This window comes from Odocoileus virginianus, chromosome 11 (assembly GCF_023699985.2).
Source record: "Odocoileus virginianus isolate 20LAN1187 ecotype Illinois chromosome 11, Ovbor_1.2, whole genome shotgun sequence".
Taxonomy (NCBI): Eukaryota; Metazoa; Chordata; class Mammalia; order Artiodactyla; family Cervidae; genus Odocoileus; species Odocoileus virginianus.
In genome coordinates, this window is record NC_069684.1 from 55,088,343 (window position 1) to 55,160,431 (window position 72,089).

General features: G+C 40.8%; 1 protein-coding gene across 4 annotated transcripts; it reads left to right on the forward strand.

Moving 5' to 3' along the window:
- Positions 1-681: 681 nt before the first annotated feature.
- SLC30A10 (solute carrier family 30 member 10) lies at positions 682-36,718 on the forward strand. 4 transcript variants are annotated; one of them, XM_070474499.1, is made up of 4 exons: positions 682-1,132; positions 20,194-20,271; positions 28,305-28,544; positions 30,955-36,718. In XM_070474499.1, the coding sequence occupies exons 1-4, from the start codon at positions 682-684 to the stop codon at positions 31,440-31,442; spliced, it is 1,257 nt and encodes a 418-aa protein (XP_070330600.1). In that variant the 3' UTR covers positions 31,443-36,718. The 4 variants fall into 4 exon arrangements, with proteins under 4 accessions (XP_070330600.1, XP_020768272.2, XP_070330602.1 ...); XM_020912613.2 differs by lacking the exon at positions 682-1,132 and adding an exon at positions 18,745-19,559; XM_070474501.1 differs by lacking the exon at positions 682-1,132 and adding an exon at positions 19,473-19,559 and having other exon boundaries at positions 20,156-20,271.
- The last annotated feature ends 35,371 nt before the right edge of the window (positions 36,719-72,089 follow it).

Genomic DNA, 72,089 nt, shown 5'->3' on the forward strand with positions numbered 1-72,089 from the left:
CTTTCTTCCTAAAACTAACTGGGATTATGTCTTTAGCTCCTTTAAAGGTATTCTATCTTTCCTAAACATGAAGAATGTTTTTCTTGTCTTATTTGTGGAAAGAGTTTGGAAGTGGGGTGCTTTTTTATTCCAGATCAGTGGACAAGGCAGAAAAAAATAATCACCTTAGCTGTTTTTTGGCTTTCACTTACTGTAACTCTAATCTCTGGATTAGTGACCCCTAGAATATTCCCTGTTCCATGCAGTAAACAGAATTCAAAGCCACTCACACACCAGGTTGACAAGATATGATTGTTTATGTAAAATGCCACAGCGGTTATTGCAAACACGGAGTGTGGAATCTAGGAAGGCCATGCGTGAGCCATGCGTGAGTCTGTGCATGATTCAGACACAGAGACTCGACTTTTCTAATGATACACACAAATGAGCAAAAGGAGCCCCTCCAGTTCTTATCTGGAAGTCGGTGTCTTCTCCTTCCATAAGTCCCCGCTCACGTGACATCTCTTGCTTAATTGCCCTTTAAACCGTTTTATGGCTTTATAGCAGCCTGTAAAAAGTGATTTTCAAATATGACAGGCGCTGAAAGGCTGAAAGGGAGAGCTACCCAGGAGCTGTGATCTCTACATCAGCTCCCCTAAGAGCTCAGCCTTCCCAGGAAAAGGAGAGGGACAGCAGAGCGCCATGGGGCGATACTCGGGGAGAAGTTTCCGCTTAATCCTCATGTGCGTGGTGAGCATCCTCCTTTTCGTGATGGAGCTCGTGATCTCCCACATAGGCAACTCCCTCTCGCTGACCTCCGATGCTTTCGCGGTGCTTTCGCACTTGGTCTCCATGATCATCGGGCTGTTCGGCGTCAGGGCCAGCAGCATCCAGCAGCACCGGAAGAGCACGTTTGGCTTTCTCCGGGCTGATGTTGTGGGCGCGTTTGGCAACTCCGTCTTCGCCGTGGCCCTGATGTTCAGCATCCTGGTGGAAGCTGTCAAAAGGTATATTGATCCGCAGAAGACAGAGACGCCGCTGCTGGTGCTCAGCGCTGGAGTCATCGGGCTGCTCTTCAATATTCTCAACTATATCATCTTCTTGGACTGCTGTTACTGCGCGGCGCGGGGGCCCCAGGGAGACGCCGAAGCAGGTAAACGCCTCCTCAAATGTTGTAGTTTGGTCAGAGTCCTGCCAGGTGCTATCTTGGGGGCCCCTGGGGGTGCTGTGGAGTGAGGCCCATTCATTCCCCGAACTTTACTAAAGGTCTTTCTCCAAAGCGTCACTTCCAGTCCAAAGTTCCTTATAAGCCGGGTGGCAGCTGACCACCTAGGGGTCTTTTTTAGTAACAGGGGATGAAAAATGTGCAGACAGGTAGAGTGATAAACCGTGGCCATAAAGGGAGTCCTTTGCCAGAAAGTGGATTTGCCATGCAAAGCTGTCTCCTTTAATTAGGGACTCCCTTTTGTTCATCCAGATGTGACAGGGCTGTGTTTGGATTTTAAAATAATAGTTTAATTTTCTCCCTCCTCAAGTGTTTGAAAACTACTAGGCTTCATAACCAGCCCACTTGGAGCAACAGCTCAAAAACCATCAGATGCATAGATAACCTCTTAAGAATATATTCAAGGAATGTGATGTAAAATGCAGAAAGGAAAAATAAAGATGATCTAGTAAACTTAGCTCTATTTCTGAATTGAAATATTTGTATTTATCATAGGCATCTGTCTTATTTGAGAAAAAGGAAAGCTATTTACATGTAACTCTTTAGGAGGAATTTAGGAGTGAGTACCAAACTCATTGGATTATCTGTCAAAAGATCAAATTAAATCTCAGAAGAGAACAATACATTGAAAAACATGAAATCCAAAAGATAAGTTATTAGATGGAACCATGTTTCTTTAGTGCCACAAAAGGAATTTTTAAAATATATGTTAAAAGCTTTTTGCAGAAGAGCAATTTTCAGTGCTTTTTAAGAAGTCCTATAGCATGAACAGACCAGGTCCAAATCATGGTTCTCCTACAGGGCAGCTGTCAAATTACTTACCTTGGCTGTGGGCCCACCTGTAATCTGGAGACAATGAGGACTCAATGGGATTCTAAGTGTTTAGCACTTAATAGGCGCTTGGTATAGACTATTGTTTTTTAAAGAAATCACAATGCAAGTCTGAATTATGTGATCATCCAGCAATTGAATTCTAATTGCTTATCTGGATTTTAAGAAATTTCAAGATTTTTCTTATTTGACACTGAAAATTTTTTTCTCACTAGTCAGAGGGTCATGTAACTCAACAGGGGACCTCAGAGTAAGACTTTGCATTTTTTATTGTATTCCTCCTGTCTTTCCTGACATTGTAAATTTTCCCAGCTGGGAGCAGTCCTATATTCTATCTCTGTCTCAATTTTCCTATTAGTAGAAGATGCATCTTGAAAACACCTATAGTATGTGTTAAGTATAAAAGGGAACAGACAAGAAACTAGAGTCTGTATCTTTATTTGATTTAATGAATCAGTTAGGGCCTCATCTTTTGTAAAATATAATAGTTAACTTGAGATCATATACCTTGTTTACATCAGTCATGCTGTACTGGAGGTTCAAGATCATAAAATTCACATATTTGATATAAGAAAACAATATTTATTGCTAAGTATAAGTTTAAGGCAAGGAAGCTGATCAAATCAATGGTTAGTATTGGCATTGCTAAACTTACCTTGTGTTTTTAATTCTAATTTTTTCTTTACTTTTGACATATGATATTTACTTGCATATAGTAAAAGCAATGTAGGCAAAGAGTTTGGCTCTTTGACCAACATGAAAATTGGTAGATAACTATTGTTCTATTTTTATAAACTGAATTATTATCAGGTAGATCTTAGTTCAGCTCTTGTTTGGGAAGCAGTGATTTCTAATGTTTATGTTCATATTAAGATAAGAAGAGGCTTAAAGACAAGTATTTTACCCTAACCATATGGATTTCTACTGTCTTAATTCTAGAGCATCTATCTCCTTTTGAAATGTTTGATGCTGTATAATAGTCTTATTTAAATAATTATAATGATAGGTACTATACATATGTATAGATGATGCTTTAAGATTCATATTCTATATTTAAATTATTGTTTTTGGTACTACACACACATGTAGCTAGTGCTTTAAGGTCTATGTTCTATGTTAGAATTATTACTTGGGTAGCTTTTGGTATTGCTGAATTCTTCTCTTAGAACTTTTAAAGTGTTTAAATCCTCCTAGTGATTTTAGGATAGCTACTTAGTGTCATAGCATTTATGTTTTGAGTTACATATTTATCACTTTCCCTGAAACATATATTTTAATATCCTTCAAATTAGCTAAATAAACTTCAAGAATCAATATTTGGCTTAGATAAATCTCATAAACTGTCATCAACCCAATTATCTCCTAGTCTAAGAAAAAATGTGATTAATCCATACATATAGATGTATACCAGGACCTCCTGGTATAAAATATGAAGAAAAAATGATTCTTGATTTCAAAAGATTCAACCCAAATTTAGGAATAAGATTTTCTATATACAAAATTCTAACTTGACGGGTTTGGAAGTCCTGTAAACTAAAGAACTATGGAATCTCCTGGTTGAGTGATCAGAATCAAATAATCCATCACTTTTTTTTGGTGGAATGTGTTGACCAAAAAGAATTTTTTACTTAGAAAGCCTTCAGTCTCTTTCAGTTCTGTGGATCTTTTACTTGCTTTGTTTTATCTATCTGGTGTAGGAATTGATACCAGTTATATTTTATGTCTGAGATCATAGAAAGGTAAAAAGAAGACCACTAATTTATCCTAAATGTGAACAAAACAGAATGTATGTACTGTTAAGACTTGAAAACCTCTCTGGTATTCATGGAGTAAGACATGTTGAAGAATTGAACAGACAGAGGGAGTCAGAAATTTAAAAAATCACCTGGGACTAAAGAATGTCTGGAAGACTAAGCTGAGACTGGGATTGTGGAAGCCTTATACCAGTATCTAGCCAGTTGGGAGTCCATCCCCAACAGGAAAAAATGATGGTGGAGCAGATATTTTTAGCTAAAGAAAAAGGAAAATGAAAAAAGTAAAAATTGCAAGCACAAAAGAAAAAAACAAACAGGTTTAAGGTTCAAATTTGGATGGCTATATATGTGAGATTATTAGGAGGAAGAGCGTTATAAATGTGTTTGAAGAAAGGGAAGAGGAGTGAAAACAAGTCAGTTCAGATCCTAGGAAACACAGGGCACCCACTACTTTCTTTCTCTAGACTTAGGGATGAAATTTGCTTTGTTTGCAGTTTTTCCTACTCCTTGTTTACTTTATTAGATTTTCCTTGACTTTCACCTTATCTTTTATGTTTGCATTTTCTTTTCGATTATGTTTCATGTTTGAGTTTTCTTTAAAATTTTACAGACAGAACTCTCTTTTCCTTGACTTGTGTTTGAACCATACTTGGCCTTACATTGGTGCCTCAGAGGGTAAAGAATCTGCCTGCGGTGCAGGAGACGAGGGTTAGATCCCTGGGTTGGGACGATCCCCTGGAGAAGGGAATGTCTACCCAGTCCAGTATTCTTGCCCTAGAAAATTCCATGGACCGTGGAGCCTGGCGGGCTACAGTCCATGGGGTTGCAAAGAGCTGAACATGACTGAGCAACCAACACTTGCTTTACGCTGGCTTTTATTTTAAACCAAAAGTGATTTTGTGCAGCTCTGTCTAGGATAGGCTTGCCATTTACACAATTTATGAATGACACATTTAGGTCTGAAATATGTACTTATTATTAAACATTTTTTTAAGCAAATGCCTTCCCTGTGAATTTATCTACTTAAATTTTGTTTTGATTTCCAAACTCTGTTCTTTCCCTCTCTCTTCCTCTCTTTGCCACTCTCTCTCATCACCTTTCTGGCATTATATTTCCCCAACCAACCTGCTAGGGGCAGTGACAGCCTGTATGTAATCGGTGAAGTTCGTTGCCGGGGAGGCTTTTAACAGGCTGCTGATTGGCTGTTTTCCCAAGCTTCTCATTAAGTCCCAGTGCTACAGCCTAATGGGAACATTTCACCCGGACAGTCCCGTAGACACTGAAAGCAAATGGGGTTTGTTTTCCTTTAAGGGCACATTTTATCCAGAAACAAGCAAAGTAGGCAGGGCTCTGAGGGTGTAGGAGGGGCAGGGAGGAATCGGCTGCCTCCCTCCCAGCAGCAGGTACCACGGAAGAAGTCAGAGAGCGGAGACTGCACAAGGGAAGCTGGCTTTTCAAACTGGAAGGGGAAAGATTTTCCAGGTATCGGTTCCCTGGTTCTCTTTCTACTTTGGAGGCAAGATTGGAATGATCGGGCATTTACAATAATTATTAAACGATTTTAGGAAGCGTGATGCTTAATTCCCAGAAGCTGTTACTTTTCGATTTGTCTATATCTGACATAATTGTTTTCCAAGTGTTTTGAACAATTCACTTCCGCAGGAGCACTCAGTGAACACACACCTGTCACAGATCACAGCATCTCCCCTAGAGCAGATGCTTCCCAGATTACCTTAGGTCTCTTTCTGTACATTCAGGCCAGCTTGCTTAGCCTCTCACCTCTCTTGATGCGCAGGGATGGGGTTCTGGGTCAGTTACAGGGAATGAGTAAGAAAGATTAAAGGGAGACTGAAAACTATGTGCTGTTTCACATTTGTGAAATCAAATTCAACTGAAGGAAAAAAAAAGAGACTCGTTCCTTGTTCTCAGCCATATTCATTCAATATGCAGAGACTGTGAAAGTGAAGGAGGATAAGCGCAGCAGTGTATCATATACATTTGGAGAATTATATGTTTTGTGAAATAATTAGCAAGAAGGAATACTTGGTATTTGCCTTTTTCAGATAAGGAAACAAAAACGTAGAGTCAGGACCACAACCATGCAGTGAGTGAATGGTCGCGGACAAAGAATTACAAGGCTAAATCTAGGGCTTTAATTATAAACCTACTCTACTTGATCAAAGAAAGAAAAAAATAACGAACAGTGAAAAATTATTTGGAAATAATCACAAAATGGCATGTCAAAAAGTACGAATCAGGGAATTCCCTGGTGGTCCAGTGGTTAGGACTTGGTGCCAAAACAAAAGTGTAAATCAATCCTCCAGAGGTAGAATCCTAATTCCAGTAGCTGAATGATCTCCAGAAAGTTACTTCAACTTACTAAACCTCAGTTTTTTCATCTGTAAAGTGGGGAATTATCTATCTCGTCAGGACATTGTGAAGGAAGTATATCCTGTGTGTAAATTCCTCAACATGGCACTTGGTGGCGGTGGTTGACAGTGATTGTCCAAGGGCTGAAGAGACAAGAATAAAGGTCATATTTTAGTTAGTCCCTCAGTGGACAAGTCCTTGCCTGCTCCATACCATAGACTGGCAGCCGCACTCATCCTGGGCCAACACCCACAGTGGATTGCTGTTATTCATCCTTATGATCCATATAGATTCATCACCATTTCTGGCCATGCCATGTGACATGTGCTCAGTTGTGTCTGACTCTTTGAAACCCCATGGATTATAGCTCACTGGTCTCCTTTGTCCCTGGGATTCTCCAGGCAAGAATACTGGAGTGGGTTGCCATGCCTTTCTCCAGGGAATCTTCCCAACCCAGAGATCGAACCAGCGTCTCTTACATCTCCTGCATTGGCAGGCAGGTTCTTTATCGCTAGTGCCACCTGGGAAGCCCATCTACATGTATATATGTATCTATAACTCAGGATGATTTGCCTTTTAAACATTTTCAGTTTACTTTTCCAACAAAGTGGAAGTAAAAGTAAGCTTATTATTATTTCTTTTCTTTTGGTCAGATGCTTACAGGATATAAAGAATATATTTATTACTTTTTACCTTCTTCTTGCTCTTTTGTGGAGACAGTAGTCACTGTGATTTATATAAATCACATTCTGTATAGCTGCCTCTGATGCTTATGACAAATACTAGTCTTGTCATCATTTTTTATAAGAGACAATGGTATCTAGAGACTCCTTTTTCTTAGAGGAATGTCTTCCACAGTCTGTGTCCTGATATTTATTGTCTACATCTGAGAAGTTGTCTCCAGAGAATTTTGAATGAAGTAATTTTTTTTCTTTTTTTTTTTAATTTTTTTTTCTATTTTTTTTATTTAAGATTTTTTTTAAAATTTATTTTTTTAATTAGTTGGAGGCTAATTACTTTACATCATTACAGTAGTTTTTGTTATACATTGAAATGAATTAGCCATGGATTTACATGTATTCCCCATCCCAGTCCCCCCTCCCACCTCCCTCTCCACCCAATCCCTCTGGGTCTTCCCAGTGCACCAGGCCCGAGCACTTGTCTCACGTACCCAACCTGGGCTGGTTATCTGTTTCACCCTAGATAATATACATGTTTCAATGCTGTTCTCTTGAAACATCCCACCCTCGCCTTCTCCCAGAGTCCACAAGTCTGTTCTATACATCTGAGTCTCTTTTTCTGTTTTGCATATAGGGTTATCGTTACCATCTTTCTAAAGTCCATATATATGTGTTAGTATACTGTAATGGTCTTTATCTTTCTGGCTTATGAATGAAGTAATTTTTGATGAAGTATATCTGGGCTCTTGTTCATTGTCTGCTGTGACAACTCTAAAAATGTATCAGCCCAATAGACAACAGAAAAAAAATCATAGTCCTTGACTCAGGCCAATGAGAACTAGTGGTTGACTCCTTAGATAGAAGAGCAGCCAAGAAGTCAGGTTGAAGGAGGAACTATCAGGACAGACCATCTGTTTTCTGTCTAATTCTTACCCTGAAGAAACAATCTTGAGATTTTGCAGGAGAGAAAAGAGGGCAGCTGGCAACCAGCTTACAGCTCCTGACCAGTTGATTGATGACATTGCTGGGACTTTATGGGGCCAATAAATAATGTCCACTCATGAGCCTAGAACTAACTGAGAGCTAAGGGAGCAAAGATAGTCAGATGGCAATAAATATTGTAGCTCTGTTTTTGATAAAGGCTGAATTGGAAGGTGGACCTTCGATGTCCCAATAGCTTCCTAATACTTATTTCAGCAGTAAACATACCCATCATCTTCTTCAGGGCCCAGCTCAACAATGGGAGGCATAGAGGGGGCCCAGGAGCAGAGAGGACTGACACTCCGAGGGGCAGATTGTTCAGAGGATAAAGCCTGGGAGGGGCTGAGCCAGGCTTCTATTCCTTCCGTTGAACCCACCAATGCTTCCCTGGTGGCTTAACTGGTAAAGAATCCGCCTGCAATGTGGGAGACCTGGGTTCAATTCCTGGGTTGGAAAGATCCCCTGGAGAAGGGAAAGGCTCCCCTCTCCGTAATTCCGACCTGGAGTATTCCATGGACTGTGGAGTTCATGGGGTCGCAAAGAGTTGGACACGACTGAGTGACTTTCACTAAACCCACCAATAAAAGGAGACCTCACCCTAAGAGTAACTTCTCTCATGGAAAGGGAATGAAGGGGTCAGTCAGAGCCAATATGGCGGTCCCCTCAAGGAAACATAAGACCAGAGAAAGCATCTCCCCGCAGGACTCTCCAGCTTTACATGCCCTTCACTGGGGGCTTCCCTGGATGGGCTAGATAGACCATTATCAGGAGAGTACTGATGTTGGTATTCACAAGGCCTGCACCTCCTATAATCACTTTTTCCTTTGGGTATAATCCTTGGGTCCAGTATTTGGTAATTTTGAAACCCATCTCCTCAATGACTAAAATGGGTTAGAACAGTAAGTATATTAGTTCATAAGTATATTAGTTAAATGAATACTGAGGCCCCACAAATGTTAAGAATTGCTCATTAGAGACTGCAGAGTAATGTGAAATGATAGCATCAAGATAACTCTCTGGCTAGGAGGAGTAGGGGTGCCTTGTATTGGGTTTTTAATCTCAACTAATGTATTTTTCATTTACAGTGAAATTTATTTTTATTTTTACTTTTTACTTTTCATACCTTCCCTTATTCCCATATATTAAATATGCTCAGTTTATTTTCTGCATCTTATATTCTTAACATCTGCAACTTCTGAATGCTCGATTCTGCCATTTATTATTTTTGCTGCCTCTCTCAAAGTGGTTTGCTTCTTCATGTTTTGTGTGTTTCATGATGTTTTATTGTGAACTCATGATCAATGGAACTTTCTTTGAGGGAATTTTTTGAGGAAGATTGTAAATACATTTTCCCACAGAAGATTTACTTTTCATTGGGTCCCTGAAGCCATTAGAAACTGGGGAGCAGTTAAAAAATTCTTTGCTTGAGGATGATAATTATAGTGAGAATTTAGACTGCACTCCCACATGAAGACCAGGGGATAGTTCCAACTTTCCACAGGGGATATTTTTCTCTCTACCCAAAACCAAGTGTGAAACATGCAAATTTTCATGCTGTCTCCTTTGAGGCAGTAAGTTTTTGTGTGTTTATTTTATTGTTTGTTTTGATTCAACCTTTTACCAAAGGATTGAGCTTTGTGGGGGGATCTCTGATCTCACCGTGCCTGGATCTCAGTTTTGTCTCTTACATCATATCCCATCACAAGGCTGTTAAAAATCCAAGGCGAGATCCTTTGTCTTTGGTGGGCAGACATCCTTAAGTCAGGTTCTGGCTTCAACTTACCTTTCTGGATGTTGGCTTTCGCTTCATTGTCTGAACTTTAAGTGTTTTCCTAATGTCCTGCCACACTTTTTAAAGAGTTCAAAAAGCTTGACAGAAGCACATAGTATTAACCCAGAGCTAGAGCACTTAATATAGGTAAATTTCAGTTCCCAGAACTCAGCACCTAATAGAAGCCAGGCCCTCATTACCATTTACAAGGATAATAGCAGAGACTCAACAGTGTCAGAGGAAAGGGCAACTGACATTCGCCCTTTGGAATCGACATTCCTTTCCAAGGAGTCTTCTTGGTTTCTGCTTCTCTCCGAGGTGGGTCAGCATGTGCCAGCGGACTTGGCTCTGCCAGCAGACCCCACAACAGGAGGTTAATTATGCTACCAAGATTTTTGTATCTGGAAAACACATTGCCTCCTTTTCCAGGAAGCAATGTTTAAAATATTCCTGCCTACCTGTAGAGTAGGCTTTAAAGACTTCTGAGGCTCCAGGTGGCATGAGAGAGACACAGAGAAAGAGAGAGGGAGGGAGAAAGAGGGGGAAGGAGGGAATGGAGAATGCAAGCTAGCAACCCCCTGGATTCCGTTTTCCTCTCCAGCTCCAATTTCTGCCCCGTCTGCACTCTCAGTCCTGTCTCAGGGGCTGCTGCCGCCACCGTCTCCAGAGCTGCTAGGCCTGTGACTTGCTTCCTAAGGAAGCTTCTCCCTCGATCCTGTGTTGGCTTCAGCCTGAGGGTCGCTCTCAGTAGATTGCTTAGCTGAAGCTGTTTGAATGTTGGAAGCTTGTTCTGTTGCCCCTGCTCCTGCTTTCTGCCCCTCCAGCATCTGTCTGTCTTCCCACAGCCTTTGACCGATCTTCTGTCTTCTGTTCTGAAGTGTGTGTGGCAGTGGGGGGGGCTTCCAGGGTTTTCCCTCCCCTCTTCCTGCTCTTGCAGAAGGCTCAGTAGAATTGTTCATGGTTTCATGGTTTAATCAAGTTCTTAACGTTGCTCCTTTTCTTTCTCTGCTCCACATAAGGCTGGTGTTTTTTGCTGGACTTTCCCCCCTTTAATTTGGTCCTTGTTTTCTGGGTCAGGCATTTGTTTTTCCAACGTAGTTTTTTCCCCCCTTATCACAGTGAGAGAAATGAAGTCAGTGCTTAGGCGCCTGCCAAAAGCAGCTGTTTTCCAAACAAATCTCTTCAGCTCTCACCTCTCTTTAAGTTGGATCATCTCACCTGAAAAGCATTTTCCAAATAAGCCCAAAGTCTAAGTCGGGCGTGGACTCACACTATTGTGTTCTTGCCTTGATCCCCTCCAGTGTATCTCATCCCCCTTTTTCCTGTCCTAGCTGTCCTAGTTCTGTCTGTTCCCGACCAGTCCCGCAGGACGCAGGCAAACCCCCACATCCATGATAACCGTTTTGCTTTGAATCACGTCTAATAATAGACCCCATGGACTGCAGCCCACCTGGCTCCTCTGGCCATGGAGTTCTCCAGGCAAGAATATTGGAGTCAGTAGCCATTCCCTTCTCTCAAGGATCTTCCCAACCCAGGGATCGAACCTGGGTCTCCTGCATTGTAGGCAGATTCTTAACCATCTGAGCCACCAGGGAACCCAATAATACCTTAAATATTCTATGCTAGTCTTCCTAGTTTCTCCTCTCAAATAGCTCCAAATTGTATAGAAATTTTGAATAGCTCTGCCAGTCTTTACATGGTGGTTCCTTGTTCTACTTAACCGTGTGACAAACTGTCACAAATAGTGGCGTAAAACAACAATCATCTGATGATACGATACTCAGGATTCTCTGGGCAGGAACCGGGAAAGGACACAGTGGGAACAGCTTGTCTGAGGCCTCAGCTGGGAAGGGTCAAAGGCTGAGGTAGCGAGGTGATGGCCAGAGACTGCATCACCGTATGTCTGGCTCTGGGGCTGAAAGGACTGCTTACTGGACCATGACACAGGCCCTCACTGTGTGGCTTGGCTTCCTCACACAGCATCGCCTCAAGGCATCGTCTGTGGTGGCTCAGGTTTCAACCGTGAGTGTCCCATCAAACGAGGTAGATGTCTCAATGCCTCTTCTGGCCCAGACTCAGATTGTATGGGATACAAGCAGGTGAGAAGATGGAAGGCGTGTCAAGCCCTCAGACCTGTTTCTCAATGGAAGGAGCATCAAGGTCTGCCTGTGAGAAAACATGGTGAATGGGAGATAACGTTCTGGCCATCTTTGGAAACAACGCTCTGCATAGTCTGCCCTCCAACTACAGTTCATATCCATTCTATATGCAAAATCACTTACTGCTCCCCAGAGCCTTACCGTCTTATCCCATGGGGCATCCACTTCATGTTCAGGCTCTTACTCAAGGTGAGGGCAAGTGAGGCTCCTCAGGGCTTTTTAGGTATCCTCTCCATCTGAAGATCTATGAACTAAAGAAATAAAGAAAGGGCTTGACCGCCACATCCCCAGCACATGACAATGGGACAGACATAGGATAATTGCTGGATTCCCCAGTTGCTTTTATTTCAGATGGTACAGCAGCTTTAAGAGGATGACTTAAAAAAAAAAAAAAAAACTAGACTTTTATTTTTTATTTTTTTAAAAAAGTATTTTATTGAAGTACAGTTGATTTACAATATTGTGTTAATTTCTACTGTACAGCAAAGTGATTAGTTATACATATACATGCATTCTTTTTTCATATTCTTTCCCGCGATGGCTTGTCACAGAATATCGGATATAGTTCCCTTTGCTACACACTGGGACCTTGTCGTTTATGCATCTCATATGTAATAGTTTGCATCAGCTAACCCAAACTTCCAGTCTATCCCCCTCCTCAGCCTTGGCAACCGTAAGTCTGTTCTAAGGATGACTTTGAATAGCTCCCTGCTTCTGGTTCCCTCTGGGGCTGGTGAGGAGCATTCCTCAATGCCAGTCAGCCGTCCGATGTCTTGCCTTCCTGTCTCTGAAAGATATCTTTGGTTCCTAGTTCCCAGTCTGATCTAATCTAATCCCCTCTAAGTATATTTAGATCGATGTGCATCTCCTTTTCTTCTTTGCATCTGTCTAGCCTGAGAAAAGCTCTCTCTTCCTCTGGTGCAATTTCCCTGCAGTTTCTGAAAGCGAACTACTCTCTCTCTCTCACTTTCTTTGCACAATAAGACTGATGCATAAGTAAAAACAGTCTTAAAAACTCCTGGTTGTGAAGGCCCATTAGAATATCCTTGCATCTATAATAACAGTCATTCTTCTGTAGGTGATAAGCAGCTTTGATTTGCTAAGGTCAAAATCCTTGCCTGGAGGATTTTGCCTGCCTCACTCTTGAGCCAGTGTGTGTTTGTGTGTGTTAAGTCACTGAGTCATGTCCAGCTTTTTCCATGTCCAATTGTGTAGTCGTTTCCAACTACAGCCCATGGACTGTAGCCCGTCAGACACCTCTGTCCATTCTCCAGGCAAGAATACTGGAGTGGGTTGCCATTTCCTTCCTCACAACAGGCTAATAGCACAGCTCTAAATTCATATCAGAGCTGCCTCCTTTTCATGGGCTATAACGCAGATGTTGACAGTTTCTCCCTATCAACAGCCCAAAGTGGTGTGGACCACTACCTAATTTTTACCTTTTTTTGTCTCATGCCTTTATCATTTAAAAAAAGTCACCTCAATTAAAGCATCTTTTAAGTTTTAATGTATTCTAAAAATCTTCATGGAAGAGAAATACATACTTTTTGGTACAAAAAATACCTTTGAGTTAAAAAGTGTTACAAATACACGTATTATATAAATTCATCAATGAAGAACTGATTTGTACATAAGATTCCTCAGCTACTTGGAGAAGCAATTTCCTTTTGAAAAATCATCATGTTTGTAATATGCTCAGCATGTTTGGAGCCAGGCTGATGATGAGAAAGGGCCATCCTTTGATGATGTATTTGCAGTCTGAAGACAGGTGCTGTGCAGAAAAAGAGCCACCTCTTCTTTTGAGTAAGAATTTGGTACCTTGGACAAGATGTCTGCTCTTTTCTCTGAAGGAAAAATCTTCTCTTGTGAAGGAGAATTGAAAAATGAAAACAATAACAGCTGCTTTTTCAATTTCTAAAAAAATCAGTCTTTTTAGTTTTTGGGCTAAACACCAAAGTAAAAGAATTTAGGGTGTCATAATCAGACTTTATGAATTATAGCACATCAAGTTCTGTACCAGTAGATGATGAACTTTAAAAAAAGTTCTTTCATTTGTTTAGAACAAAAGAAGTGTTAAGAATGATCAAATTAGTATAATGTGGGGGCAAATAAAGTACACTGCAGAGTGTGATGCCTAGACAGTATTTCTATTCTATCATTTACAGATTGTGCCATCTTCGGCAATTTATTGGGCAGGCTAATAAATTATTGTGTTTTACCATAAGATGTTACAAAAATCTTAAAATCTTTAGGGCTTTAGGTTCCTGACTTAAAAAGTAAATGCAGACATGTATTTGCATAAAATATTCCTTGTTTTTTTGTGCTTTGGTTAATTGTGCTTGGAAGACAGATATTGTGTATTTTACAAATCAAAGGTTTGTGGCAACCCTGCATTGAAGGACGTCTATTGGTGCCATTTTTCCAAGGGCATTTGCTCACTTTTTGTCTTTGTGTCACATTATGGAAGTTCTCAAGGTGTTTCAAATTTTTTCATAACTATTGTATTTGTTTTGGTGATCTGTCATAAATGATCTTTACGTTATTACCATGACTCAGTAAAGGCTCAGGTGATGATTATAATTTTTTAAGCAATAAAACATTTTAAATCAAGGTATATACTTTTTTTAGACATAATGCTATTGCAAACTTTACAGACCACAGTATAATTTAAACATAACTTTTAAATGCACTGGGAAACCCAAACCTCCTGTGATTCACTTTATGTGATATTCACTTTATTGAGATGGTCTGGAACCAATCTGCAGTATCTCTGAAGTCTGCCTGTACTTATTTTATGGGGCTCTTATGAAGATGAAGTGAGATAATGACTATAAAGTTCTCAGCACAGGGTTGGGCAGAGAATCAGAACTCAATGAACAAAACTACGAAACCTCGTAATTTATAACTGTAAGATACAGTTTACATTTTTGGTGATTAACTTAGATTATATCCAACCTATATACATACAGATGTGTTTGTATATATACACAGACACCAACTATATAAATGTATGCATGCATGCATGCTAAGTCACTTCAGTCATGTCTGACTCTTTGTGACCCACGGACTGTAGCCTGCCAAGCTCCTCTGTCCATGGAATTCTCCAGGCAAGATTACTGGAGTGAATTGGTGCCCTCCTCCAGGGGATCTTCCTGACCCAGGGATTGAACCTACGTCTCTGGCATCTCCTGCATTGGCAGGCAGGTTCTTTACCACTAGCTTCACCCGGGAAGCCTCTTATATATGTATACAAGCACACAACTATGAATTGGTTGAATAGCATCACTGATTCAATGGAAGTGAGTTTGAGCAAACTCCAGGAGTTAGTGAAGGACAGGGAAGCCTGGAGTGCTGCAGTCCATGGGGTTGCAAGGAGTTGGACATGACTTAGCAACTAAACAACACAATATATATATGTACACACAACTATATGTGTATATATACAAATGCATGCATATACATATGTAGTTATGGTTATTTAGTCAAAACATTTTCCTAAGTGCTTTTGGTTGATACCCTTAGCCTTTAGCCTTTCTTCAAGTCAGGAACTAGGCCCTGGGCAGGGCACTACAGCTCCCGCCTATGCTTACTCAGTCACTGGCTTTCAGGTTCCATCAACTGCCCTCTGGGGCAATGACATAATTCTTCTTATCTGCCTTTGGTTAGGGGAATGACTGGGCAATAGGCACGAATGATATAGTCCTGTTGCTCTAAGGTTTTTCTTGCAGTTGTGAATGACAGAGGAGTGCAGCCACTGGGGTCTGTGTTAGCACTGTCAAGTTATCTCCAAAAGGCTGCTTTCTTTTGTGGGGACTGCTTGGCTTGCTCTCATAGATTACATGTCTCAGGGGGTTCACAGTCTGCACTACTTGGGCATCACTCTTCTTGCATTAGAGTATGCCTCAGTTAGTAATTCTGTTATATGTGCTGTATTACTAATACCTATGCAAATATACTCTCAATTCTCATATGAGAATATGCTCAAAATTCTCCAAGCCAGGCTTCAACAGTACGTGAACCGTGAACTCCTCCAAGCTAGATTTAGGAAAGGCAGAGGAACCAGAGATCAAATTGCCAACATCCACTGGATCATTTAAAAAGCAAGAGTTCCAGAAAAACATCTATTTCTGCTTTATTGACTATGCCAAAGCCTGGATCACAACAAACTGTGGAAAGTTTTTAAAGAGATGGGAATACCAGACCACCTTACCTGCCTCCTGAGAAATCTGTACCAGGTCAAGAAGCAGCAGTTAGAACCAGACATGGAATAACAGACTGGTTCCAAATCGGGAAAGGAGAACGTTAAGGCTGTATATTGTCCCCCTGTTTATTTAACTTACATGCAGAGTACATCATGTGAAATGCTGGGCTGGATGAAGCACAAGCTAGGATCAAGATGGCCAGGAGAAATATCAATATCCTCATATATGCAGATGACACCACCCTTATGGCAGAAAGTGAAGAACTAAAGTGTCTCTTGATGAAAGTGAAAGAGGAGAGTGAAAAAGCTGGCTTAAAACCCAACATTCAAAAAACTAAGATCATGGCATCAGGTTCCATCACTTCATGGCAAATAGATGGGGAAAGAGTGGAAACAGTGACAGACTATATTTTGGGCTCTAAAATCACTGCAGATGGTGACTGCAAGCCATGAAATTAAAAGACTTGGAAGAAAAGTTTGCTTGCTTGGAAGAAAAACTATGACACACCTAGACAGCATATTAAAAAGCAGAGACATTACTTCGTTGACAAAGGTCCGTCTAGTCAAAGCTATGATTTTTCTAGGAATCATGATGGTTGTGAGAGTTGGACTATAAAGAAAGCTGAGCCCCGAAGAATTGATGTTTTTAAACTATGGTGTTGGTCAAGACTCTCAAGAGTGCTTTGGACTGCAAGGAGATCCAAGCAGTCAATCCTAAAGGAAATCAGTCCTGAGTATTCATTGGAAGGACTGATGCTGAAGCTGAAACTCCAATACTTTGGCCACCTGATGTGAAGAACTGACTCATTGGAAACGACCCTGATGCTGGGAAAGATTGAAGGCAGGAGGAGAAGGGGACAACATAGGTAGGATAAGATGGTTGGATGGTATCACCAACTTGATGGACATGTGTTTGAGCATGCTCAGGGAGCTGGTGATGGACAGGGAAGCCTGGTGTACTGCAGTCCATGGGGTCACAAAGAGTTGGAGAGGACTGAGCAACCAAACTGAACTGAACTAGTGTGGCCCTCTGGATCTCTTCACTTTTGCATCCTTTGCCCAGTCTCTTCTTCCTCACTCCACACCTTCTTTTTCTTCCTTTTTTTTTTTTAAATTAGTAACTAACATTTATTGACTGCTTGCTATTATAATGTTACATTATCACTATTATAGTCACTTTATACCTACTAACCCATTCAATCCCCATAACCCTATGAGAATACACTATTATTATTCCCTCTTTACAGTAGTCAAAACTAGCCCGGACAGTTAAAGAACTTGTGTGAGGCCACTCAGCTTCAAAACTTTCATTGGCCTGTATCTCCTTACTGCTTTTAAGTTTTTGATCATTTTAATATTAATTTTTAGAGAAGACTTTGAAAGATCAATTTCCTCAGTTCTCAATGTAATGATATTTTCCTGGAGGTGGGAAAGGAATGCATGATAGTGTCCCTGAATTTAGAATTTCGAGGCTCACCTGATATTAGGTGGGACGCTCAGATTCAGGAGGTTTTTGCATGATTTTTAAGGACCCTCAGGGACCATTAAAAGGCAAGATCATGATTTACAAGGCTAAGGCAATGGATGGAACTAGGATTAGAATGTTCCGTGAATGGATTCTGTGGCTTTTTTGGAGTGAGCCATTTTTATCCATTTCCAAGCCAAAACCAGATGTGTGTGTGTGTTTATCAATGGTTAAAGTTCAGGAGTTGCGGAATGGGGGAGGGAGAAGAGCGATCATCAGACTTCACCCTCAGATCTTTTTCTGGAGGAGAGAAGGGTATAACATTGAAACAAAAGAAACCTGCAAGAGCTCCCCTACCCCACTCCCTGAACTGACCAGGAGCAAACACCCTTTTTCCAGGACACCCATCCTTGTTTTCTCCCGGAGTCCAAGAGACAGCTCTCCTCTGGGTTCTGTTCACTTGGACCTGTTGTCAACAGAAAGGCTCTATTTGGAATAAGTCTTCATGTAGGTCAGTCACTGAACTCTTGAGTATCAGGTCATGTTGGGAGGGACCCACCGGGGTGAGGAGATACTGTCTCCAACGGAGAACAAGACAAGAACACAGAGGGGGCTGACCTTGGCTTCTTTGGTGGCCCAGGGACCTGCACCTAAGACAAAGACACCGCCTTTCTGAGCGCTGGGTGGGAGGGCGGGACGCACAGAAGTCTGATCTGTGCTCTCCCCCAGGGCTGCTCACCCTGTGAGCCAAGATCCTCAAGGGTGACAGGGACGATGCTGGGCCATGAAGGGGTGACAGAGGGACAACGTGTCCTTTAAGAGGTCTGTGAACAAGAAGAGAGGAATAAAATAGCTCTACCACGGTAGTGGAGTGGGAGCTCCGACTCAGCTCAAACTTCAGCAATGCAAGGCAGGAAACACGCAAGGGCAGTGGGGGACAGGTCGGCGCTCCCGGGTCAGTGGGGAATGAATTGGTGTCTGGGCACGTACGCGAAGGTGTTCACGTCCACCACTGCCAACACACCCCGCAGCACTCAAGGTCCTTATCTTTGAGTCAACAGTCACGGCCCGCGTGACCCGAGGGGCTGCAGAAGCGGGTCGTCGGGTGAACCCCACCGCTGCTTAGGGGGTGTCTGCGACGAGTGCCGCGCAGGCACGCCCCCTCTTTCGGGCAGACCCCCTCTCTGCCCACTTCCGTCCTTAGGCGCACAGACACTGGCCGGTGGCCACGTGCCAAGTGAGGCCGAGCTGCGAGGGAGGGGCAGGGGCCGGGGAGGCGGCGGAAGGTCCCGCCCGGCCCCTCCTTTAGACTCTGGACGTGCAAGGACTGGGGCCGCCGGCCTCCGCCTCCGCCTTATAAGAAGCCCAGGGCGCCGGCGGGCAGGGCGGCCCGGGAGGCGGGGACGGGGGCACCGCGGAGTCCAGGACGCCGCGCCCCACCTGTGGCGGCGGCGGCGGCGGCGGCGGCGGCGCGGGGCGTCCGGCCGGGCCGGAATGGGCCGCTACTCCGGCAAGACGTGTCGCCTGCTATTCATGCTGGTGCTCACCGTCGCCTTCTTCGTGGCTGAGCTGGTGTCGGGCTACCTGGGCAATTCCATCGCGCTTCTGTCCGACTCCTTCAACATGCTCTCGGACCTGATCTCGCTGTGCGTGGGGCTGAGCGCCGGCTACATCGCCCGGCGCCCCCGCGGGGGGCTGGGCGCCACCTACGGCTACGCCCGCGCCGAGGTGGTGGGCGCGCTCAGCAACGCCGTCTTCCTCACCGCGCTCTGCTTCACCATCTTCGTGGAGGCCGTGCTGCGCCTGGCCCGGCCCGAGCGCATCGATGACCCCGAGCTGGTGCTCATCGTGGGCGCCCTGGGGCTGGCGGTCAACGTGGTGGGGCTGCTCATCTTCCAGGACTGCGCCGCCTGGTTCGCCTGCTGCGGCCGCCGCCGCCGCCGCCGCCAGCAGCAGCAGCAGCACCCGCAGCCCGCGGCCGGGGGCGGCACCCGCGGCGCTTTCGGGGATCCTCAAGGCGCCGAGTGTGGCTGGCACGCCGGCGCCCTGCCCGCCCCCGGCCGCGACTCGGCCGTGACCCTCCGCGCTGCCTCGGTGGACAGGAAGGATGAGAAGGGGGCTACCGTCTTCTCAAACGTAGCAGGTGCCTTTCGGTTGCATCCTCTGGCCCGCGTTGCCCTTCCCTCCTCACGCGCGGTCCCTTCCTCCTCGCCCTCTTTTATAACTGCCTGCTTCAAAGTAATCGATTTCCACTGCAGGCCGGCTTTAGGTCTCTGCCGCTCGCTGAACATATTCCTACAATTTCTTTTTTTCTTCCTGGATCCTTGGGCCCCTCTTCCCCCCTCCCCCTTGTATAGGAGTCTCCTTGTATAGGAGTATTGATTTCCTTGGAGATCAGTTATTTTTATTGGGCAACAGATAACACCCCTCCCCCTCCATTATAGGCTATCTGCACCTTGTTCGTCCTCCCGCTTTGCGCATCCTTCAGTCCCCTTGCGAGTTAAAGATTTGGGGGGGCGGGGGATGAGGATGGGTTCCCATGCCTCTTTTTTTTTTTTTTTTTAAACTTTAACTCTCATGGGAGTGTGAATGAAGTCCAGCGGCCAGTTCCAAGGCTCATTTGAAGGCCAAAATTGCTTCCCTGGGCTGCGTGTTTGGAGAGGCAGGAATCTGGGAAGGTAGTAGGATTTGAAAATAACAAAACTGTATTTTGAGTCCATTGGTTCTTTTTGCTTGTAGAACTTATACACAACACGAGGTTTCTTCTTTGAATGCAGGTGATTCCCTGAACACCCAGAATGAGCCAGAAGAGACGATGAAAAAGGAGAAAAAGTCCGAAGCCCTGAATATCAGAGGTAGGGTTGACTTGGGGTTGAGTTGAAATCTTTTTCACTGTTACATACGAACTGCACTGAACTCTTCATTTCTGTTTGCCTTTTCATAGGTGTGTTAGAAAGTTGGCGGGTTACATGTAGAGACTATGACCTTGGTCTCTTGCCTAATGGTGGCATCGATTCTCTGGAGACAGAGCTGCTAATGATTTATCCTTGCTCTACTTAGGCTCATGCCCATGCTGCCAGCTCCAGGGTCTCCCAGATCTCTGGCTTGCTACTGCTCCATTTTGCCTGCCCATGGATGTTATGAACATAAAGCACAGCCTGTTTGAATTGAGTATCATTTTGATAAAGGTTGGCAGAGAGTAGGTGGGATCTATCCAAGGTCATGTCCCAAGTGAACTTGCTCAGTGACCCTCATTGCTTCACTTATTTTGGCCAGAAATATGCTCCTGTGATGGGTCTGTCTGTTGGTTCACTTGAATCTCCACCTCCATGTCCAAAGTGGGAGTTCTGGGGAGATAGAAGGAAGGCACATCACTAGCATCTCTCTACCATGAACTCAAGGTCATAGACCCAGGGCGAAGGTCAGCACTGAGACTTCAAAAGTGTTAGTGTTCTCACCGAACACTAACAAGGTATACTGCATCTCCCCTCTCCAACTTCTTGAGCACATGTTTTTCTTCAGAGAGATTTAAGAAGGGTCAGTCCCCAAACTGATGGAGAATTTCAACAAAGAGTGAAAGCAAAAGTGTTAAGTCGATCAATTGTGTTCAACTCTCAGTAATTCCATGGATTGTAGCCCACCAGGCTCCTCTGTCCATGGAATTCTCCAGGCAAGAACACTGGAGTGGGTTGCCATTCACTTCTCCAGGAGATCTTCCCAACCCAGGGATCAAACCCGAGTCTCCTGCATTGCAGGCGGTTTCTTTATAGTCTGAGTTACCAGGGAAGCCAGAACAAAGATTATGCAACCCTTTATCTTTAGTTGGTTTGAGGAAGCTGGAAGTGGGGCTTAGAAGTAAATATTACAAAGAAAAACAAGTAATACAGAAGACATCTTCAGTTCTGAGAATCTCATATCTGTTTTATAAAGTGATATCCAGAATGAATCTGGAGGGAAAAGCAGAAAAGAACAATAGCAACACATGAGCTCTTAAACATTTCTAAATGAATTAGTTTTTAAAAAAGTTAACTGCAATAGGGGAATTTCTAAAAAGTGTGGTGGTGACTCTTTTTGGAAAGAGAATCTATGATGAAAACTCATAATCCTTTAATTTATCTTGTTTTTTTTTAGGTTCAGTTTATATATATATACATATATATATAGTTTAGTGAATTTTTAAAATGGAGTTCACCATCATAGCACTTTACCTTTTCAAAGCACATTCTGTTTTTATTCTTTTTTAATTATGTAGTTGGCATATAACATTAGTTTCAGGTTTATAATGTAATGATTCGATCTTTGTATAATATTGTGAAGTGATCACCACAGTATAAATATTAACAGATTAATAGCAGTGCATGGTTAATGTCCATCGTTATACATAGTAAGTTTTTATTTTCACTGATGAGAAATTTTAGGATATACTCTCTTAGCAACTTTCAAATATGGGATACAGTATTATGAATTATAATCACCATGACGTACATTGCATCTCTAGGACTTATTTATCTTATAATAAGCTTGTACCTTTTGACTCCATCTACCCATTTTGCACCCCCCGCCACCACCTCTGTCAACCACCAATCTGTTCTCTGTATCTGTGAGCTTGTTTTTTAAGATGCCACATATGTGAGCTTGTTGGTTATTCATCCTCATCTTATGTTACTGAGAAAGAGAACAGGTAGGTGGAAAGTAGCAAAGAATGAAGAGTAGGTCCCAGTAGACACTGTGACCTTGTTTGGGAAACACATGTAAGGGAAACTTGGATGATCCTGCTAATTTTCACTCCACAGCTATTGGAACTCCTGGGTAGAAAGACATCAGTGGTGAAGTGCCTTGCCGTACCTGAGCCCTGTGGTCCACAAGGGCTGACAAAATGCACCCGTAGCTCCCATAGAGATAAAGAATTCAGAGGAGGAAAGATTGGGATTGGGCTCAAGCTGCCTGGGTTTGGGTCTGGGCTCTGCCGCTTATAACCAGATGACTTCAGGCAACTTTTGAACCTCTCTCAGCCTCCCAATCCCTCATCTTTAAAATGCGGATAGCAGTAGTACCCATTTCTTGGGGTTACTGTGTAAGGCCTCAGACCTCTGGGAGGTCTGAGATATCTGGGAGCTAACGTTTTTATGGAGGGCACACTTGCTCTCAGGCACCATTCATGAATGGGTCACTTAGCATCAGAACAGCCTGAAGAGAGGGATTCTATTGTGCTTCAGGCGGTGAGTGGAATTGCTGGGCTCCAACCTAAGCTGCTTCAGGTACAGGTGAGCTCAGTGCCTGGCTGTGGTTAACAGGAGCCTCTCTGTATTTCAGGAGCCTCTCTGCATTTCAGGCCAAGGAGCAGGCTGGCCTCACCTTGAATCCTGTGTCCTTATTCAGGGAAAGACCACAGCGTGTTACAGCCGGAAAGGCCTTGGGGAAAATAGATGCTGGGGCCTTCACTTTACAGATGAGCAAAAGGGACCAGAGATTCTGGTGACTTCCTAAGTCACCCCAGCTAACAGTGGAGGCAGGGCTGGGATCTTGGGCTTCTGCTTCACGTTTCCGGCTCTTTCTGTCACCTTGCACTGCCCCTGGACTCCACCAGGGTGGCCGGCTTCTCCAGTGTCCACAGTCCACTGAATGGTTAGATTTCTGACATTTTAGTCACTGCTTTAGAAAGCAAGACTGTCCTTCCCAGACACTTAGGGGAACAAATAGCTGATAGGAAGTCTTGTGAACAAAAGCCACTTCTTTTTTTTAACTTAAAAATTTTACTGAAATATAATATACATACTTAGAAGTACTCATATCATAGATATGCAATCAGTGGATTTTAGTGAACTGAACACTTCCATGTACAACACCCAGATCAAGAAACAGAAGATACCATCACCCCAGGGGGTCCCCCAAATGCTCCTGTCTAGTCACTGGCTACCCTCCCAGGTCACCACTATTCTGACTTGTAACAGCGGGGATTCACTGTACCTGCGTTTGTACTTTATATGAATGGAATCTTATGGTCGGTACAGTTTTTTCCCAGCTTCTTCTACTCAGCATTACATTACATGTGATTCATCCATATTGTTGAATGTTGTCCTAGATTATTCATTTTCATTACAATATTCTGTTGTGTGAGTATTCCACCATGTAGTTATCCATTCTTGGTAAATGGACATTTAGGTAACTTTCTGGTTTTGATTTCTAAGAATAGTATGGCAAAAGCCATTTCTTGATTTTCTTATTTCAATGGAATAAAAAATGCCTTCTAAAAAACATACCCCATCTTCTGCTGCAAAGCACAGCAAAAGCACATTTCTTTAAAATTCTCATCAGAGAAACAAGTGCCCTTTGTTGTGGTTGATTTTATTTATTAGGCTCAAACATGATCCGTTAAGAAAAACTGCAACAGGGTGTCAGAAAGACAATCAACCCTTTTTATTTCAGTATAAATATAAATGGATGAATAACAATCTTGACATCATTTCTTTGAAAAGAAATCTCCTGGAATGAAGTATTTCTTTTATTTTATTTTTAACTGCAGTATAATTGCTTTACAGTGTTGTGTTAACTTCTGCTCTACAACCGGAAACAGCCATTATGTTTACATATATCCCCTCCCTCTTGAGGAGGTGCTTCTTCTTAATTCTTGTGGTTTTTTTTTTTTTTTAACCCATTAAGAAAGATCTTCCATCTTTCCTCAGCCGCTTGCTAATGCCCAGTGCTAAGGTACTGTGTTTCCAGTCATTCAATAAATTCAGTACCACTGATATGTGCTGGGACTCACATCAACTTATATCAAGTTTCCAGGCTATAGGCCAGTGATTGGGTTTTGTTTCTATCTAAAGACAGCAAGCGAGGGCTAAGGCTCCTGGTTTTGCAAAGCTACCTGTGAGCACTGTGACTAATCAGGTGACTGGGTTGTCTACCAGGTGGCAATCTTTGCCTCTCAGACAGTACTTACTGCCTGATCTATCTTTCTGAATCACAGATGAGGTCTCAGCAGAATCTGCTCTGAAACCTTTATTGCATCCAGAATGAGGCCCTAACACTGCAGACATTCAAGGACTTGCTGTTCTGGTGCCAACTCTGCTTTCTAGACGTTTCTGTGCTTCTGTTCACTCATTTACTGCCTCACCCTTACCCTTTAACAGTCTCCCCTACTTCCCCACTGTTACGGACTGGGGTTCTTGGCCTCCTTAATCAATAAAAATTGATTAGAGGCCAGACAAGAAATTCAAGGGTGCTCAGCAAACTGCAGGCACTCCGATAATCTACTGTTGTTTAGTTGCTCATTCATGTCCGACTCTTGCAGCCCCACAGCTATAGTCTGCCAGGCCCCTCTGTCCATGGAATTTTCCAGGCAACAATACTGGAATGGGTTGCCATTTCCTCCTCCAGGGGATCTTCTGGACCCAGGAATCGAATCCAGGTCTCCTGCATTTCAGGGGTTGGGGGTGAGTGAGAACAAGTAACAGTTTAGCTGTTTCCCTATATGGGGTGAAGGTAGGGCCAGGCCAGGGATTGGGTTGGAGAGGTGGCTTCCTTAGGCGGTTTGCCCACCCCTTTGGTAGTGATGTGTGCTGGGGGCATGCTCAGCGCCCTGTTTTTGCTCCAGGCCTTCAGAAGTGGAAGTTGGGCTTTTGGTCTTTTTGTATCTTACTGTTCATAATTTGCCCCAACTGCTCATACACCCAGCTATTTTTAGTCCCTTATAGTTTCTTTGTATTCCATTGCTGGAGGAGGCCTTTGTCCAGTTGTAAGCACTGCAATACAATAAAGAGTCCCAGGTTTCAGGTCCCAGCCTGTCCCACCATTATTTAATGGTGGGACACCTCACCTCACTCGTAGAGCGGGAGAGGGAAGTATTTAGGCAGGGAGGTCTGGTTTGAGTTCTGTCTCTGCCTTTCACTAGCTGGGTGACCTTGGGCAAGCCCAGTATCCTCTTTGAGTTTCAGTTTCCTTATCTATGTAAGGGGGATAATAGCAGTGTGGACATCACTGTGTTATTGTGAGAAATTCGTGCTGGTTGGAACAGCACAGAGGATTCCCTTAACAAATCGCCTCCCCATCGGTTCAGTGCGCTTACTTCTCAGTGGGTTTTCAGATGTTGTTTGATGTCCTCTTCAGAGCTGGCTTCTTTGGGAAGTGAGGCGGACGTTATTCCCATCCCCTGTTCACCAGTGAGAATCTTGCTGCTGTAAGAGGTTGATGTTCACAAGGTCCATGAGTCATAAAGAGAGACTGTCAGGTCTGTCTCACGTTGCCTCACAAGTCTTTGTCTGCAGCCTCATTCCAGTTCTGTGCTTGGAACACATTCTGTCTGAGTTTCCCTGCCTGGGACATCATTGCCTTTTGAAGTCTGCCTCCTCTTTGGAGGCTTGCCGGTCTCTTGAGAGGCCTTTCCTGAGATTTCCCATCATAGGGAATAGTCCTCCTCTAGAAGTTACTGACCTACTTATCTCAGAATCCTGCCAGTGGACTGTGGTCCCCAGAAGATAAAGACCATTTCTGTGTGGGAGGCCAGAAAACACACCACTCAGGAATTTAGTGATATGATGCTGTCAGCAGTTTTTCAAACAGAAGGTCACAATAGTTTGGGTCATAAAATCAATTTAGTAGAGTATGATCCTCATTTAGAAAATGAACTAGAATGGAATGAAATATAAAAATAGCAATAAATCCTGTGTAAGGACAGGTTTTTGTTTTTTTTTTTTCCCCAGAAATATTTGTTTCAGTGTATGTTTGTGCCTGGGCTAGGATGCAAAATAGGGTTCTTACTGTGGATTATGTGAAAATTAAGTTTGAACATTTTTTTCTTAGGAACTGGTAGTGGGACTTCTCAGAAGGAGAATCTGAAACCGGAATCTGGGACTTAGATGGGGCAGGATATGTAATGGTTCTCTAGTCAGACTATGCAGACTTATATCCCCACTCAAACATGTTTCAGCTGTGTGATCTTGGATAAGTCACTTAGCTACTCTGTGCTTCAGTTTCCTCATTTGTAAAACGGAGAGACTAACCACTTCCGAGAGTCCTCAAAAGCACTTAGTGTATAAATATCAATACAGACAACGTACAACAATGTCTGGTGCATATATCTTGGCTATCATTACAGTTATTTTTACTAAGAGGCAGAAGTTACTTTGTATTGTGAGAGCTCTGACTAATTAACCAGAAAATACTTTTTAAGTGTCTAGATGGTATGCCTCCAGTGCTAAAATATAAACAAAGGAAATTTAGGGTACAACCCTCACCCTTATGTTACTTATAGTCTTAATGAAGAGTAAAAAAGAGAATGACAGTCTCAGGCAGTGAAAATGATGTTGAGTGCATAAAGGCAATAATTGGTCTTCATATTTTTATGGTAGTGTTTTGTACTGCCCTGGGGTAGGTTAAAGCTTTGATCTTCAGTTTCTTCTCGAGACCAACTCTTGGGAACATTTTGAGTTTTTCTTGGTGGCTGAGGACAGGGACTGGGAAGTAAGGCACTCCTGTGGGGGTGGGGTGGACAGAGTGGGCACAGAATTAAAAAATCGTACTATTTAATGTATTTATTGAATCAGGATCCTATTACCATTAGTAAACACTCAGCATGAAGGAGATGTGGGGATTCCTTTTATTCTTGTACTTCTTTGGTGGGGGAGAAGTTGCCACAATTTACATTTGGTGTGTTTTAAAAATGTCATTTGACACCATGATGCTACTCAGAAGCTGCCAAGAGGAAGAGTTAGCCTCTTCTAAGTGGAACAATTCAGTCGCAGTCATGAGTGAGTTTGTTAGTATTTTAGATTATTATTAATTCTATTGAGTGAATCTGGGATACCTAGAGAGACAGAGCAGATCTTTCTTAGTTCATATGCTTTCTTCTAGAGAAGCGCTTTGAAAATTTTTATCTGCATTTGAATCACCTGGGGATTTTATTAAAATGCAGAATTGGACTCAAAAGATTGGAAGTGGGGCCTGAGATTCTGTATGTCTCACGAGCTTCTAGGTGATGCTGAAGCTGCCAACCATACTTTGAAGAGAGAGATTCTGATGTACAGAAAATAAAAAAATTTAAAAAACCCCCCAAAAACGTTATGTTTATACTGTATAATCTTTCTGACAAATCTTCACCTAATTCACTAAATTCCAATTTAGTCTGGGCTTCCCTGGTGGCTCAGACGGTAAAGAATCCACCTGCAATGTGGGAGACCTGGGTTCGATCCCTGGGTTGGGAAGATCCTCTGGAGGAGAGTATGGCAGCCTACTCTGGTTTTCTTGCCTGGAGAATCCCCATGGACAGAGGTGCCTGGCAGGCTGTAGTCCATGGGGTCGCAAAGAGTCAGATAGGACTGAGTGACTAAGCACAGTTTATTTAGTTGGTGTCCAGCAAACGATTGGACACTTAGATCTTCTTTGCTGGGATGACATGTTTTCTGTATCATAATTAAAGCTTTTCAAAGTGGTTCCCTTAAGTAAAGGCAACCCTAATTTTTGTTATTATCTGTAGAATTTAAATGTTATTTTATCGAGATAAAAGAGTTCTTTAGTGGGGACATTCTGGAGGATCTCTTAGACCCAATGCAGTCTAAGTGACCACAGGCTAAGTGAAAAGTAGGCAATGCATTTAAGGAAGGGAATGTGGCACTTTGAACTAACCCAGTCTGTCTTCCTGCAGGTGTTTGCAGCTCAGAATCTTCCTAGGCTATTCCGGGTTCTCTGGGTCATGGGATGGTGGTCTGGGGTTTTGTTTTTCTGTGATGCAGTGGTCATTGTGTTTGCTTTCTAATCCAGCCTGCTGTTCTAACAGAACAGAAAAAAAATAGCAACAGGTATTCATAGAGCTGGGAAGCCAAGTCACTGAGTGTCACATGGCTCCCAAACGTGGATCTGGGCTTGATTGGTCTTTCTTTCTTCCCCGCAGGGGTACTTTTGCACGTGATGGGGGATGCCCTGGGGTCAGTGGTGGTGGTGATCACGGCCATCATATTCTATGTGCTTCCCCTGAAACGTGAGGACCCATGTAACTGGCAGTGCTACATTGACCCCAGCCTGACTGTCGTCATGGTCATCATCATTTTATCATCTGCCTTCCCACTCATCAAGGAGACCGCTGCCATTCTGCTGCAGATGGTCCCCAAAGGCGTCAACATGGAAGAGCTGAGTAAGTCATGCCGTTCTGATCTCAAACTGCTGCCCACTGAATGTTCTTTAGGCCAAAGTACCAGCATTATTTCAGAGCAGTGTTTGATTTATGTATCTTGAAATATTTTAAATCACTATGCAATTGAGACATCCTTCTATGTTTCGTAGATGACTTCAGCTACTAAGATGACTGCAGCTCTGAGAACCAGAGGTCCTTTTTAGCCCATCGTTCTCTGAACTTATCATGAGTTTTTGAGAATATGTTCCTTGGGCAGTCCTTATTAATATTCCTGGGCTATTTATTGACCTTCATGTCAGGGATTTATTCTAACTCAGATAAGGCCACTCTGCCCAGGACTTGATTTTTATTCCCCCTATTCTGAAAATATGAATCATTCCTTCATACTCTAGATCCTGCTTTCTAGTTAGTTGATTTTTGTGGGCATGCAAGTCAGTGTGTGTCTTAAAACACAGGAAAATGGATCATGTTTCAATCCACTCATTCAGTAGTGAAATATGTTTCTTTGCTTTGCTCAAACAGAAGGTCAAGCTCTCACTTCAGTTTATGTGCATCTGAGAATAACACTTTTAGAGATCTTGTAGAATGTCTAAATGAGAGCTCTCCAGGTGTTGGTGAGAAGCTGAATGTACAGCTTTAGTTCTAGTGTTTCGAAATAGAAAGAATGTTTTTATAGGAAAACAATTTTTTTTCATGAATCTTTGCTATTTTTCTATCATTACTTCATCAGTGAGACAGTGAACATGAACTAAAGCCCAGGCCCACTATGTGGCTGAGAATTGGAAGACCTTATTTCATGACAGCTAGCTGAAATTAGATTTGATGGGTCTTAATACACTGTATTGCCATGGCTAGGCTTTCCCTCCAGAGGCATGATTTACAGTGTGACTGTTCTGCATGCCTAATCTTCGTGCAGTGCTGCAGGCTGGGGCGGACAGAGGTGAAGGAGGCTCTTTGCAGGAGCTTGTTTCCTCATGGATAAAGCAAAAGAAACCTATATTGGGTTGATCAAAAAGTTCTTTGGGGTTCTTCCATAACATCTCTTGGAAAAACCTGAACGAACTTTTGGCCAACCCAATGGCAATTTATGATATATATTCTTTTATTGCCTTTTAACAAAGTTATATATATATATGTGTGTGTGTGTGTGTGTGTGTGTGTGTGTGTGTCTGTATATATCCCTGGAGAAGGGAAAGGCTACCCACTCCAGTATTCTGGCCTGCAGAATACCATGGACTGTGTAGTCTATGGGGTCGCAAAGAGTTGGACGTGACTGAGCGACTTTCACACATACACATGTATATGTATATACATATAAAGCAGATATTAATATTAAAATTAGATTGTAATAGCAATAGCAACACTTTAACGGCACTGATTACATGCTAAGTAATATTGTCCAGGTGCTTTGCTTATATTAACTCATTTTAATCTTAAAATAATCCTATGAGGTACTGTGATTATCTTAATCTCTGGATAAGGAAACTGAGGCACAGAGGGACTGGTTAAGGTCATGCAGGTCCTGTAGGTAGTAAATGACTAAACCGGGATTCAGACTAGCTGGCTATAGGTTGCTTGGATTCACTGTTCAATACCATGTTTTTAAATGCTAGAAAGTATGAAAAATATAGAAGAGCCTAAATAAGAAAATAGGAATCTCTCATAATCTTACCACCCAGAAATTAACACTCAATATTTTTGTGTCAGTCATTCACTGAAACAAGACTTTATCTGTCTAAACATTTTTGTATGTGTATACACACCGTTTCATTAAAAAAAGGGGAAAAGATCATGCCACATATACAGTCCAGCTATTGGCTTTTTCACTTAAAAATACCTTATAAACCTTTCCTCATATCCTTAAATATGCAGTTTGCTTTTTTACAACTATGTCACCACCTGTCACATAATTGGCTAGCTATTTCCTTGCTGTTTCCATTTTTTTTTTCATTAACACAAAAAGTATTGCCCAAACCATTCTCATATGTAAAGATTTGGTTGTTTCCTTTCAGTTAAGTTCCTAGTATTAGAATTGCTGCTAAAAGTTTTTGATCTCTATTGCCAAATTCCCTTTTAAAAAGGCATCCTATTTTGTATTCCCATGCCAGTCCATCAGAGCAGTTAATGCCTTGTACACTCAACAGCCTGGGCATTTTGGGAGGGCTGTTGTGAAACTTATTTTCTTGAATTGCCTTTTATGGGCTAACCCTGTATGTTGGAGGAACTCAGGAGAGGAAGAAGAAGATTATGGGAAAATGTGCTCATATAGATACAGCTCTTTTCCTTTCTTTATTCTTAATAATGACATCGTGCGGGTGAGAAGGCATAAAGGGACCCTACCTGTCCCACAGTGGTTCCATGTCCAATTACAGCCCTCACCCTGGCTGTTGTTTTCTCTTCCTTATTCTAGTGAGTAAGCTCTCTGCTGTGCCTGGAATTAGCAGTGTCCATGAAGTCCACATCTGGGAGCTTATCAGTGGGAAGATCATTGCCACTCTGCACATCAAGTATCAGCAGGATGGGGGAGATCAGGATGCCACCAGAAAAATTCGAGAAATCTTCCACAACGCCGGCATCCACAGTGTGACCATCCAGTTTGAGAAGGCGGACCTGAAGGAAGCCTTGGAGCACAAGGACTTGCAGTTGCTCTGCAGCTTTCCCTGCGTTGCCAAGAGCTGTGCCAAGCAGCTGTGCTGTCCGCCTGGAGCCCTGCCTCTGGCCCATGTCAATGGCTGTGCGGAGCACAACGGCTGTCCCCCACTGGACATGTCCCAGAGTGGCGGCCTTGGTAGACTGCAGACTACCGAAGTGGCTGTTGAAGTACCTTTGGAAGATCATGGACAAGCTCTTGGCAAACACCAGGAGGACTCACATTATGTCAACAGCACACATTTTTAATCTAGTGCCCAATCAGTAAGACTATATAGACGAGGCACTTTGGAACCACTCGCTTGGCTTGTGGGAAGAACTTTGACGGCTGGAGGCACTGACCAGACTCAAAGTGAGCACGTTCCGTAAGCGGCTGGTGGTTTGGGACGCTAGTTGAACTGGTCTGTTAATTGTTATGTGACCGAGAACTCCTTTACATTATCCTAGGTGTTCCATGCTGCTCTTCAACAGTTTTGTTGAACATTTATTTTCTGAAGCTAATGCACTAGTGCACACATCAGGGACATTGAAGGCTGGGACTCAATGATTGTGGACGCAGGATTCAAACTAGCTTTTTGTTTTAAATTGACTAGAACTTCTAGCTGACTCTCAGGTGAGCTCATAGCCAAGTACGTCAAAAACAACTCAAGAATCATAACAGCTATATTCTTTTCCATTCCACTGGGAGACCATAAAAGAGAAAAGTTAGGTAATCCTATCGTGGCAGAAGTTTTTTTTCTTTGACTCATTTTTGAATGGATGTAAAATGAATACCTAGTAAGGTAGAAAATATTCTCAGAGCATTAGAATATGTTGAGTTTACAGAGGATGTGGAAAGCCAGGAAGAAAATGAACTTGATTTCTTCATTTCAGGAAGTGGTGAGAAAAAGACTTTCTGCTGTAAACTACAACTGTTCAGTTCAGTTCAGTTCAGTCGCTCAGTCGTGTCCGACTCTTTGCGACCCCATTGACTGCAGCATGCCAGGCTTCCCTGTGCATCAACAACTCCTGGAGCCTGCTCAAACTCATGTCCATCAAGTTGGTGATGCCGTCCAACCATCTCATCCTCTGTTGTCCCCTTCTCTTCCTGCCTTCAATCTTTCCCAGCATCAGAGTCATTTCCAGTGAGTCAGTTTTTCACATCAGGTGGCCAAAGTATTGGAGCTTCAGCTTCACATCAGTCCTTCCAATGAATATTCAGGACTGATTTCTTTTAGGATTGACTGGTTTGATCTCCTTGCAGTCCAAGGGACTCTCAAAAGTCTTGTCCAACACCACAGTTCAAAAGCATCAATTCTTCGGCACTCAGTTTTCTTCATGGTCCAACTCTCACATCCATACATGACTACTGGAAAAACCATAGCTTTTACTAGACGGACCTTTGTTGGCCAAGTAATGTATCTGCTTTTTAATATGCTGTCTAGGTGTGTCATAGCTTTTCTTCCAAGGATCAAGTGTCTTTTAATTTCATCCACCATCTGCAGTGATTTTGGAGCTCAAGAAAATACACTACAACTATAGGTTGCTTCAAATGTTTAAGTATATAAGATGCTTGTGTTTTTCACTTGGAAGTATGGGAATATCTCTACTTCTTTAAGTATGACACAATACTTAAATACTGTCTTTTAGAGTCAGTCCAGTTGGGATTGATATCATTTATTGCTTGTTAATGATTTGCTTATTTACACAAATTTCCCTTGTGTTTTCTTTTATATGATCACATTGATCTATGTAGCATTTACCACGAGAAAATGAGCATTCTCAGGATAGAAGAATATATGACACTGAGTATGCATTCTTACCCGCCAAATAAGCTAGATTGACTTTCTTCTAATTAGATATATTTTAGCATATTTATTATAGTTGTCAACTAACAATTTGATTAAAAAGTGTGTGTCCAAGGGAGAAACAAGCATTTATTAAATTGCTGCCTTTAATGTGTTTCAAGGAGGTTACATCTTTCTTTCTCTGACCCATATTACCAAGCTTCAAATACATTTATTACAATCTGATTTGCTTCCAAAATCGACCTATGTTAGTATTGGAGAAACATCTGTCACATGTTTAACAAATTGTTTAGGCAGCAGTGTTTTAACCAACAGTCTCAAAATAGGTATAAGTAAATAGGAGGTGCCTTACTAGAGAACTAGAATCTTCTTTGATGGGTTGCAAAATTGACTGAGAAAGATCATCCTTTAGACTGTAAGCGTTGAGTCTGCATGGTCTGGAATCTGCACCGTTCTTATAAAAGTTATGGGTTGGGAACAGAAAAGGCCCCCATATTTTTCAGCACAAACACCATTAAAAATCTCTGTCTTTGTTTTAAATTCTAAAGGTGAAGTAAAGAAGCAACTGTGGTCAGTAAAACAGGAAATTTTTTATTCCTGTTAAATTCATTATCTGAGTTTAAATTGGCCATGAATTACATAAATATAAAAATGCCTAAATATGTTTTTATCCGTAGAAGTTTATTAAGCATACATACTTAATGGTATTGTATAGAGTAGCCTGGCAGGGTACAGTTATAGGGTTGCAATGAGTTGGACACGACTGAAGTGACATGGCACATACACACGCACATAGTATATACTGCAGTGTATGTAGACTTAGTAGCTAAAGTGAGAGTAAATATAAGACATCTTTATTTTTAATGTTAAAAGTATGGCATGTACTCACACAAAACGAGGATTCTTTGTGAAACTCACCACAGTAGTATGTGGATCAAATTCTCTTGTGTAAATGTTGGTTGGAATACGTTAATTGGAGTCAAAGAAGAAATTTGTCTTTCACTTCCAGATTTGAAGGTCTAATTTGATTTCATATCATTCTGCTTTCATGAAAAAGAGAAAAATATCACTTTATAGTTTTTGTGCAGCTGCATAAAGGAATGCATATTAGTTTACATTCAAATAATATTCTTTAATTAATCTCTAAAGTATTTGTCTGCAAAGGAAAAGGCTCTTAATTCCAACATAATTAAATCTAACCTCAGGAAATTATCTTGATGGACACTTACGAACATACCAAATTATGGAATAGTTTGGCTTGGTGTGTTTAATAATGTCCAAACAAGCTAATTAAGTGCAATATTTTTGTATTGGGTTAAGTGTTAGCATTTGCCTCCTCAGGCATGTGATGCTTGATCTATGGTAGTTTTACTCTCCCTTTTAGTCTACATTTAACTTCTCCCAAGGCAATGCAAGAGTTTTCTTTTTCCCTTTGCTTATTGGCCATGGTGCCAGAGGAACAGTGGATTTAAACAACACTCTTTTTTTTCTGAGATTAGAAAAATCCTGCTACCCACTTTAGCATTGCTGTGTGTTTAGGTTAGTTCCAGAAAAATTCCCTCTTTGTCCCTAAGAACTGAAAATAACTTTTTAAGCGTCTAAGGAATCCTTTGGGTGTCAGATCAGAACCAGCGATCAGGCCCACTAACCTGGGGACACAAGGCAACACTTAACCATTGCCTCCTATTTCTATGGAAAGAGTCCTTCCCACATTATTTCAGCCCTAGTTGTAGGAAATACCATGTCTGCTTTTATTTCCCAAATGTCAACTCTTTTTGAAAACAGGTTGATTTTTTTCTTGTATTTGGCCACTATGAATGTTCACTGGGCTATCAGGCTCCATTGTTGACAGAAAAAAATATTATCCCTTTAATTTTTTGTTCAATAAAATAAGGAGACATTGAGGAAGAATTTAGAATGTTCTCCATACTTAGCTACTTTTTTTTTCCTTTCTTCTCTTTTTGGCCACCAACTGGCCAGTCTCTAGTGGAGGTAAATCAGGAACTGAAAAGTTCATTTGGAAGGGATATTTTGAATGTCAAAGAGATCACTGAGGTAGATTTGGTTTATAATAAGGCAGCTGCCTTTTGAGGTAGTAAGAGTTTTTTTTTTTAATTTTTTTTTATGCCGGATCTTAGTTTCCAGACCAGGGATCCAACCATGCTCCCTGCACTGGGAATGCAGAGTCTTAACCACTGGACCTCCCAGGGAAATCCCTGTTAAGCTGTGCCAATCTTGACCTTCTGAACTGGATAACTCTGTGTTGTGTGGGGCTGTCTGGTGCCTTGTAGAATTTTTAGCAACATCTCTTGACCTCTACCCACTAGATGCCAGTAATGTCCCCCTGAGTTGTGACAACCAACAATGTTCCCAGACATTGCCACAGGTCTCCCAGGAAGCAGAATAGCCCCTAGTTTCGAGCCTTTGACTTAACCTAAGGGTTCTTGAGGGATATGTGGATGAAAGACCTTCAAGTGTCCAACAATCCTCTTAATATAATCACTCTACAGAATTTGCTCTTTAAAAAAATAATTTTAAAAGATGAGACCAAACTGTAAAATACAGTCATCTTTATACAGGAATTTGGATATTTAAAGAAAATACAACTTGGAAAAAATAAAGCCTTTACCTCTCTGATTGTACAGTTCATACCATATAACAGTGAATAAAATGCTCTTACTATTCTGTGATGATCTCTTCAACTCTTGACTATCCTCAGTTTGATGGACTCACTGCCAAATGAGAAGGGCACATCAGCATGATTGATTCTTGGAGTTAATGTGCTTAATTTTCCACTGATTTTAAACCTGATATTTTTTGTTATTGGTCCCTGACAAATAGCTCGTCTTAGGGCTAATGACAAATTCAGGCGTTAAAACAATTTGTTTTGTTGTTCATGACTCATTTACTCCTTTGCCAAATCATATCCATTTTTTTCCCCAAGAGGACAAAATACATCTCCTGATTTAAATTATCCCAGATCTAATGTATCTTCACACTCTTGCAATTAAAGATTGTGAAAAAAGAGTGGTTTAAAAGCAATGATGAAACATGACCTAGTTTGGGTTTTTATTTAAGACTGAGTAAGCATGCCTATTGTATAGCCCTGTTGTTCACTTGATAAATTATCACCTATCTGTGCTTCTGAGTGTATTTGCATGTGATTAGCCACAGGAATAAAACAGAAATGAAGTTGCTGAATCTGGAAACTGGCTGCTCAAATGAAACTTGCATCAGCCTCTAGTCTTCACTGTCATCTGAATGTTCTTAGGAATTTGGAATTTAGCTAATGAAGATGTATCATTTTTTAGTGGAACTTTTCAGGTATTTCTTTCTGGACTTTTTTTTGTTTACATGGAACTTTCTTGCATATTGCTAGATGGATCAGTGGTCTCCTTTTGGTACAAAGCCAAGACACTGAACCTGCTCTGAATTCTGATGGGAATAATCCGGAAAGGACGTTGATTTTCAGGGGAGAATGACTCCTTCCTAGAGGTCTGAAATTATGTTACAGTATTGTGGAGTTCTGTTGCTTGAAGTCTTCCTTCTGTCCTCACAGGTGATTTTGCCAAAGTATAATTGTCACATTTGGGGGAATTATTAAAACTCTAAGATATACAGTTTCAATAAGTCATTGCTAATTGCATGTGAAGTCCCCCAGGGATGTATGCACAGGTGCATACCTTTGAAAGCAAAAGATGTTCAATGGTGCTGTCAATAAAAAGGTTTTGAAATAAACACAGGACCAAGATATGTTTGTGAAAAGTAGACAACTCAAAGTACCTGAATCATTTTGTCTTTGTCACTTACCCAAGTCCGTTTCCCACACAGTAGCTTGTTGGATTGATTTCAATAATTTGGGACTAATTCTTTGTCTCCATTTCCCTGATCTTTTCTTCACACCCCTCTGCTACCCTCCACTCTTGGCAGAAATGTCAACAATTGACCCAGCTACCTTAGTTTGGTAACCTGGACTGATCTGGTTTTTTAGTGTTTGACCCTGGCCACCCAATGGGTTTGTGTAGGAGGGGAGCTCCTGCGATTTAGGAAATGGTGAGAGGTTAGGCTTTCTGGGGATAGACCTTTATTGATCTGAAAATCTCTCCAGTGAATTGACTGGCAACTATATGACTGTTGAATAAGGGGAGCAGTCTTCCACTTCTTTCAATTGCTTTTATGTTATCAATCAATCAACTGATTAATCAGCACATATTTATTATAAACCATGTGTAAGTTCTTCTTGCTTCTAAGGAGGTTATAGTCTATATGTGAAGCCAAAACAGGCAGTCCAACTTTGCGGACTTTTAAAGAGAGCTGCCTTATAGCCTGGGTGTCTGGGGGGTGGGGGGATCTTGTGCTGGAGGGGTTCTGGTACTCAAATGTGCACATGCTAAGCCCTGGGCAACATTTATAAAAGGAGAGGCTTATAGAACATTACATGACCATCAGCTTCCTTCAGCAACAAGAGTCTGCAGTATGGAGCAGAGGTGATAGTATTCAGTACTCCAGGGCTCAGGCTATAGAATCTCTGACTACTTCATTAAAGATTTTTTAAAAAATTAGTGTTTTGGCAGCATAGCATGTGGGATCTTGGTTCCCCAGTCAGGGATCCAACCTGTGCCCCCTTGCACTGGAATGTGGATTCTTAACCACTGGACCACCAGGGTTAAGGTCTGACCACTCCATTTAAAAGAGGACCCCACCTCTCTCTGTGTCTCTTACCCTCCTTAATGCTTTTTCATAGTACTGTCACTTAATAACATCATATTACTTTTTTATTTTCTGTCTCTCCAACTAGAATAAGGCTTTGTATAATCCACCACTGTGCTTTTCACCGTTTTTGCCAGTGTGCTTAGAACAGTGCCTCAGTAGCTGGCACACGAATGAGTAAGTAAGTAAATATATAAACACGTGAATAAGCATCTGAATGAATAGGTTCAACATTTGGTGTTCCTGGTTGGAGGCTTTGGACAAATCATTTAGCTTCACTGCCCTCCAGTTTTCTTATCTAGAAGTGAGGTTAATGAGGAAGGCCTGTGTTACCTTCCTCACAGGGTTGTTATAGGAGTCCTAGGAGATCAAGTGGGTAAGAACAGAGTTAAATGTCAATGGATTTTATTTTGTTATGCTTTCAAGTAGGAGTTCATACCCTTCCTTCTCTTATCCCACCTCCTCTCATCTCTGTTATCCCATTTTGTCAGTTAAACACCAGGATCGGGTGGAGAGGGATGTGGGAGGGGGGACTGGGATGGGGAATACATGTAAATCCATGGCTAATTCATTTCAATGTATGACAAAAACTACTGTAATGATGTAAAGTAATTAGCCTCCAACTAATAAAAATAAATGGAAAAAATAAATAAATAAATAAATAAATATGCTATCCAGAAAAAAAAAAAAAGCTGAATGGCACTAAACAGTGGTACAATCAACATGGATAAAAGTGAAGAAGAGAGAATGAACAGTCCAGGGCGACTGCTCAGAAGATGTCCACCTGAAATTGGCCTTGGAGTAGTTCAGCGCGTGGAGAAAGAGGGAGAGGACCACACATCTGGAGAACTGAGACTTTATTCTCTAGGCAACTGGCTCTGAGCTTTTACAGCAGGAGGCTGAGGGTGGCAGATTGGGGAAACGACAGGAACAGAATTTGGAAAAGGGATTTTATGCAGACATCTTCCTCACCATGCTCAATACTGTTCTGTGTTCAGGGTTCAAAGGGCCTGCTACCTTATCTCCTGCCTCGGCCAGGATCTTAAGCCGTGGGAGCTGTTGCTAAGGACTTCCTGGGCATGTTCTCTGGGAATCTGCAGACACTCCACATTTACTGGGAGTTTATCTCGGTTCTGTTTTCTTTAATGAAGTATAGTTGATTTACAATGTTGTGTTAATTTCTGCAGTACAGCAAAGCGATTCAGTTATACACCCATATACACTCTTTTTTAAAATGTTCTTTTCCATTAGGGTTTATCATGGAATACTAAATATAGTTCCCTGTGCTATGGCAGTAGGACCTTGTTGTTTATCCATTCTATATATGATAGTTAGCATCTGCTGACCCCAACCTCCCACTCCATCCCTCCCCCGACCCCCTCCCCCTGGCAACCTCAAGTCTGTTCTCTATGTTTGTGAATCTGCCTCTGTTTCATAGATTGGTTCCATTGTGTCATATCTGAGATTCCACAAATAAGTGATATCATATGATACTTGTCTCTGACTTCAGTTAGTGTAATAATCTCTAGTTGCCTCCATGTTGCTGCAAATGGCATTATCTCATTCTTTTTCACGACTGAGTAGCAGTCCACCACATCTTCTTTATCCATGAGTTTATCCCAGTTCTGCAGTCAGCTCTTCTGTTGGTTTTAGTGGGAGCATTCTGCCCTCCATCCCTGCCTCCCCCATGCTCCTTCCCCTAAACCAACTGGGACCTTGCTGCCGCATTGGACGCTGCCTTCCCTTTCATCCTGTGTCTAATCAGTCTATACATTCAGCTCCTGTTCCCTTCAAAGGGCTCGACACAGCCCCTCCTTTTGTATTCCTGTCCTGTTTCTTGGCTGTGACTTTATCCCTTCACACCTGTGCTGTTGGAAAAGGCTCTTGACCAGCCTCCTGGCACCTTGAACTGCCCGTGACCCTCTCACCTTCTCTCTGCTCCAGGAGGAGGACCAACTCCTCAGCTTGTCACTGAAGCCCCTCTATCCCCTGGGCCCCTGGCAAGCTTTATCTTCTTCAGCAGACCAGAAAAGGGCCAAGATAAACTAAGGAAGTTAGAGCATGAGAGAGGGTGAGGGTGGTTCCTTGTGGACACGTGAATGGAGGTCTCTATGAGTTGAGGAGTGAATATCACACAGTAGCCTGCTCTGTTCATCCTAAAAAGACATTTTCACTTTTTTTTGAGACTTGAATTAGGCCTGTCACGCTATCTCCTTGCTCTCTCTCTCTCTTTATTTCCAGTTCCTCCCTTTGCTATATTAGTGCATCACTTTACCCCAAAGGGTGATTCTCTGTGGATGGCAGACGGCCACCTTTCCATTCCTAGTGTCCTGATTCAGGAGCACACTCTGCAATGAATATATCCTGTGTAGAGGAAGTACAGCCGTGATCTCACTTATTTTTATTTTTTGGTAACACAAAAGGTGGTGGGCTTTCCTTTGTCTCATACTTGAGCCACATGGTCACAGAGGCCATAATAATAAGCTCCAACATAGAACCAAAATATTTGGCACGTTTTAGCCATTCTTTCAGGCTTGGGGATGCAAGTGTCACTTTTCATGGGATTTATAACCACACGACTGGGTGCTTTTTGCCTGTGTTTTCTCAAGGGAGGGAGGAGTAAATTCTCAGAGTGGCCAGTGGTGATAGAGGCTTGCAGCCATGATGATAATAACCAGTCTCCTATCTGCCTCAGAAAACTGGGACCTGTGCTGGGCTGAGTCCATGACTGCAATCTGGTGGTCAAAGGTATTCAGAAAAAGCAAATATGATGCTTTTAGAAGGAGTGGTGCATGAAGCTTTGCTTAAAACTTGCACTACAGAGCCCTAACTGTGGAAACACGATCTGGCCCATCTGACCCAATCTAGGTTATAGAAAAGGGCTTTACGGAGAGATTTTATTATAGAAATTAATGTATACTATGAAGTATAGCTTGGAGTTTGAACATTCTGGCTCTGAGGTCTGCCTGCTATCAAAACCCTGTTCCACCAGCTGCTTAACCTCAGAAAGCACATGGTCTGTGAATTTAAAAAGTGCCCTGAGCCTCATTTTTACCATCTGTAAAAGTGGTTGTTGTTGTTCAGTTGCTAAGTCATATCCGACTCTTTGTGACCCGATGGACTGCAGCAAGACAGGCTCCTCTGTCCTCCACTATCTTCCAAAGTTTGCTCAAATTCATGTCCATTGAGTCAATGATGCTATCTAACCATCTCATCCTCAGTCTCCCCCTTCTCTTTGGGGCTTCCCAGGTGGGGCAGTGCTAAAGAATCTGACTGCCAAAGCAGGAGACACAAGAAACTCGGGTTTGATTCCTGGCTCAGGAAGAGCCCCTGGAAGAGGGCAGCGCCACAGCCCACTCCAGTATTCTTGCCTGGGAAATCCCATGGAGAGAGAAGCCGGGCGGTCTACAGACCATGTGGTTGCAAAGAGTCGGTCACAACTGAACGTGCACACCCATGCACCGTAAAAGTGGAGAAAGTCATAATTCCTGCCTCATGATATTGTTGGGAGGATTAAAGGAGATGGTGGTCCCTGTGGAGTGCCCGGCACAGGGCCCAGATCTGTAAATGCTCTTAGGAATGCTAGGCCTTCTTTAAACTACCAACTTTAATAAGTAAAGATTTAGTTCTATTTTAACTCACTGTTCACAGTGGAAATGCCAAAGTGTGTACTGTAGACTGACCTTGGGTGTCTGCACCCAATTAGATGTTAAATGTCTCGAGGGCAGAGGCCAGATTCCACTATTTCACCGGAGAACCATATAGACTTGATTACATGACTGAAAAATCCCAAGGCACATTATTCCTAAGAAAGCGAAACTGACCCAATGCTGAAGGGTTTCAGTGGAATACCAGGGCCCAGTTCCACAGGACCTTGCCTCCCAAACAAGGCGGCATCTTCAGCAGGAACATTATGGCAGGTCCTGGGTCTAGGTTCCATTCAAAGGCAGTGAGGACTCCCTCTCCAGGTCTATCACTGCCTTTCAGCCATAGACACACATGGGGATAAATCATAAAACAAATGGGTTTTAATGCTCAGTGCAGGGAGAACTTCCACCATGGAGAAACAATGAGGCATCTTAGCAAGAGACTGTTCACAAGGATTTGTTACAGCGCCTGGGTTGTTAGGTGATCTGGGGAAGGATTCAAGGAATTGGGGCTTTGCTGCCAGCAAGGGGGTTAATTCTATCACTGGCTGTCAATATATTCTTTCTGTAAGATGGGAGAAATGAAGTCAGGCTTCAGGTTTCATTGGTAAAGAACTGCAGCCACTCATAATCCTGGGCAGGGGGAAGAATGGTATCTCTATGGCTAGCAGAGTGTTCTTGTTTTTATCTGAGCTACAACAAGAATGCAAAGAATCTGCCTGCCAATGCAGGAGACTTGGGTTTGATCCTGGGTCTGAAAGATCCCCTGGAGGAGGGAACGGCAATCCACTCCAGTATCCTTGCCTGGAGAATTCCATGGACAGAGGAGCCTGGTGGGGTATAGTTCATGGGGTCGCAAACAGTCAGACATGACAGCATCTGAGCATGCACCCAGACAAGCGTGCAGAGCGACCCCTTGTCTGGTGCTGATATCCTGAGAGATGGTGTTCAGCAGAACACTCCAGCTTAGCTGTGAGGAGGGCCCGGCCAGTCCTAGCAACACCAGGGCCGAGTTGTATCAGTTCCAGGTGTCAGGGGACCTGCTTGTCTCTTTTTCGTGTTTTCAGTACTTGGTATATTTGTTGGTGCATTTTAATGAAGCAGGTTGTGAGCCTTTAAATCCTGGTTAGCAGGTTCTTGAGACGCTGTATGACCCTGGGCAAGTTACTTCTCCTCTTGGAGTGTCAGTATCCTCCATGCTTTTTGATGTGAGGTGTGACACCTACTCCTATGGGAGCTGTGAAACTTAAATGAGATCCTGTGTGTTCCTGGCAAAAAGTGATCCCTTTGTGGTCCCATGGACTGTAGCCCGCCAGGCTCCTCTGTGGGATTCTCCAGGCAAGAATACTGAAGTGGGTTGCCATTTCCTTCCCAACCCAGGGATTGAACCCTGGTGTCTTTTGTTGTGGGGTAGATACTTACTGTGCCACCTGGAAAGCCCAGCAAAGAACTGGGCTAACATTTTTAATTGTTAGTTGTTTTTATTGAGCCCCTCTATGTCTGCCTCCATGACTGCCTCATTTTAGGACGTGAGTCAAATGCACTTTCTCCTTTCGCACCATTTTATTTCCTTGCATCACGGGACTGTTAAAAAATCCTCCTACACTGTTGGTGGGAATGTAAACTGGTACAGCCACTAAGGAGGATAATATAGAGGTTTCTTAGAAAACTAAAAATAGAGCTACCATATGATCCAATAATCCCACTCTTGGGCGTATATCCAGAGAAAACATGGTTCAAAAAGATACATGCATCCCAATGCTCATTACAGCACTATTTACAATAGCCAGGACATGGAAGCAACCTAAATGTCCATCAACAGAAAAATGGATAAAGAAGATGTTGTGTGTATATGTATGTATATATACATACACACACACACACAATGGAATATTACACACTCATTGAAAAGAATGAAATAATGCCATTTGTGGCAATGTAAATGCACCTAGAGATTATCATAGTAAGTGAAGTAAACCAAAGACAAACATATGATATTGCTTATATGCAGAGCCTAGTAAAAATGATACAAATGAACTTATTTGCAAAAAAAACAGACTCACAGACTTAGGAATGAACACCTGATTACTACTGGCAAATGGTGAGGGGAAGGGATAAATTGGGAGGTTGGGATTGACATGTACACGCTGTTATATTTAAAATAGTTAATCAACAGGGACCGACTGTAAAAAAGATTCTTTAAAAATCATGATTAGAAGACTTGCCAGATGCTTAAGGGTATTTCTTCCTTTGTGTTTATTCCGAGGGAATACTCTCATGTCACTGCCACCATCACTTCCATTGTTAACAAGACCATGGTATCAAATAATTGGGCCTAGAGAGAGTCTGGCTCATGTGTGTGACCTAAAGGTCCCATGGCTTTTGAGTGGCCAGACTATTATCAAAATACCCAGGTATCTATCTGTCAATCCTCAACACATGAATGAATGAAAGGATGTACATGATGAAGTGTGGTTCACTTTTCACCCCATCAAGCAGGTATTTTCTTTATCCTTTGACACCAACATTCAAATGAGGTTCTGATATACAGTTTGCAAGTTACTTCAGTGCTCAGTGCTTCCAGGCAAAGAATGAGCTGGGTGAGATATCTGTGGTTTCCAAGAGTCAATGGTGTTGGCCTCCTATCTCCTCCTTACAGTGTTCTGAACTTGCACTTTCCCACCCACGTACTTCAGGCCATCAGGTTTGAAACAGATGTTTTGAGCCTCAATGCTCACATCCTAAGATAGTGCCCTTTGTTATTTGGGGGTTCTTTTTTTTTTTTTTTAATATTTATTGTCCAAGAGTTGATTTACAGAGTTGTATTAGTTTCTGCTGTATAGCAAGGTGCATTAGTTACATGTAGACATATATCCACTCACTTTTAGATTCTTTTCCCATATAGGTTATTATAGAGTACTGAGTAGAGTTCCTTGTGCAATACAGTTCAGTCCAGTCGCTCAGTCATGTCTGACTCTTTGCGACCCCATGAATCGCAGCACGCCAGGCCTCCCTGTCCATCACCAACTCCCAGAGTTTACTCAAACTCATGTCCATCGAGTTGGTGATGCCATCCAATCATCTCATCCTCTCTCATCCCCTTCTCCTCTTGCCCCCAATCCCTCCCAGCATCAGGGTCTTTTCTAATGAATCAACTCTTTGCATGAGGTGGCCAAAGTACTGGAGTTTCAGCTTCAGCATCAGTCCTTCCAATGAACACCCAGGACTGATCTCCTTTAGGATGGACTGGTTGGATCTCCTTGCAGTCCAAGGGACTCTCGAGAGTCTTCTCCAACACCACAGCTCAAAAGCATCAATTTTTTGACGTTCAGCTTTCTTCACAGTCCAACTCTCACATCCATATATGACCACTGGAAAAACCATAGCCTTGATTAGATGGACCTTTGTTGGCAAAGTAATGTCTCTGCTTTTTAATATGCTATCCACGTTGGTCATAACTTTCCTTCCAAGGAGTAAGCATCTTTTAATTTCATGGCTGCAGTCACCATCTGCAGTGATTTTGGAGCCCAAAAAAATAAAGTCTGACACTGTTTCCACTGTCTCCCCATTTATTTCCCATGAAGTGATGGGACCAGATCTTAGTTTTCTGAATGTTAAACTTTAAGCCAACTTTTTCACTCTCCTCTTTCACTTTCATCAAGAGGCTTTTTAGTTCCTCTTCACTTTCTGCCATAAGGGTGGTGTCATCTACATATCTGAGGTTATTGATATTTCTCCCGGCAATCTTGATTCAGGCTTGTGCTTCTTCCAGCCCAGCGTTTCTCATGATGTACTCTGCATACAAGTTAAATAAGCAGGGTGACAATATACAGCCTTGATGTACTCCTTTTCCTATTTGGAACCAGTCTGTTGTTCCATGTCCAGTTCTAACTGTTGCTTTCTGACCTGCATACAGGTTTCTCAAGAGGCAGGTCAGGTGGTCTGGTATTCCCGTCTCTTTCAGAATTTTCCACAGTTTATTGTGATCCACATAGTCGAAGTCTTTTGCATAGTCAATAAAGCAGAAATAGACGTTTTTCTGGAATTCTCTTGCTTTTTCAATGATCCAGCGGATATTGGCAATTTGATCTCTGGTTCCGCTGCCTTTTCTAAAACCAGCTTGAACATCTGGAAGTTCTCAGTCCGCGTATTGCTGAAGCCTGGCTTGGAGAATTTTGAGCACTAATTTACTAGTGTGTGAGATGAGTGCAATTGTGCAGTAGTTTGAGCATTTTTTGGGATTGCCTTTCTTAGGGATTGGAATGAAAACTGACCTTTTCCAGTCCTGTGGCCACTGCTTTTTTCCAAATTTGCTGGCATATTGAGTGCAGCACTTTCACAGCATCATCTTTCAGGATTTGAACTAGCTCAACTGGAATTCCATCACATCCACTAGCTTTGTTTGTAGTGATGCTTTCTAAGGCCTACTTTGACTTCACATTCCAGGATATCTGGCTCTAGGTGAGTGATCACACCACCATGATTATCTGGGTCATGAAGATCTTTTTTTGTACAGTTCTTCTGTGTATTCTTGCCACCTCTTCTTAATATCTTCTGCTTCTCTTAGGTCCATACCATTTCTGTCCTTTATTGAGCCCATTTTTGCTCCCTTGGTATCTCTAATGTTCCCTTGATATCTCTAATTTTCTTGAAGAGATCTCTAGTCTTTCCCATTCTGTTGTTTTCCTCTTTCTTTACATTGATTGCTGAGGAAGGCTTTCTTATCTCTCCTGGCTATTCTTCAGAACTCTGCATTCAAATGGGAATATCTTTCGTTTTCTCCTTTGCTTTTCACTTCTCTTCTTTTCACAGCTATTTGTAAGGCCTCCTCAGACAACCATTTTGCCTTTTTGCATTTCTTTTCTATGGGGATGGTCTTGCTCCCTGTCTCCTGTATAATGTCACGAACCTCCATCCATAGTTCATCAGGCTCTCTGTCTATCAGATCTAGTCCCTTAAATCTATTTCTCACTTCCACTGTATAGTCATAGGTATTTGATTTACATCATAGCTGAATGGTCTAGTTGCTATCCCTACTTTCTTCAGTTCAAGTCTGAATTTGGCAATAAGGAGTTCATGATCTGAGCCACAGTCAGCTCCCGGTCTTGTTTTTGCTGACTGTATAGAGCTTCTCCATCTTTGGCTGCAAAGAATATAATCAATCTGATTTCAGTGTTGACCATCTGGTGATGTCCATGTGTAGAGTCTTCTCTTGTGTTGTTGGAAGAGGGTGTTTTCTATGACCAGTGTGTTCTCTTGGCAAAACTCTATTAGCCTTTGCCCTGCTTCATTCCGTACTCCAAGGCCAAATTTGCCTGTTACTCCAGGTGTTTCTTGACTTCCTACTTTTGCATTCCAGTTCCCTATAATGAAAAGGACATCTTTTTTGAGTGTTAGTTCTAAAAGGTCTTGTAGGTCTTCAAAGAACTGTTCAACTTCAGCTTCTTTAGTGTTACTGGTTGGGCCATAGGCTCGGATTACCGTGATATTGAATGGTTTGCCTTGGAAACGAATAGAGATCATTCTGTTGTTTATGAGATTGCATCCAAGTACTGCATTTTGGACTCTCTTGTTGACCATGATGGCTACTCCATTTCTTCTAAGGGATTCCTGCCCACAGTAGTAGATATAATGTGCAATACAGCAGGTCCTTATGAGTTATCTATTATGTATGTGTGTGTGTGTGTGTGTGTGTGTGTGTGTGCGCGCGCTCAGTCGTGTCCAACTCTTTGCATCCCCATGGACTGTAGTCTGCCTCGCTCCTCTGTCTATGGCATTTTTCAGGCAAGAACACTGGAGCAGGTTGCCGTTTCTTTCTCCAAGGGATCTCCCTGACCCAAGGATTGAGTCTATGTCTCTTGCGTCTCCTGCATTGGCAGGCGGCTTCTTTACCGGCTGAGTCACCAGAGAAGCCTAGTGTGTATATATCAATCCCAGTTTACTCCTCCCCGTCTTATCCCCTGGTAACTGTACTTTTGTCTTCTACATCTATGACTCTATTTCTGTTTTATAAGTTCATTTGTATTATTTTTTTAGATTCCACATATAAGTGATATTGCATGATACTGGTCTTTATCTAACCACTTCATTCAATATGACAGTCTCTAGCTCCATCAATGTTGCTGCAAAAGGCCTTGTTTCATTTTTTCTCACAGCTGAGTAATACTCCATTGTGTTTATGAACCACATCTTCTTTATCCATTCCTCTGTTGATAGACATTTAGGTTGCTTCCATGTTATTTGGGGGTTCTTGATATCTGTGTTTCTGCTTCTTCCTCACCTCCCTTTATATGGTCTTTTTGCCTTTCTTAGAGCTATTGTTTAAATTACTAAATTGTCATAAAACAAAATAGTGAAAGTATGTATAAAGTGTTTGAAATAATCCCAAACTTCAGAGGAAAGCATGCCTAATAAAATAAACATTTCAAACTATTTTTTTTTCTTTAACCTGCTTTTTATTCATTAAAAAAGTTGAAGTATAATGATTTACAGTAGTGCATTAGTTTTAGGTGTACCACAGAGTGATTTGGTTATACACACACATATGCATATATAGGTATATATCTATATTCTTGTTATTCTTTTACATTACCATTTATTACAAGATATTGAATATAGTTTCCTTGCTCCACAGTAAATTGTTGTTGTTTACTTTCCATATGGTAGTGTGCATCTGTTAATTCCATGCTCTCTATCCCATTTATCATCAATTTGCTTTTTAAAACAAACAATATATTCTGCTATTTTTGGATTTAAGACATAAAGTTAGTCTATTTTTATTAATTAGGTATATAGTTTTCCACTGTATGACTGTATCAACTTAAATATATATTCTCCCTAGTGATGAATTTTACTTCCTTTAGAAAAGTATCTAAATCTTTATAGATTTAAAATGTATAAATTTTATATAAATTTATAGATCTAAAGCATTAAATCTAAATACTGTTTTATCAGTATTATGTGTTTGGACTTCATGCCATTAAAAGTGTTTCTTCTTTATACTTTTTGCTCCTCTTATTTTTTTCTAATGAATATATGATACTTATGTAATATCAGAAAAAATTATTGAAAGATAGTGTTTATTTTATAGGTGTTTGATTCATCTCACTGATATTTGGTTATATGCCTCATATCTTCAAATAAACAGTTGTTCCTTGACAATATAGAATGCATCTTCAGATTAATAAGATTGACTCAGCCCCTCTCTGTGCCAGGCACTTCACATGTATGTGCGCTGAGTCCCTTCACTAGTGTCTGACTCTTTGTGACCCCATGAACTCTAGCCCGCCAGGCTCCTCTGTCCATAGGATTTCCCAGACAAGAACCCTGGAGTGGGTTGCATTTCCTTCTCCAGGGACTCTTCCGGACTCAGGGATCAAACCCACGTCTCTTGCATCTTCTGCATTGGCATTGGCAGGCAGGTTCTTTACCACTAGCACCACCTGGGAATCCCTGACGTGTATGTATGATCTCATTTAATGGTGGCGCAGGGGTTAAGAATCACCTGCCAGTGCAGGAGATGCAAGAGATGTGGGTTTGATCCTTGGGTTGGGAAAATCCCCTGGAGAAAGAAAATAGCAACCCACTCCAGTTTTCTTGCCTGGGAAATCCCTTGGATAGAGGAGCCTGGTGGGGTTACAGTCCATGGGGTCACGAAGAGTCAGAAATGACTGATAATGCCTGCAATCTCCACAAATGCCTGCAAAGTCAGTTTCCTCTTTTACGCTGAGGAAAATAAAGCTCAGAGAGTTTAAATGATTTGCTCAGTTCAGTTTTTGTGGAGCTGGGGTTAGAACCATGTTCTCCTCAACTTCGGCGCCTTGGCCCTTCTCACTGCCCTGTCCTATCTCCTATTTTGTAATCCACTGCAGCAGCTAGCTCAGGAGTGGATTGTACAACTTGGGTGTAATTGCAGCTTCTTGGCTTAAATATGATGGAGGGCAGTTCTTCCTCTAAAGACATATTCCAGCCAACATACTCAAACCTATCTTCTCAAAGATCGAGTCTATATGATTTGGCCTGATGTCATGTGTATCCACTAGTAATTCCTTTATAGTATCAGTTACTGAATTCTCTTCAGCATATTGGACTTAAGACATCACAGATAGAAGGGGAAATTCTGGAGGCAAACATTTGCTAGAAAACAGAGTGAAATGCAGTAGATCAGAATGAATGACTACTGTAGAGCCCTGATTATTGACATTGAAATGTGGGGGTGTCTTTTAGTTAGCTGTCTTATCTAACAGTTGTTCATTAGAATTCATAATTGCCTTGTCATAAAAGAGGGCTTGCATTGGGAATTGCTGGGAAAGCAAAAACTCTGGACTTTTAAGTATTTTTAAATGCACTATTTATTCCTTCCTGCAGTAGGAAATGGCAACCCACTCCAGTGTTCTTGCCTGGAAAATCCATGGACAGAGGAGCCTGGTGGACTACATTCCATAGGATTGCAAAGAATTGGACACAACTGAGTGACTGAGCATTTATTCCTTAGGAAGTTAACCAACAAACATCTCATGGTGATCTTATCCAGGCTTCTAGAAAGCAAGTCATGTCTTGCAGTTTAGTTGTGGTTTTTCTTCTTTATCTGTGGTGTTTTTCTTTAGAAACATATAAGTATGTTAGATGTAAAATAATCTGTGCTTAACTACAAATTCTTATTTCCTTAAATTCTAACATAAAGATAATGTATTCCCTTTCAACATCTGCAACAATTTGGATTTTAGGGCAAGGTAATTGCATGCCAACTCCTGTGGGGGTAATTTGGAACAAGAGGGAGTTGGGTCTTAGAAAAAGTTGACACAGCAAGAATTAGAGCTCTTTGCAAGGACATTTTTAGATAAACGCAAATGAAGGAAATTAACCTTGGCCTTGAGATTGTGTACGCACTTGTGTATCTGAGAACAGCCAGGGCGAAGTGAGGGCAGGGGTTATGGAACGTTCCAGGGGTCCTGGAATGACCAGAATTGCTGAGATCATAGAAGGCTGGATGTTGGGAGAGGGGCTTGCGAAATATTTACTCAACAAAACCCTGCCCCCACCGGTGAACCCAAGCTTACTACATTTGCATTGAAATGTTACTTTGAAGTCTTGCGCTTTCAGAAAGCCTGGGGTGAGTGGATGGGCCCTGAAAGCCTAGAGTTTACAATTGCAGGTCTTAACACTGGAGAGGCACTGCACTTTTGGCTCAGGAAAAATTGTCTAGCAGTATGAGGTTTTTCTGTTTAAGAAAAACGAAAACAAAACCTCAAAATGAGTCTACAAGGTTGTCTCCAAAATGAAGGAGCTCATGAATATTTTCTAGCAAGCAAATGATAACATGAAATAATACATCTTTATTACTTTTTTGCAATTATAATAGGATGACTACTGTCTATGTTTGGTATTTTCTTCATAGGTTTATTTTTATGGGTATAAAATTATTGGGCTTCCCTGGTGGTGCAGACAGTAGAGAATCTGCCTGCAATGAAGGAAACCTGGGTTTGATCCCTGGATCAGGACGATCCCCTAGAGAAGGGAATGGCAACCCACTCCAGTATTCTTGCCTGAAGAATTGCAGGCAGAGGAGTCTAGTGGGCTGCAGTCCAGGTGGTTGCAAAGAGTCGGACACAACTGAACAACTACACAAAAAATATTTATTAGGGCATTCCTTCTTAATTTTTAAAAATCTCATTTCAACTTCTATAAAAAAATTAAAAATTTTTTCAATAAAAAACCGATTCTTGGTGCCAAAAATATTGGGGACCGCTGCTATAGGTTGTTCTATCTACCCAGAATTATTTCTTGAGGATTCATATTGAAAGAGAACAAAAATATTTTGTAAAAGTCAGGGAAAAGCCTGTCTATGTCAAGGGTTTTCAGAGTCTCATTAATACTTGAGGCTGAATACTCTGTATAAATCCTTATCTCATCCTAAAATTCTGATGTAAGATGGTATGCTGGAATTCTATTCATTTTGTAGGTGGGAAAATGGACTTAAATAGTAAAGTTCTTGTATAAAATTTCACAGCAAACCAGATTTTGGGGAATAGTAGAACTTTTGCATTATATTAGGAACCCTCAGCACTTTCTTCATTTTTTATGTTTTTATTAGATTTTTAACAGGTGCCAGAGGCCCTCGATTTATTTTGTCTGGATGTTTAAAGTATTCTGGGATGTGGCTTGTTAGGTTTCTACAGAAATACACTTTTTAAATTTATCTTTCACCCTGTAGTTCTATGCCCTTCCTCCTTCCTTCCTTTCCCTACACTCCTTTCTTCCTTCTTTCCATATTTCTGTTTTTATTTTTGAATTTGTATTTATTTTCTTTTAATTCTATCCTTTCAACCTTTGAGTAGCCTGTTCTCAATTGAGTTTATTGTAAATTCCATTTGGAGATGCAAAAAGCTGAAAAGAAGAACAGTAAATGTCTCTTTAAGAGTCATGTCTTAAGGTTTTCCTTTGTCATATAAGTGCATTCTCTTTTATCCTTTAATTAAAGAATGGGTTTCTATTTTGGTGTCACATTTTGGATGTTGGGTATGAACTTAGAGACAGGACCCTGGGCTGGGCTCCGGAGTTTGGTTAAGTCTTTCCCCTGGACCTTCTTGCCTCTCTCTGTGAAATGAGGTCGTTGGGTGAATGATCTCCAGGGTCCCTCCAGTGTGTCTATCTTGGGGTCTCATGGTTCATGTTTGAATTTTTTGTCTTATTCTTGAGCATTTTGAATATGTCTTGCTACTTTGCTTTGGTGTCCTTCTCTGCTTGTACATCTGTGGCACCTGAGGAGTTATTGCAATTATGTTCTTGGCTAATTCTGTTTCCCTTCAGTTTCCCCTTATTTTCTTTGTCCAAAGATCCCCTTATTTTCTTTGTCCAAAGACTTTTTATCTTACATCCTTTTCCCTTATGTTCTTGCACTGAATTCTTTCTGGGCTCCTGTCCTCCCATAGCTCCCTCACACAGGACCTCTTTGTAACTTGAGTATCAGAAGCTTTTCCTAAGGTCTGTTCTGAAGGCCACTTGTGTTCTTTCAGGATGTCTTCCCCATGGGAGATAGCTGATCCAAGGAAATAGAAGGCATGCAAAAGCTGTTTTTTTCCTTTGCTAGATGGTTTTGGCATCTGTTCTACTACATTCCACTTCTATCTTTTGGTTTTATTTATTTATTTATTTATTTGTTTTATTTTTTAATCTTATTTCCCCTATTTCTAGGAAGCTTAAACCGTTCTCTACAATTAACTTTAAGCTTTAAAAACTCAACTTCCTATATTCTCTTCATGGGTGGCAAACAACCTGGTGTGGAACCATATTCCCAAAACCGGATCTAGGAAATTATTTTAGGTGATACATGAACAAACACCTTTTATTTTAATATTGTGTATTGGTTGGAGTGTTTCTTGAATTATAACTACCACTTAAAACTTGTAGGTTCACAGTTGTGTTATAAAAACTCTCCTTTTAAATACATTTTGTTAAGTAGCAAATGCCTGATTTAAAGAAAATTCTGAAGTAATGTGAGTTGACTTTGACCACTTAGTATAGTGCTTTAACATATTCATGTAACCTTCAAAACAGTCTTTTGAGGTAGGTGCTATTATAACCATGAGGAAAGAGGCAGGGGTGAAGTCAGTTGTCCAAAGCTGTAAAACAAGTTAGAGGCAGCACCAGGATCAGAACTTAGGAAGGCTGATTTCAAGACTGTGTTCTAATCATGAAACCAGGCTGCCTCTAAGAAAGTAATAGAGTACATGGCACAAGATTTTAGCAGAAGTCATGAGAGTGGTTTTGAATGACTGAAACTCAAAAGCTTCCATGTAATGGAAAGCACGTGGGCTTTGGCTTCAGAGAACTTGCAGGTGCTAGATTATTATTGATCAACTGTGTGTTTTTCTAGACACATCACTTAACCTCTATTAAAACATTGGAAAAATATAAAATAATCTCTGTACCATAAGTTTTTATAAAAAAAACTTTTTGTTTTGTATTGGGGTATAGCTGGTTAACAATATTTTGATAGTTTCTGGTGAACCATGAAGGGACTCAGTCATACATATACCTGTATCCATTCTCCCCCAAACTCCCCTCCCATCCAGCCTGCTACATAACATTGAGCAGAACTCCATGTGCTTACTATACACTAGGTCTCCATAGGTTTTAACACATATTAATTCCCTTCCCTCTTCATAAATCTCAATTTTTTTAATCATACAACATCAAGATCAGTGAATGAGAGAAATTAAATAAATTAATAACTATTAATGCATGGTAAGTGCTTGAAAAGATACATTGATATTTTCCATGTCTTCTACTTTGCTGATCATTCATGGTTGGCAACTTGACATTTATGATCCCCAAGTGCTTTAAGAAAGGGGCCCTTTCATCTGTTCCCCACCAGTGACCCCACAGGGTCAGTCTGGTGAATTTCACTGATGCCAGGTTGCCCAATGGAAAGAAATGCAGGGTAACTATGGCCAGGAAGAGAGTGCATTCTTGATTGGAGCTGGGCTGATGCATGAGGGGTTGTATCTCCATCAGAAGAGAAAAGAGTGGGAGATGAAGGTGACCTCTCTAGGTCCATTCCAGGTCTATGAGTCTACATGTGGGTAGCCTCAGAATCGGTTTGTTCACTACATGTATCATCATAAAATGAAGATCTTGACCTGCAATATATAACTGAGGTTCAGAATGGGAAATGCCTACAGCAGCATTCTTGTGGTAAAATATTTCCAGATTTTACAACTTTGAACCCATTATCCTGTAAAGAATAATACAGATGGCTCCAGACTATTTACCCAAGTGATTACAGTGGCATTTGGTAAAGATAGGGCCATTATATTCTTCACAAATTATTAAACCTCTATGACTAATACAAGGGTAGTGCATTTTAAGGAAAAAGATTGTTTTGCTAAGCATTTTGAGACTAGCCATAATAATTTCAGTTACTATAGTACCTGAAAATGAAATTTTATGAATTTTGGTGCATGGGCTTCTTAAGAGGTCCACAGGTGGGTTTTCTTGGAGTCCTTGCCCAGTTTTGTACATATGTTCATGTATAAACTTTCTGCAGAGAGAATCTGTAGCTTTTATCAGTCAGGTCCTCAAAGGATCTGTGACTTTTATAAAACCCAACAAAACTTCAGGACTTATGGAGTGAGTCAGGGAACATGGCTGAATTATAGATAGTCAGTAGTAAACTTAGAAAAGACTTTTCAGAAGAAATTATTTCCTTGCATATGAGCTACTCAGAGAAATTAAACATTTGATGCATTGTTAAGAAAAAAGAAATTATTGAACTAGGTCTTAGGCTAAGACTGATTTCTGCTGGGTCGGCTTGTATGGATATATTAAATTAATTTATAGCAAATTATGATAGTAAGAAGTCCTATTACCCAGTACTCCACTAGTTGCGAAATCTTTAGAGAATTGCATTAGTCATAACTCTCAATTTAACTATATAATCTAGTAATCAGGCTTCAACTTCAATATATTTTGAAACTTCTTTGAATAAGATACAAAGTTCAAACTAATATAATTTTGAGGAAGCCAAAGAAAGAGTAAAGGTGAAGATAACTTTGGTGGAATCTGACCAGACAATCTTCTCTCCTCCATTTGGTCAATTTACAGTATACCCAAGTTTTTTCCCCTAGTGATTCAGTATTTGCAGCTGTTTCCTCAGTAAACATATACTTAATGAATCCCAGACTCACAGACTTAGAGAAAGAACTTATGGTTGCAAGGGGGAAAAGACGGGGAGAAGGAAAAGTTAGGGAGTATGAGATGGACATGTACACCCTTCTGCATTTAAGATGGATAACCAACAAGGGCCTACTGTACAGCATAAGGAACTCTGCTGAATGTTATGTGGCAGCCTGGATGGGAGTGGGGTTTAGGGGAGATTGGGTACGTGTATACGTATGACTGAGTCGCTCGGCTGTGCACCTGAAACCATTACAACATTGTTAATCGGTTACACCCCTGCTGCTGCTAAGTCGTTTCAGTCGTGTCCGACTCTGTGCGACCCCATAGATGGCAGATCATCAGGCTCCTCTGTCCCTGGGATTCTCCAGGCAAGAATACTGGAGTGAGTTGCCATTTCCTTCTCACCCCAATACAAAATAAAAGGTTTTGTAAAAGAAGGAGGCAGAGGCAGAGAGAGATTTTACACGTAGAAGAGGAGGAGGCACTCTGGCCACAGGCACCTGAGCCAAGGGATGCTGGCCAGCTCCAGAAGCTGAGAAGAGGCAAGGCACAGATTCTCCCCTGGAGCCTCCAGCAGGGGCTGGTTCTTCTGACACCTCATTTTTGGCCCAGTGATACTGACTTTAGACTTCTGGACTCCAGAACTCTTAAAGAATAAGTGTCTATTGTTTTAAGAAAAAAAAATATGTTTAATGAATCCCCGATGGCTCAGTGGTCAAGAATCCACCTGCAAAGCTGGAGACTTGCAGGAGACATGGGTTTGATCCCTGGGTCAGGAGGATCCTCTGGAGAGGGAAATGGCAGCCCACTCCAGGATTGCCTGGGAAATCCCATGGACAGAGGAGACTGGTGGGCTATAGTCCATGGGTCACAAAGAGTTGGACCTGACTTAGTGACTAAACAACACAACATTCTGCCGGTGGCACCGTGTGTAGAATGTGAAAGTTGTCTGTGATCAGGTGTCTGACTGGGGAATCAGGAGGCAAAGAAGGTAGTGGAAAGAGCTCAGGGGACCCTCGGTGGAAGGCTTGAATCCCACCTCTGAGACCTTGTCCTTGGAAGACACTGGGGAAGTCCCTTAAATTTAGCCTTATATCTCCCATGAACAAATGGTGATTTGGTTTCTTACTGCCTTCACTTGTTGAAAATATTTTATCTCATCTTTGACTTATCCATTTGGCAAATGATCTGAGTCTACTGCATCTGCATGTTCTAGAGTGGGGATGTCTTGTTAAATGAGTGGTACAGATGTTAATTTTTAGAGGCAGAGGGGACAGCCTGGGCGATATTAATGGATGAAAACTTCATGGAGGGGTGACTTCAGCCAGTTGATGAATATAGGGCAACTGGGACACAAAATTATGATAAGATGGATAATTTCATTTCTAAGGTTGTTTATTATTATTATTTTTTAAACTATATGTCAAGTGAACCCTCCAATGCTAATGCAAAGTGGCCATTAGCACAGCTCAAGTTAAATGATTACACATGTAAATTGATTTTAATAGATCAGCAAGGGCTTTTTCTTTCTTCTTAAGATATTAGTATAATGAAATTAGTCCCATTTAGAGAATTATACAGGCAAGAAATCAAGCCAAACTGAATTATACATGCAAGAGACTGAATAATTATAGGTTTACTTTAAGACAACTTTGTGGGACTACCATTGATGATAATAGTAAATCTGAACAGAACCTTATAGTTTGCAAAGTACTCTTGGATAAAGTATAAAATATTGACATATGGCATCATGCATGCAACAAGGCAAAGCATGACCTACACTACAGTGTCAGAAGTTATTATTCACCTTTTGTATATGAGGGGAAAGTTACAGAGAAATTCAATGACATGCCTTCAGGTCATTGATGAGTTAAACTCTTTCCTCAGCTTCCACGATGCTGCTCTAATCTTTTTTATTACCTGTCCTCCATGTCTTCGTGGCATCTCTTTTTCTAGGGTTTCTCTATCCTCTGCCTTCTTCCCGTCCTTGTTTTCACTTGATTATGTCATGGTTTCTACCCCATGACTGGCTCCAAATCTTATCTCCACACTTCATTATTTTCCTAAGCACTAGAGCTGTATTGAACATTCCCAGATAGAGGTCTTATCAGCTTCTCAAACTCAACGTGTTAAAAACTAACCTCATTGTCCACTGATGCCAAATCATCTCTTCGTCTTGACCTCCTTAACTTTGTCAGTAGCATCACCAATCTCCAGCCCACCAAGGCACTCTAATAATAAAAGCTGTCATGTAATGAGAACTTGTGCATGATATTTATGTTGTTTCCAGAAGCTTAGTACAACCGGCAGAGCAGGGCTCTTTCGTTCATTCCTCCTTGTTTTCCATATCCCTGGCTGATGATTAATACCAGAGAGACCTGGCTCCCTATAACAGCTTCTCAACAGATTAGTTGTGGTCACCTTGGGCATGGTTTCCTAGGAAACAATGTTTCCTAGGTTTCCTAGAATGTAAAATATGAATGTGAAGTAAAGTGAAGTGAAAGTTGCTTGGTCATGTCTGACTCTTTCTGATCCCTTGGAATTCTCCAGCCCAGAATACTGGAGTGAGTAGCCTTTCCCTTCTCCAGGGGATCTTCCCAATCCAGGGATCAAACGCAGGTCTGCTGCATTGCAGGTAGATTCTTTACCAGCTGAACCACGAGGGAAGCCCAAGAATACTGGAGTGGGTAGCCTCTCCCTTCTCTAGTGGATCTTCCGACCCAGAAATTGAACCAGGGTCTCCTGTGTTGCAGGTGGATTCTTTACCAACTGAGCTATCAGGGAAGCCAAAATGGGATTAAGAGTATCCATTTTTTTAGGAGGAAAAATATCTTGAAATAGGAAAGAGGAGAAGATAAAAGACAGGTGAATTAGTAGCTGATGAAAAATAAGTTGAGAGATACCCACTGTAGTGGTCTCTGTTTCATTCCGAAGTTGGGGGGCTTCCATCAAGAAGGTGTAGCCATGAGGTGAGGCTTAAGGAGAGTGCAGAAATTTGCACAGCTGCTCTGAAGTAGAGAAGAATTAGGGAGGACCAGAGGGGAAGGCTTAATTTATCTGAAAGGGCAAGATGGGTGTAGATAGGGAATAAAAGATAAATATCGAAGAGTGGGCAATTGAAGTCTCAGATTGCAGAGATGGAATGGATCCCGGTAAACAGGGTGGTTTATAAGAGTGAGTGGCTGCTATCCAATGAAGCTGAAGGTTATTGGAATCAATCATGAATTGAAACATGGGCATCTGGATGGGTAATCCACTGCACAGTGGAATTTGCTAGGATGATGGCAAGATTAGAAGGTGCTGAACAGGTGTCAACTTTTTTCCCCCTTAAGTCTATTCTCTATGTCTGTTTCTCCATTAAGTGAGTGAAGTTGCTCAGTCATGTCTGACTGTTTGGGACCCCATGGACTATAGCCTACCAGGCTCCTCCATCCATGGGATTTTCCAGGCAAGGGTACTGGAGTGGGTTGCCATTTCCTATTTAAGGGTACCTTCCTGACTCAGGGGTGGAACGCAGTTCTCCTGTATTGCAGGCAGATGCTTTACCGTCTGAGCTAGGGAAGGCCCACTGTTGCCCTGTAAATAGATTCTTCAGTACCTTTTTTCTAGATTCTATATATATATGCATTAGCATACAATATTTATTTTTTTGTTTCTGACTTACTTCCCTCTGTATAATAGGTTCTAGGTTCATCTACCTCATTAGAACTGACTCAAATGCATTCCTTTCTATGGCTGAGTAATATTCCATTGTGTATATGTACCACAACTTCTTTATCCATTCATCTGTTGATGGGCATCTAGGTTGCTTCCATGTTCTAGCTATTGTGAATAGTGCTGCTATGAACAATGGGATACATGTGTCTCTTTTGGTTTCCTCAGGATGTATGTCTAAGAGTGAGATTGCTGGGTCATATGGTGGTTTTATTCCTAGTTTTTTAAGGAATCTCCATACCGTCTTCCATAGTGGCTGTATCAATTTACACTCCCACCAAGAGGGCAAGAGTGTTCCCTTTTCTCCACACCCTCTCCAGCATTTATTGTTTGTAGACTTTTTGACAATGGCCATTCTGACTGGTGTGAGGTGATATCTCATTGTAGTTTTGATTTGTATTTCTCTAATAATGAGTGATGTTGAGCATCTTTTCATGTGTTTGTTAGCCATTTGTATGTCTTCTTTGGAGAAATATGTTTAGGTCTTTTTCCCACTTTTTTATTGGGTTGCTTGTTTTTCTGGTATTGAGTTGTATGAGCAGCTTGTATGTTTTGGAAATTAATCCTTTGTCAGTTGTTTCATTTGCTATTATTTTCTCCCATTCTGTGGGTTGTCTTTTCACCTTGCTTATAGTTTCCGTTGCTATGCAAAACCTTTTAAGTTTAATCAGGTCCCACTTGTTTACTTTTGTTTTTATTTCCATTACTCTAGGAGGTGGATCATAGAGGGTCTTGCTTTGATTTATGTTATCGAGTATTCTGCCTATGTTTTCCTCCAAGAGTTTTATAGTTTCTGGTCTTACATTTAGGTGTTTAATCCATTTTGAGTTTATCTTTGTCTCTGGTGTTAGGAAGTGTTATACTTTCATTCTTTTACATGTAGTTGTCCAGTTTTCCCTGCACCATTTATTGAAGAGGCTGTCTTTGTCCCATTGTATATTCTTGCCTCCTTTGTAAAAAATAAGGTACCCATAGGTGCATGAGTTTATTTCTGGGTTTTCAATCTTGTTCCACTGGTTTATATTTCTGTTTTTCTACCAGTACCATACTGTCTTGATGACTGTAGCTTTGTAGTATAATCTGAAGTCAGGCAGGTAGATTCCTCCAGCTCCATTCTTCTTTCTCAAGACTGCTTTGGCTATTCAGGGTCTTTTGTGTTTCCATCTGAACTGTGAAATTTTTTGTTCTAGTTCTGTGAAAAACGCCATTGGTAATTTGCAGTCTACTGAATCTATAGACTGCATTTGGTAGTATAGTCATTTTCAGAATATTGATTCCTCCTGCCCAGGAACATGGAATATCTCTCCATCTGTTTATGCCATCTTTGATTTCTCTCATTAGTGTCTTATAATTTTGTGTGTACAGTTCTTTTGTCTCCTTAGGTAAGTTTATTCCTAGATATTTAATTCTTTTTGTTGCAGTGGTGAATGGGATTGATTCCTTAATTTCCCTTTCTGACTTTTCATTGTTAGTGTATAGAAATGCAAGTGATTTCTGTGTATTGATTTTGTATCCTGAAACTTTGCTGAATTCACTGATTAGCTCTAGTAATTTTCTGATACTATCGTTAGGGTTTTCTATGTACAGTATCATGTCATCTGCAAACAGTGAGCGCTTTATTTCTCTAGGATGATGGCAAGATTAGAAGGGGGTGAACAGGTGTCACATTTTTATAAAATAATGGCAAGGAAGGGGAGAGACCAAGGGTTGGGTACATGATAGGCAAGGGGACAAGTAAGAGGTGGGATAGCCGATAGCATCAGAGTGCTCCACAGTCTGTCATATCTCTGGTCTCTCAGATGTTCATGTCTGCTTTTTGTTCACCCTGTGCAAAGTTTCCAGAATTATCTTTACAAACAACAGAGTTGATCATGCCATTTCCGGCCTCAGAATCCCTCAAATTGTTCCTGTCGTAAGAAAGAATCTGAAAAAGAATGGATATATGTATACGTATGACTGAATCACTTGGCTGTACACCTGAAACTTACCTGACATTGTAAATCAACTCTACTACAATATAAAATAAAAATAAAGAAAAGAAGTGTTCCCAAAGTCTATAGGAAAAGTCTCAGCTTCTAATTTAAAGGTCAAGTGAACTATTTTCATCTTTTTGTCCAGCCCTATTTTGTTTTTAATCACAGCCCTCTTCTCACCTCCTGTGTCAGTCATACTGAATTATCTGCTCTTTCTTTATCTTCAGCTTTTCTTTCTTACCTCTGTGCCCTTATCTGCTCACCTTGTCTCTGTGACTGGAGTGACTGGGCTTCCTTTCACCCAGAAGCTACACGAAGCTGATAGTGACCCCCTGCCCTGAAGTGTTGTTTCTCTCTGAACTCCTGTAGTGTTAAAGAAGACTCTTGAGAATCCCTTGGACTGCAAGGAGAGCCAACCAGCCCATCCTAAAGGAAATCAGTCCTGGGTGTTCACTGGAAGGACTGATGCTGAAGCTGCAACTCCAATACTTTGGCCACCTCATGTGAAGAGCTGACTCATTGGAAAAGACCCTGATGCTGGGAAAGATTGAAGGCGAGAGGAGAAGGGGATGGCAGAGAATGAGATGGTTGGATGGCATCACTGACTCAGTGGACATGGGTTTGGTGGACTCCAGGAGTTGGTGCGGAGAAGGCAATGGCACCCCACTCCAGTCCTCTTGCCTGGCAAACCCCATGGACGGAGGAGCCAGGTGGGCTGCAGTCCATGGGTCGCTAAGAGTCGGACACGACTGAGCGACTTCACTTGCACTTTTCACTTTCCTGCATTGGAGAAGGAACTGGCAACCCACTCCAGTGTTCTTGCCTGGAGAATCCCAGGGACGGGGCAGCCTGGTGGGCTGCCGTCTATTGGGTTGCACAGAGTCAGACACAACTGAAGCGACTTAGCAGCAGCAGCAGCAGCAGCAGCGGGAGTTGGTGATGGACAGGGAGGCCTGGCTGCTCATGGGGTCTTAAAGTCAGACACAACTGAGTGACTGAACTGAACTGAACTCCTGTAGTGCTTTATTTGAATCTCACTTCTGGCATTTATGATATAGGCCTTATTTTACAATTTTCTTTTTGTGCATTGGATTTCAATTTTGCACAATTTTTGAGTGCAAGGATGTTGTGTTGGCAGCTAGCACATAACTTACAAGTGTGCGGGTACATATATATATATATATATGTATGTTTATTTATATATTATATGTAAATATATTTATTATTTTTAAAAGTTTTGTCGTTGGAGTATAATTGCTTTACAATGTTATATTAGTTTCTGCTGTACAAGGAAGTGAATTGGCTACATGTGTACAAACATCCTCTCCTTATTGAGCTCCCTCCTTCCCACACCCCCATCCCACCCTCTAGGTCATCACAGAGCACTGAGCTGAGTTCCCTGTGTTAAACACCAGCTCCCCACTAGCTAGCTACTTTACACATGGTAGTGTACATATGACAATACTGTTCATTGTCATTCATTGGTTCATCCCACCCTCCTCTTCTCTCATAGGTAAGTATGTTTTAAAAATGACATTTTTCATAAAGTGATAATATATGCACTACAGAAAAACCAGAATCCACAGAAAATCACCCCCCCCACATTAATAAAAAGAAAATAAAAATCCCTAGGAATTATAGCCATAAGAGATAAGATTGCTAACATATTAGTACATAAGTTTCTAACTGAAGCCTTAAATTACAGTACAATCTGTTCATGGTCATAGCACCACTGTCCCTGACTACACACTGGAATCACTCGGGGAGATTTTATGTCTGGGTTTCATTCTTAAAGGTTCCAATTTAATTGATCTTAGATACGGCCTGGGTATAGATCTTCGAATAAGTACAATAATGATATCTAACATTTATCGTTACTGTTTCAAGCATTTTGCAAGACTGAGTCATTGAATTTTCCAAATGATTGCGTGAACTTGATATCCTTGTTACCTATTTTTTCCCCTCTACTTTAAGTTGAGAAAAGTAAAAACCAGAGAGGTAAGTAATTTTCCCCCAAACAAGTGTTAAGTGGGAGAGCCAAGGAACAAACCCAGGCATTCAGACACCCTAGCCTACTAATGAATATACAACCTGATTGACTTACATAACATACACTGACAAATTGTACATATATAAAACCAAAACAATGTCATTCTTAAAATTGATGCATTTTCTACTTGCTTTCAAAGTATTTAGATTGCCTTAATTTCTCCTTCCTTGTCATTTTTTTTATTGAGTTGATATTTAGCATGGAATAAGTCAGCAAAGTGATGTGTGTTTCTTGAAATATATTTTATTAGATATTTAAATTTGTCTTGAACTCTGGTTTTATAATCTCATGAAAGGGAGTTCTGTATTTGTTTCTGAGAAAAATTTCTATGACTTTTATGTTTGAGGTTAAGGGTTTTGCTTTGATATCCAGACACTGGAGCACTCTTTGTACAGTGTTCCTGGGAACTCCCAACTTTCTCTCTTGTATATTTGGTTTTGCTAAAGTATTAGTTCCAGAAGGCTCTTGGGACATCCAATATGCAGGTCTAGTTCCATGCTCTTGAGATTAGCACCCAAAGATGAAACACCAATTTAGGAATCTAATCTGACTGCTGAAGCAGATTCTAATGTAAGCATCCATTTCTTCTTTTCAGAACATTTCCCAAAGTAGAAATCAATATTTTTCAGGCTCAGTACATTTGCAACAACTGGCTTATGATCTACATCAATGAGCCAATTATAATTTGTGAAAAATAGATTTTCCCAAGATTGTTTATAATGGTTTCATATCTGGTAAAAACATACAGAGAAAAATAGGAAAGTGAAAAAGAACTGAAGCTTTTCAGAGTCTTAGGAAATTAATGTCAACCACCCAGATCTTATCACTGTTGAATTCATTGGAAGGAATCTTTCTAATTAAGAGCATAGCAGATGGGACTTCTCTGGTAGTCCAGTGGTTAAGAAGCTGCCTGCCAATGCAAAGGACATGGATTAGATAGATTCCTGGTCCAGGAAAAATCCCACATGCTGCAGGGCAACTAAGCCCATTAAATACAACTACTGTAGCCCACATGCCCTAGAGCCCATGAAAGCCTTCACACAGTAACAAAAACCCAGCATGGCCAAAAATTAAAAACAAAAACCAAAACCATAGCAGAGTATCCATTCTCCTTTTTCTCTTCATTAGTAGAACCCTGAATATTAACCGGGCACATAGATACTCAGAACAAAGACTACATTCCCAGTGTCCCTTTCAGATCGACGTATCCTTGTTTAAGTTTTAGAAAATGGATTCTATGGAGAAGTAGGCAGTACAAAATTTGTCCCCCCTCTTTGTCAGTGGCTAAAATGCAGATGTGAAGGCTGAAGGGACACAAGGAGTGGGTAAACAAATGTCATCACTTAATAATCAACAACTACAGTCATCCTAATCGTATGTGCTAGGAGTATCTTTTCCCACTGGGTGCTTACCTTTTCAACCTCTTAATCATTCATGTCTTTTGATTAACAGGAGTTCTTAATTTTTGTGCCATTCAATTGATCAATTATTCCCCTTTTGTAGAGGTGGTGTTCTTGGTATGCTGTTCAAATAGCTTTTTCTACCTTAAGAGCACAAAGACTCTCCTATGGTATTTTCAAAAAACTTTGTCTGACAAATCACATTTAGATATACAGTTCTCCTGGAATTTATATATATGTATAATGAGTGTGAGGTTGCAGCTAAGTATTATTTTATTCTATATGCCTAATTAATTGGCTCTGTACTATCTATTGAAAAGATACCCCACTGCTCTGCAAAGTCCCCTTTGCAATAAATCAAGTATGCATACATACGTAGGTCTGTTTCATGACCCTGTCTTATTACATTGGTCATTTTTTTATCCTTGGATTGGTATCACACTGTTTTAATTGCTGTAACCTCATAATGAGTCTTTATAGCAGGTATAGAATTCTTGGTCAGCAATACCTTTCTTTTGAAAGGTATTTTTTGTCTTCTGGCTTTTGTTGTTTCTATGGAAATAGCAGATGTTGTCTCACCTTTTTCTTTCTTTTTCCTTTCCCTTTTATATTCAGATATTTCTCTTGACCTAATCTCATCATCATCAGTTTTCATCAGCTTTACTGTGTGGATTTCTTTGTTTTTTTTCTGCTTGAAGTTCATATCATTTGTAGTTTTCCATCAGCGATTATCTTGTCAAATATTGCTTCTGTTCTATTCTTCCTCTTCTTTTCTATTGTGAGTATTCATATATTAAACTTTCTCATTGCATCCAATGTACCTCTTATTTTATTGTGTAATTTCCATCTTTTTATCTTTCTGTGCTCTATTCTGAGTATTTTGATTTATGTGCTAGTTTACTGCTTCTTTTTTTTAAGATATATTTAAACAGCTGTTTTATCCATCTACTTCAATTATTTTACCTTCTAATTCTTGAACATCCATTTATTTATGTACATACGCATTTTTCTTATCTTCTGCTAAAATTTTTAACTTCTTTTATTTCTTTGAATGTTGTTAGCATATTTATTTTAAAGTCTGTGTCTGGAAACCTAGTAATTGGAATCCCTGTTGATCTGTTTATATTGTCTGATTTTTTTCCTGCTGGTTTTTGTTCATATCATATTGTCTCCTTGTTTGTCTGCTTATTTTTGATCATGTGCTCTCTATTGCATGGCAAAATTATTTGTGTCAATAATTTGAAGCTAGGTTAATCTTATCTTCCTACAGAGAAGATATCATTTTGCCTTTTCTAGTTATCTAGGGGACATTAGCAATCTAGATCACCTCAGTCCAGTTTATGGATTGAAAGGATTTGAAGTTGAATTGCTACCCTGTAAGCATATATTTACTTCTGGCAAATCATTATTTGAGTCCTAGAAGGAGAAGGAGAAAGGGGTAGAAAACGTACTTAGAGAAAAATTGGCTGAGAAATTCCTAAATCTGGGGAGAGGTTTGGACATCCAAGTTCATGAAGCTAAAAAGTCACTCCAAAATTTCAATCCAAAATCAGCTTCTCCAAGACACATAATTATAAAACTCTTTCCAATCAAAACCAGAATTTTAAAAGTAGCAAGAGAAAAAAATTTTTTTTCTCATACAAAAGAATTTCCCACAAGGTTATCAGTGGATTTCTCAACAGAGACCTTTCAAGTCAGGAAAGAACGGGATGATAAATTCAAACTACTGGAAAACAAAAAGGAGAAAAAACAATGTCTACCAAGAACACTCTACCCAGCAAACTTGTCCTTCGAAAGTGAAGATGAGATATAAAGTGAAGATGAGATAAAGACTTCCCTAATAGCGAAAGCTGAGAGAATTTTTCACCATTAAGCCTGCCTTATAGAAAAACGCAGGAAGAAAAGCTTTTCAAGCTGAAATGAAAGAATACTAAAAGTAACATGAAAATGTCTATGTACAACACACTAGTAAAGGTCAGCATATTGTGAAATTCAGTAACTACTTGTTGTTCAGTTGCTAAGTAGTGTCTGACTCTGCAACCCCATGAACTGCAGCACACCAGGCTTCCTTGCCCTTCGCTGTCTCCCAGAGCTTGCTCAGATTAATGTCCATTGTGTTGGTGATGCCATCCAACCATCTCTTCCTCTGCCACCCTCTTCTTCTTTTGCCTTCAATCTTTCCCAGAATTAGGGTCTTTTCCAATGAATCGGCTCTTCACATGAGGTGGCCAAAGTATTGTAGCTTCAGCTTCAGCATCAGTCCTTCCAATGAATATGTTGTAACTACTTAATTCTAGTATAAAGATCAAAGGATAAAAGTATTGAGAATAGCTATAGATACAATAATTTGTTAATGGATACACAGTATAAAAAGATATAAATGGTGACATTAAAAACATAAAAATGGGGAGAGTGAAGGGGTAGATTCTTGTTAAGTGATCAAAGTTAAGCTGATATCACCATAAAATAGAATATTATATTCGTAAGCTGTTTCACATAAACTTAACAGTAACCAAAGCAATCCTGAGAAAGAAGAACAAAACTGGAGGCAGCACACATCCTAAATGTCAAAGCATTCTACTAAACTACAGTAATCAAAATTGTTTGGTTCTGGAATAAAAATAGACATCTAAATCAGTGGAACAGAATCAAGATCCCAGAAACAAACTCTCATACATATGGTTAACTAATATTTGACAAGGAAGCCAAGAATATTCAATGGAGAAATGACAGGCTCTTCAATAAATGGTTTTGGGAAAATGGGATAATCACATGGAGAAAAATGAAATTGGGCTCTTAATTTACACCACTTAGAAAAATTAACTTGAAATGGATTAAAGATTTAATTGTAAGATTAAAAACACAGAAAATTCCTAGAAGAAAATCAGAGAAAAAACTTTTTGATGTTGGTTTTGGTAATAATTTTTTGGATATGATACCCAAAACACAAAGAGCTAACGCAAAGCACAAACAATCAGCAAAATGAAATGGCAACCTATGAAATGAGAAATTATTTTCAAATCATTTATCTGATGAGGGGTTAATATCCAAAATATATAAAACTCAATAGCAAAAAATCCCCAATGATTCAATTAAAAATGAACGGAGGATCTATATAGACATTTTTCCAGAGAAGATACACTAATGGCCAACCGTTACATGAGAAAAAGTGCTCAACATCACTTATCATAAGGAGAGTGAAAATCAAAACCACAGTGAGATACCATCTCACGTCTGTTAGAATGGTTTTCAATGACAGGAGATAATGAGTGTTGGAGATGATGTGGAGAGAAGGGGACCTTATGCATTGTTGATGGGAATGTAAATTGGCACAGCAGCTATAGAAAAAAGTATATAGGTTCTTCAAAAGATAAAAAATAGAACTAGCATATGATCCATCAATTCCATTTCTTGGTTTATATTCAAAGGAAACAGGATCACTATCTCAAGATTTCTGCACAGCCATGTTCATTGCAGTATTATTTATAATAGCCAAGATATGGAAGTGACTTAGGAGTCCACTGATACAGAAACAAATAAAGAAAAGGTGGATATATATATATATATATATAAACACACACACACATATATATGATGGAATATTTCAACCATAAAAAGAAGGCAGTTCTGTCATTTGTGACAACATGGATGGGCCTTGAAGGCATTGTGCCAAGTGAAATAAGTCAGATGGAGAAAGATAAATGCTATATGATATCACATTATATATGGACTCTAAGAAAAACCGAACTGAATGAAACGAAACAGATTGGGGACTGCTGAGGTGGAGTTGGTAAGGGTATGGGGAAATGAGATGTTTGTCAAAGGGTACAAACTTTCAGTTATAAGACAAAAATTCTGGTGATATATTTTACAACGTGGTAATTATAATTTTATTATATAATTGAAAGTTGATAAAAGAGTAGATCTTAAATGTTCTCACTACAAAAAAGAAATGATAACTATGTAATGTGCAGGAGGTGTTAACAAATGCTATGGCGGTAATTGTTTTGCAATATTTAAGAAGATAAAATCTCATTGTACACCCTAAACTTACCCAATGTTACATGTCAATTACATCTTAATAAAGATGGAAAAAGCATGTATATAATATTAAGTCATGCTTACACATGGGTGGGACTAAATCAGTAGAGAAGAGAAAACGATGATGCAGGTGACCTTAACTGAGAAGCGGTTTTACTTCTGGGGCTTGCAGTTGGGGAAATTACAGTCCCCATCCCAGGAGACAATGAGCAGGACCTGGAGCGCAGAATTGATGCTTCTGAACTGTGGTGCTGGAGAAGACTCTTGAGAGTCCCTTGGACTGCAAGGAGATCCAATCAGTCCTAAAGGAAATCAAATCAAATCAAATCAAACCCTAAAGGAAATCAGTCCTGAATATTCATTGGAAGGACTGATGTTGAAGCTGAAACTCCAATCCTTTGGCCACCTGATGTGAAGAGCTGACTCATTTGAAAAGACCCTGATGCTGGGAAAGATTGAGGGCAGGAGGAGAAGGGGATGACAAAGGATGAGATGGTTGGATGGCATCACCGACTCATTGGACACAAGTTTGGGTAAACTCTGGGAGTTGGTGATGGACAGGGAGGCCTGAAGTGCTGCGGTTCATGGGGTTGCAAAGAGTCAGACACGACTGAACTGAACTGAACTGATACTTACACATGGGTGGGAATAAATCAGTAGAGAAGAGAAAATGATGATGCAGGTGACCTTAACTGAGAAGCAGTTTTACTTCTGGGGCTTGCAGTTAGGGAAATTACAGTCCCCATCCCAGGAGCCAATGAACACAACCTGGTGGTAGGTGTATCTGACAAAGACAGACAATGTCTTCCAAGAGAGCAGCTTGTTTGCAGTGGTGAACAAGTACAGTGGTAAGCAAGTGGTAAACCTGGCCCCTAACTTTATGCAAAAAGCCTGGTTTGAATTCAGTTCCTGTTTTCCGGAGGAAGTAGAAGTTCCATTCTCCACAGTCCAGTATGCCTGCTGAACTGAGCTTCGAATCCTTGTGGACTAACTATGTGGAGCTTGAGTTAGTGAAATATAATAATTAATATCAATTGAATGCTTATTATACATGAGGTTTATCAACTCTAGTAAGCCTTACTACAGCCCTATGAAACTGAGGTACATAGATGTTAAGTAACTTGCCAGTGGTCCCCCATTCAAGACCCAGGAAGTGATAGTCCTGGGATTTGAATTTAGGCAGTCTGACTGCAGAACTCTGGGGTTTGATGACAGTTTATCTAGAGGGAGTATGGGAGAGTGGATCATTACATAGTACAGAATAATTTGGGGATGCTGATCTTAAAAAAATTCTTCACCATAACATTAGAACTATATTCATGTGTGGGCAGTAGATTTATTTTCAGCAAAACATGATTTATGAAGGCTAGAAATGTGGGGGCTTTAGGGGAAATAAAATTCTAACTATGTTTGTTTTTAAAGCTGTAAATAAGCTAAAGTATATAACCTGATTTTATGTTTATGTTTATCTAAGTAATGCTGTAATAATTATTATTTTAACCAACAATGGGAGTCCTCAAAATTTTTTTGTCCCAAGAGCCTATTACTCAAGTATAAAGTAGATTGATGCATTTTTTTTAATCTCTTTTTTTTTTCCTGGGAGAAAGAAGATCTTTGTTTCTCTTCCCAATCTCCTGAGCATTAACCAGACCTCTGCTTGTACAGAGGAATTAATAGTATGACTCAGAAGAACTGTTCTCATCCTGGCTAAAAAGACTGCTTTTGAGGGACTCTTCAGAGACTTGGCTGAAAAGGCTACAGCTGCCTGGGTAACTAAGCAATGTAAAAGCAGAATTCTGATTTTCAATTGCTTCCCAAGGCAGGCTTTATTTAGTTCAGGAAATGGCCTGTGACTCTCAAACTTGAAGTAATTTTGCATTACAGTTACAGATTTGCAAGACATCATCCCTTTTCGATGTGTATTTACTTAGAGGAAAAAAGATGCATAGATTGCAAGGATATATGCTGTTTCACTGAGATGGCAGAAGACTCTAAGAACATGAGCAACTACATCATATAGATATATAGATATGGAATATTACTCAGCCATAAAAAAGAATGAACTTCTGCCATTTACAACAATATGAATAGACCTAGAGGGTATTTTGCTTAGAGAAGTAAGTCAGAGAAAGATAAATACTCCATGTTATTGTGTATCATCTAAAAAAGAACAGAAGCAAATGTAATCACAATATAGAAACAGACTCACAGCTATAGAGAACAAACTAGTGTTTGTCGGTAGGGAGAGGATGGCAGGGAGGGGCAAGTTAGGGATATGGAATTAAGATATACAAAGTGTATCTATGTATAAAATACATAAACAACAAGGACACATATCATTATTTTGTAATAATCTTAAATAGCATATAACCCCATCGACAGAAAAGCCTGGTGGGTTATAGCCCATGGGGCTGCAAAGAGATGGACACAATGAGCAACTAAGCACAGTGCAATATATAAAAATCTGAAACTAATAAATCAACCAAACTTCAATTTTAAAAAGACAACATGAGCAGCTGGATGATGCAGACTGTATGAAGTTGACCAAGGACTGTTTACTGACCCATTATGTATCCATTCTTGTTCTTGACTTACTTAGCAAGGTTGTTAGCCTGACTTTTTGATGCAGGAAGCCATAGCTGTTTTTATTGCCCTTTGACAACTTTATAAGGGTTAAAGGTAAATTGAACATTATTTTCATAGACTTGCATATTGACTCCTTGGTGAGAAAGAAATGGTTTGATCCATGTTCATGAAATTGTTCCTAGATACTATAAAAATTTTCACTACTCCTATAGGACCTGTTTTGAGTTCTAGTTTATTCTAGCAAATAATAGATATCTGGGCTTCCTTGGTGGCTCAGTGGTAAAGAATCCATGTGCCAGTGCAGGAGGCATGGGTTTGATCCCTGGGTGGGGAAGATCTCCTGGGGAAGGAAATGCCAGCACACTCCAGTATTCTTGCTTGGGAAATCCCATGGACAGAGGAGAATGGCAGGCTACATATAATCCATGGGGTTGCAAAAGAGTCAGACACGACTTAGTGATTAAACAACAACAAAATAGATAACCACTAAATGTTTCTTGAATGAATTAATGAATGAATCTTTCATTCCCATGTGACACCTTCAAATAAATATCATCTGGGCATATTATTTGACAAGGGAATATACTTTTCCATTTTGACCATTTACTGACAGATAGTTCATGTCTTGAAAAAACTTAATCCTAAACTGGATTTTTTCATAACAGGTGAATAAGATAACATAAAAATTTATATTCCTTAACAATAACCACATTTGTTAACGAGATGTTAGGATCAAGCATCCTTATTTTTTTTTATCACAAATTAGAAGTCATCTTGCCTCTAATCCAGATGATAGATACATAAACTCAAAAGCACAAATGAATGACTACTTATTAATGTTTTTCACAGTAAGACATTAAATAGATGAATCTGTTTCAAAGAAAGAGAAAAGATCTGAAATAAAAGTTGATGCTTCCAGTTGCTATTTTCAGCCATGATAAAGTCTTAAAGATAAATGAAAACAATGGTAGAACTCTGATACCCGGTCTTTGCAAAACTGAGAAAATTAAACTACCACTGTAATGAGATTAAACTGCAAAGTCACGAAAAGCAGTAATCACTTAAAATGTCAGTTACTGCCTGTCTTCAGCAGTTCACAGTTTAAATTCATTTTTTTCTCTCAATAATTCAAGAAGCAGGTAATTATTAATATTCATTCCTCTGAGAAAAACAACTGAGCTGTAGAAAAATGAAGCAATTTGTCTAGATTTACCAGTTAGTAAGTGCCAAAGCCAGGATCTGGACCTGGGAAGTCTGGCTCCAGAGCCCTTACTTGATGCTCCCTCTCAAAAGTCTGTAGCAATTGTA

Bases quoted from the DNA above. Each gene is read 5' to 3' on its own strand.
- SLC30A10 (XM_020912613.2), top strand. From the start codon at position 18,911: ATGGGCCGCTACTCCGGCAAGACGTGTCGCCTGCTATTCATGCTGGTG. The intron at 19,560-20,193 runs GTGCCTTTCGGT...CTTTGAATGCAG, and splicing joins CGTCTTCTCAAACGTAGCAG to GTGATTCCCTGAACACCCAG. The intron at 28,545-30,954 runs GTAAGTCATGCC...TCCTTATTCTAG, and splicing joins CGTCAACATGGAAGAGCTGA to TGAGTAAGCTCTCTGCTGTG.